Here is a 57,774-nt window from a genome sequence, read left to right as displayed (position 1 = left end):
CTGATCCTTACCATGGGATGTTTCGTTTTTGGATCGTAGGGCTCTCTTCCATTCATGTACTGTGATGTCGCTATTTAGGTGAGATTCTTTTGTTCCTCGGTCTTGAAACATTTGAGGTTGTGTTCCCTCCATTAGATTTTTGTGTTCTTGAAAGTTTCTGGTGTGATTATTGTTGCTACTCATGTTCGAAAAATCCTTCGCTAGGAGGTCTGCCTTATTTTTATTTGTTATGTCACTTTTACAGTTTATTTACAGTTAGCACATTTTTGTTTAATTGTGTGGCATTCTCCTTTGTGTTGACCTCCACAGTACTTACATCTTGGTTTGAATCTACATCTGAGGGCATAGTGTCCCCAGTGCAGGCATTTGGTGCAAAATCATGGCCTATTTATGTAGTTTTCCAGCTTATGGCACACTCCTGACTGTCCTAGTTTTATTATTGAGGGTATTGGCTCGGTAGCCTCTATAACTGCTTTGTTTGTTCCTTGTCCCTTGTGATTTTTAAGACGATATACTTTGGTGGTCTGTGTTCCATTTGCTGTGAGTTTATGAAGTAGGAGTTCATTGCTTATGTCCTTGTTGTATCCGTTTAGTGCTATTACTTTTTTAAAGATAGTGGTTTTAGTGGGTTTTCGCCAGATTAGTTATGGTTTCACTGTGTTTGGAGTTCGAAGTGACTCCTGTTTTCCTCTGAGTGCTATGGCGTCTCTCTACTTTGATCTTTATTGGGCCTATAGTTTCAATTTGGATGAATCTTTCCACCTGTTGAATTGTGCTGCATTGGACAATCAGGTAGTTTCGCCCTGGTCTTATCAGTTTGAATTGTCCAGTGTGAATTTTGGCCAGTGCTGTCATAATACTATTGGTACTTAGACTAGTAATTCTATTGCACCTGCTGCTTATGTATATGGTGTGTTCGATGGAATGATAATTGTAAATTTTGTTTTGGGGGTTATGTTTTTGTTTTATTTCCTGTTTTGAGTTAACCTTACTTGTGGGTTTTTTTGTGGTTGTTTTGGGGTTTTAGCGGGCTTTTGCCATTACCTAGGTATGTGTTTTGGGTGTTTTGGGTTGTTTGGGGTCTTTGGGTTGCCATATTAGTGATGCTGCTCAGTAGTTTTGTAGTGTCTAATTCATTGGATTTGTTCCCATAGGTTGGTGGTTCCCTTGCTGTTATTATCCCAGATGGTCCAGGAGTTTGGCTTGAGCGTATAGTTTCTTTCCTAATGTTTTGATTTATTGTTGTTTGCTTGATTTCCTGTTGTTGGTTTGTTTGCATGTTTCTAGAATTGGTTATTTCATTTTTGGTGAATTTTGGGGTGCTGGTTATGGTTATGTGGTCTAATTGTGGGGAGTTTAAGGTATGTAGGTTACTGTCAAATTCATTTGTTAGGTTTGGAATAGTGGTGTCTATATCTTCATTTGTGTTTGGCTTTTCCGCTTCCTTGAAGAGGATTGGCGATATTATTGGCATTGTATTTATATTGTTCCCTGGAGTGTAGTTTTGTATTTCTAGTAGTTTCTTTTGGTGGGGTGGGGGTGTGTTAGTTATGTCTGCTGGTTTGTGGTTTGTTTGGTCTGTGTTTGAGACCAGAATTTGGGGTCCCAGTGTGATGTTGGTTGAATTCGAGTTTGCTGTGGTTGGTACGACTTGCGTTAATTTTGCTTATTTTGCATGCTTTATTGGTGCTGTTTGGAGTTGTGATACATCCAATATTTTTACTGATTTATTGATAGGATTGTTTGGTGGTTTGTGTGTTTGCGTGTTTGGATTGAATAGAGCCATTTGTTTGGACCTAGTTTGCATTCTTCTACTTAAATTGCGTATAGCATTGAATGATGACTTGTCTTTTGTTTTTGTCCTAACCCAGTCTGCTCCTCCGCTAGAAGTCTCTCCTTTGTTTTCTATTACGTGTTCCTATCGTTCCTTTGTTTGAGAGTTCCTTTGTTCTGTGCAATTCCTTTGTTCACGGCTTGGCGGTTTGCTAATCGTTTCCTCTTCTTAGTATTATTTCTTTGCTCTTGTTTTCCTGTTCCTTTATTCTATTTTAATTGGTGATGGTGGTGGCCGCACTCAGTAGAACTTTTAAAATTATACACCAAGCCGGTTTTACACAGTAAACAAATCAAGCAAGTTGAGAGATAGTTTTCAAACTTGACGTTATGGGAATGACGTCACTAAAATAAACAACGTTAGTTTACATATGACAGTTTGTCATTCTGTGTAATTCTGAATATATTTAAAGGATGTTGAAACAATCGTCACAAAAACCTTACACAATTCTCTCTCGGCAACATGGTGTAATATTCGATAACAACACTGTATCCATTTGCGAAGGAACTTGAGTAAAATTTGCAATAATATCAGAGCTAAAAAAAATACGTTTGTTCCAATTTCAAGGCAAAATAAAAACGTAATTACTGGTGCACTGACATAAAATGTCCAATACAACTATGCATAAACAAACAATAATTGAGTCAAAACGGAGAGGTAGTGTTATAGCAACTCGCGATTTCTCAATTCTTGTCATTGTTCGATCAAATTATACACAAATATAAATTAGGCAGAAACAATAAGAAAAAAAAATTTTAATAAATTACTTTTCAAACAAGTTTATACCATTTCTTTTTAATGGTCATACATGCAAACCCCGAGATAAGTGTACGTGTCATTTTTTTAAATATAAGTTTGCATAAAGAAATGCATTTAGAACTTAACGCGTGCATCTTGTGATGTCCCGGGCTTGTGGGTCATGCACTTTTTAGTATTTATACCTGTTCAGTTTGGGAGGTCGGCTTATATACGTAAGAGCTTATGCGCGAGTATATACAGTAATTCAATGTATTTTCCTATATCTCAGTAAGGATTACACTGAAGTAGATGGTTACCCAAGCAATCATAAAAATGGCTGCCAAAACGTTCATAGTAATATTAAAAAGAAAACGTTCCAGAAGGCGGGGAAAGGAAAATTATCCCACGATCTCACCCAACAGGAAAAGAGAGTACTGGAGAAGAATTTCATCGGTTTATTTGGACCAGTCAAAATCACATAATGTTAACATGTTGTCATAACAAATATGAAACTGCACATACTGTACGCAAAGTGTAGCGACTATGCAATAAATGTACAAGTGATACTGCCCAAGTCCTTCTTGATGAAAATGCGGAATAATTGTATATGAATGTTCGTGCAATTTTCTACAAAATCTTCTATAATAATTCTGCACGTAAGGTTTACCGAAACAAGACTACTGTATGAATGATGCTTTGTAATTTATATCAGAGCTATCACATATTAAGGTTACGTTTACTTTAAGTGTGTTGTTTGTAACTCTGACAGAAGTAGTGGTATGACAAATTTTAAACTATTACACATATTTAATCAAGGGTGTCAAATTTACACTTTCATGGGTTTCATTTGAAGGTCAAAGGTCGAGATTGCTATTTTTGTTTGGAGCTGTAATTTTTAACCTTTGAATGCAGCAATATACATAAATCTTGGTGTAACAGTACATCATGACTTGATGTTGTTACTTGGAAACTTCATAAATCTGTCCACAAGGTTTGGTCTCACCTCTCTGGTCAGTATCATTTTTGGGTGCCCAAACTGTTACCCAGAAGCCTCTCTGGTCAGTATCATTTTTGGGTGCCCAAACTGTTACCCAGAAGCCTCTCTGGTCAGTGTCATTTTTGGGTGTTACCCAAACTGTTACCCAGAAGCTGTTGTTTAAGATCCTTTAATGAAATGTTTACACCTGTGAAATTATAGCTTGGGAGTGTATCAGGTATCTGTCATGTGTAAATAGCATGGTCCCATTAACAAGATCAAACTCACGCGTGAAGTTTACTAACTTTTTATTAAGGACTGTAACTCTAAAGTCCTTCAAAGTAGTCTAATTAAGCCTGTGTATAATTCATAACGTCTGAATGTGTCACTTATTGCGGGGGGGGGGTATTTTCATCAATGTGTTGATCGTTGATAAACATTATCTATTTTTGTATCAAGGTTCTATCTCTCAAATTCCCAAGGATAGTTGGACTGTAGTTAAAAAGTTGTTTAAATAATGAAAATAAGATATTTTGGATGGTGTATCTTGAGATCAAGATCCTATCTGCGAAGTCAAGGTCATCTCAAGGGCTACATACTTGAGACAACATGGCTGTTACTTTAAGCCATTAAAATTAGTAGTATCAAACATTGCATAGTTGTACATATTGATCTCACGTGAGGTTCATAGTCTTAGCCTCATAGTTACAGTCACGTGCCAGTATGCATATATTTATTGCCAGATCTTGAACTAAAACCACATATTCAGACAGCTGAAACTGAATATGCTTATATCAATGATAATCTGGCAGTGTTTCGTATATCACTTTTCTCGGTTCATTCTTAAATGCTAAGGCATTCAGTGTTTGTATTCAAGCTGATACTCTGAGGATGTTTAAAATATTAGGAAGAATCGTTGTATATTATCCAGAGAGGTTCTTAGTAAATGTGAACTACACGTTGCAAAGTAGAAACAAATCCATAAACATCTACTGCAACATAAAATTATTTAGCAATTTCTGTAAAGTTTCATTATACTTTAGTTTTAAATTTTCTTAAACTATGGTTATTTCCATATACAATGAATCTTTCTGTATTGGAATAAAGCATTTCTTATTCAAAAAAGCATTTCGTATTCAAAAAAAACAACCCATATACAATAAAGTATTCCGTATGCAATTCAGCATTCCGTATACAAAAAAGCATTCCGTATTCAAAAAACATTCCGTATGCAAACAAGCATTCCATATACAATAAAGCGATCCTTATACAATAAAGCATTCCGTATACAAGAAAGCATTCCGTGAACAATAAAGCATTACATTCCGTTATACCGTAGCTGATTCTGCACGGAAATACGACTCAGAAACTGTATAAGGTCTAAACGCTTCTCGATCGTGCTGTAAATGTAAGATTCCTACTTTGATGGAAGCTGTACATTGTCTTAATAATTCTGGTTGATGGTATAAAATGTAATATTACTATTTTGAGAGAAGGAATATTTCATATAAGAGAACAAGGTAATCTGTCTCTTAAGCTTATCCCTCTCTTTCTTCTGTTTAGACGATCTCTATCATTGCTAATTTCCTTAGGAGAGGACCTACCACTTAGTGTATCAGACCCATCAGGACTTTCACGTTGCAAGGGAACGTTTTGCGTACATTCATGTTGCTTTGGTGATTTGTCGGACAGCAGCTTCTTCATTTTATGACCCCTCTTCATAATCGCCATGGAATCTCGGAGAGTCTTACCCTCTTTGTCAGTTACATTCTTCTGCATTTGACCTTCTGACTTGGCAGCATCGTGTGCAACAGCATTCTGTCCAAGGCTTTCCGGCTCATTATTCAAGCCCGTCAAGTTCACAGGACACGTGGCTATTGTCTCGTCATAATTAAGTTTTGAAGAATCGTTATCACAGTCTGAGGAACGTTCAGTCACTTCCTGATGATTTAAAAATCTCCGGTCTCTCTGCAAAATGATCAGTACAATAGAACATGAACTCTGCCAATCAAACATTCATCTAGCAAAAGATTTATTATTCAGTCTTAACCTATGACAAAAATTACATTTTCGAAAGAAAAATTGTGGGTGTAAATGATATGTACGGAATGCTTTCCAGGTTCAAGACTTTCACACATTATTTTTTACTAAAGTGCCTCTATCTTAATCGTAGAATGTTACAGTAGGAAGGAAAGAAAGTGTTAGAGTTTGAAGGAAAGAAAGTGCTAAGGCTGACGACACAGCATGCTGTTATAGGCAAGAAACCTAAAACAGTTGCTAAGTTCAAATAAAAATGACCCCTCGTTCTCTACATTTTTTTTTCTTCAGTACTGAGTTTTCCGTTGTGACCAAAACCAAATTCATCATACCTTAATCAAAAGTAACATCCTAGACAACTTTACAGTGAAGTTCTTGTCCTAGGTTCTCTGGCATTTACAGAAAGGATAGACTGCAAACAAAGCACTGTACCGTGCGTCACAGAGTCCATTTCCGGCCTGATTACTCACTGTGCACTGTACCGAGTGTCACAGTCAATTTCCCGCCTGTTTACGAAGTGTGCACTGTAGCCAAATACAAACATAGAATCCCAAACCCTCTAATTCCAAAGAATACACAATTTCCTTTAAATCAATAGAAAGAAAGCCTAACTCTAACCCAAGGACCACAACCCTAAAAGCAAGGGAGAAAATAAATGTAAAAACGTATGTGGATCACATTCATGGTTATCGACCAATGGTACTAACTGAAAAAGTACTTCGATATTCTTTTAACTTACTGCTTATGTTGTATGTTGGTTTATCTAACAATGATAATTTTTCCGAATGCAAGCACAACATTGCTAAAACTATCAAATTATTTTGTGTTATAGTTTCTGAGTCAGGTACATTAAAAGTATTGCCAATATAACTATCACATTAAAAGTATTACTAATGCTGATTAACTTAATTAACGATCATGTGTGTGTGTGTGTGTGTGTGTGTGTGTGTGTGTATGTGTGTGTGTGAAAGAGAGAGAAAGAGAGAGAGAGAGAGAGGGGAGGAAGGGAGGGAGGGAGAGAGAGAACATAGTCATAATGGAATTTCTTTTACATTAGGTCCCGATGTGAAGTTTTGAAGAAAAAAATTAAAACAACGTAATCACAACATTCACAAAAAAGACTACTGTCATCATAACCGTCAAAATCATCACAACCACTGTGATGGTGATCATCGTCATTATCATCGTTATCTAATGCGACAAAAACTAAACAAACTACAAACAACAACAAAATATACAACCAGAACGAGAATAGAAACTCCAAAGACAGATGAGATAGTCGATTGACATCGCAAGGAAACATCTATCAGCCATGTGTATTATAGTATTTAGTTAGCCGTCATTGTAAGATAGCTTGGTAGAAGTGACCAATTGAAACTCTTTTATTCTATTATGCATCTGATATTTTGAAACTTCCCCTAAATGAAATGACAATTCGCTGAAATAAACATTATGCTGTTACATTTTTACTGCAGATTTGAATTAGCCTTCTAAATGTATCCAATTAACAATTAACCCTTGTTTATATGGACACTCTTCTTTACATACTGAATGACGGCATTATAGTACTCAAAGTTTTTACATACTGAATGAAGGCATTACAGTACTCAAAGTTTTACATACTGAATGAAGGCATTACAGTACTCAAAGTTTTTGATACTCAGTCAAAAGGTTTGAAAATAAATCACTGATATCGGACCGCTTGAATAATATATATGTATTTTTAAAAAAAAGTACACTATAAGTATCAGCTTTTTATTAGTTAAAACGTTATATACATTCTTTCTTTTTCTTTTAGTGCCCAAGCGGCGACATGTTTGTCGTTCTTTCCGTGATGGGAGGGGTTGAATCATTATCATCCTGTTTTTGGCTATCATTCACCATCCATTGTGCTCAGGTTGATTCGAAAGTTTGGGCTAGACACAGGAAACCATAGTTCTCATTACTTACAAATTTCCACGATAAATACGAATGAATCACTTTTAGTTGTCAAACAGAAGAAATCGACATGTACTGAGCTACCTGAATAGTATTGGCTCTGTGTAAGGTTTGTTTGGTGTAACAATGTTGTGATAACCGTCGTAAAGGTCTCGAACCGATTCGTTTATTTGAATGCCAGTGGCTGCCTCTGTATTGGTACCAGACCTGTAACAGGTGCGTACTTTGATGGAATCTTCATAGCTCTTCACAATCGGTTGCTTGGAAACTCGACTTGGTGGGGTCACAGGTTTTGTGGTCGGTGTCACGTGATACGGACGTATCACAGGAGATCCCAAACACTCGTAAAATACTTCCGAAGAAGATGAGCTCAAAATTTTCGTAGCAACAGAGTTTGAGTTGCCGAAATGCATTTCAGCATCACGGTCGAATGGTATTTTCGGATGCAGTCGCCCATTATTATCATCACTATCCGATTCGTTCAGATTGTCGACACTTTCTGTGGCACTATTCAATGTGTTCCTACCGTCACTGCTGGATGGATATACAGTGGAGGAAGACGTAGACTCCGTGGTGTAATCTGTCATGTCTTCGTTTGCATCATTTGAACTGTACTCATGTGTGGTACACATATCTATAGATTGAATCTCCTGACACGCTTGACCTTCTTCAGTTACATCCTTTATTTCTTTTCCCTCTTCGTTTTCTTCCTCTTCACCAACTTCCTGGGCCGTGTTTGCGACATCTTTGAAAGATCTGAGATAGTGGATCAGACCTCTAACCCTCAGTTTCTGATTCGGATGCCGCTAAAAGACAAATATTTAGGGTGCATGTTAAAGAACGGCCTATGTTTACGAAACTTTAGGCTCACAAAACATTTACCCAGGCTGGCTCTTGTAGCAAACAGATTTTACAATTGGAGAGACTATATATATATATATATATATATATATATATATATATATATATATATATATATATATATATATATATATATATATATATATATATAAAGCAAGTGTTCAATCGCTACACGATAGCAAACCCACACTTGCTTATAAAAGGCCGAACAATCTTAAAGATTTCTTAATTAATTCTAAACTAGAAAGAAAACATCATATAAGAAGGGATCATCAACTAAATGTAATAGACCAAGATGTTCGCACTGTTCTTTCATTAATGAAAATACTTCTTTCAAAATTAATAATACGAAATAAACTTTTAATATGTGTTGTGATACTAAGTGTGCAAAATCAAATGTTATTTATTTGATCACATGCAAAAATTGTGGCATCCAATATCTTGGACAAACCAGTCAACAAATATCTAAACCTAAACGTATGAACCAACACAGATCAGACATAAAAAATATATTGTAATAAGTGTTCCCATACTTTGCAAGATTTCTCTTTTCAGCCTATTGTTATAGCTGATTCTGACATGGAACGTCTGCTAAAGTAAACCTATTGGATTCACCGTCATAACATAAAAATATAAATAAAACTGTTTATCTCTAATTATATATATATATATATCTCTAATTATATATATATATATATATATATATATATATATAACTGATCAGTTTGAACATTCTTACATTATAGTTCACCAACAAGTATTATTCTCAAAGAAATCTGAAATAGCATGATCTGATAAGGCACTCTCATCTGAATACCAAGGACAACAAGACATTAGTAATTGGTTCTCACAGTATGGGGTTTTACACTGTGCGCATGCACATGGTCTGCGAAAACATGCAATGTTTCACCTGGGTGGTCGAACTTATCCACTTATCCGTGAGCCACTGCGAAATTGTGTTAGATGGTATGATGCGGAGTGGTGAATGGTACCAAATGCTACATTTAGAACTGCTTTAATGCAAATGGACGCACAACAAGATCGAGAAAATTCCTTTTCACGGGTTCTAATAGATTCCTCCATACTTTTTCTTGTTTATGAGGACAGTATGGATTCAACTCACCCTCAAAACAAATCATGGCCATCGTAATGTTAAAACTGCCGCCATGCTGTTAAATGGTTTGTTACACGCTCCACACAGCTCAACCTCTTTCAAAACTGTTATGACTCCTGTTTCGTCTAAATCTTAGTCCATCATCTCCGCACATGGGATGGAGCCTACTTCCCGCTCTGATAATATATTAAAATCCATTTAAACACCAGGGATATAAAAAAATAAAAAAGAACAGACTATGTATAGCTGTTCAAATATGTTTTTTTTTATTATTATTGAGATGTTTGCCGCGGGCTACAAGGTAACATAAAAAGGTCCATTCTGAGCGTCCTCGACTAGCAACAAATCGCAGGCGACTGATTTTTTTTCAATACCTAACATGTTACAAGACTGATCTTTGTCCGCCAGGCACTCTCCCTTTTATGAAGTATCAGTACGATTACCTCAGAGTCTCTTCCAGACTCGCAAGAGATGAGGATGATCCGAATGGTAATAGTCCTGTGCACGTTCTATCTAAGCCAATTATTCTTGGCCTTTTCCTCCTACGTTATTAATTAAAATCTCCACATTCTACTTAAAAGCCAGTGTAGAGAAAAGATCGCAGAAAATTCGAGACAAGTTGAGTGTGATACAGTTATCAAACCCAACGGTTTGCCTTCAAGTTTACTGCGTCATGATATTGAATATCTGTCTAAAGGGGAGATAACCCACCATAATGCGTATGATGTTGCATTGAGGGTTGCTCAGACTCCTACCAACCAGCGGATTTCCGGGTTAATTACCATTACAGTAATATGTCTTAAATATTTATTCGTTTGTTTAATATGTTGTTGTTTTTTTTAAATTCTTTTGCATGATAGAAAAATAGTATATGCCTGTAACTACGTTTGAGATGAGAGTAGGAAGTGATTAATCAAGAGCTGTCACTCTTGTAGGTCAACCAACATATGGCTGTTCTTCTCCTCGTGTGCCGAAAATATACAAAACGAAAGCCTTGAAGTTTGGAATTCAGTGCCTGTGATAACGGAGAAAAAGACTATATGACAGCTTAATGAAGTCCGTGTCAAAAGAGTTTTCAAGATGCTTTTAAGAAATACGTGTATATCTGTTGCGCTAGTCACAGATTTCGGTGGCAGCTGAGAACGACAATAATTATAATGAAGATCAATAACACGTCTTAAATATACGTTTCAAACATTAACGCTATTTACTTACTACAAAAAGTATAATAAAAATGTGAATCCGAAATATATACGAGATAAATAAGGTTTCTTTCATCGAAGATATATTTAACCAACACGTTTTTATATTATTATTAAAAGGAAGTAATACGAACAACGTTCTTTTGCGCATCAGGGTCCAGCTACGTGGATTGAATTACCCATGTATCTTCGACACAAGGACTGTAACTTCTTTCAAGAGTTTTCTTAAAACTCACCTATTTCGACTACAAAATAAACTTAAGGACTTAATACTGTTTACTTCCCTCGTTATTATCAGCATGTTTTTGTTTTGTATTTTCATGGTGTTTTAATTTAAAATGGCCCTAAAACTTAAGAGGCTTTAGCTGCTCTGGAATTTTGTGCCGTTTCTCATGTATATGTGTTTGTTGACTGTGTTCATCTACATTTGAGGTTACATCATGCATTTGCTGTTCGTTTGGAATGTGTTTCTTCGTTTACTTTTCTCAGGGTGGAGAACTGTTAGACTTTGTCCCAGTCGTTTTGCCCCACTTGTGCTATAACTGTTTTTTGTTTTGAACATGACGTCATCATGTTATACTCGTTAGTGAACCCGTTACGCCGAGATTGCCCCTCGTTAACTGCATTAAATAACAAATCCTTGGCGCTCCATACTACATTGTGCCCTTGACTTATAAACCTATGACTACATTCATTTTACTTAAATGTTGTCAGGCGATGAGCCAAAGTGTGTCGATCTAACACCCTCCAGTTACTCCATCAAGTTGTTCCCACGCCTCCTCTTGCAGAGGCGATTTTGCTGTCATTTTAATGAACTCCATAGTTCAACGTCTTAACTGCACTACAACTTTTAGTTTGGAACACACATCGTTTGAACTAGTCCAAACCTATTTACTGTGGAACAAATGTCAGTCCATGTTGTTCTGCCTCTACCGCCTTCCTCCTAGTCGATAAAACAAGCTGACTGGGTCTCTCCTTTAGAAGAAGTTTTCTAACCTCCTGGAGTAAGGAAATGTGATAGGTAACAATCTGGTTATTCTTGGACATTTCAATTTTCACGTTGACTGTACTGTCCTGGAAATCCATGCAGATTAAAACGCATAGATTCTATTCATATTTTCAACCTCAAACAATCAGTAAGTCTACCCACCCATAAACATGGTCACGTTTTGGATTAGCTTTGTCATAGACTTGATGATAATAGTCTCAAGTCTTCAATGGCGTCCCACGAACATGCATCAAACCACCTCTGAGTCACACGTCATCTTGCTGTATCAGCCCCTAACCCTACATCTCTGTTTGCTTCTTAGTGAAACCCACGTATGATAAATAGAACCCACCTAATATATGACATCCCAGTAAACCTAACATCTTCATTTTGTTTCGTAATTTTCATGGTATTTATTTTTCTAATCTTGTCGTTGTTTATAATTAATGTGTTATTTAATATTGTAAAGCGCTTGGAGCTTCTAAAGATTATCCTGTACTAAGTCCAGATTATTATTATTATCATTATTATTATTATTATTATTATTATTATTATTATTATTATTATTATTATTGGTGTTGTTGTTGTTGTTGTTGTTGTTATTATTATTATTATTATTATTATTATTATCATTATTGTTATCGTCGTACCTGAGAATATTATCTCACCTGAAAATGCTCAAAGATCTAATCAGAATTATAAAAAACTTCACCTAACACCTGTCACCCTCAGAAGTTCGTAATATCTGTTGAGCGTCCATAAGAGTGGTCAAAATGTCGCGTGTGTGTGTGTGTGTGTGTGTGAGAGAGAGAGAGAGAGAGAGAGAGAGATTCAAATGTTTAATTTAGCTTTAACAATTTTCCAGTCATATCGCTACGATGCCTGCAGTGTGTAAGTTTATAGACATGTCTACCACTGGGGCATCAGACATGTGGCATGATGTCCCACTCATTCATATTATCCTGACACCAGTCCGACCAGTCCTAAAACTAACCTAATAATGCTGAGCGCATAGCGAGGCAGCTACTAGTACCATATAGACTTTGATAAGACTCGACCGGGGTTCGAACCGCGACCTATCGCATCCGAGGCGGACGCTCTAACCACTTAGGTCATCGGAGTGGTCTAAAAATGTCCTCTATTACTGGCAAAAACACAGACGTGTCACCAGTGCTAGCCATCAAAAGTAACAATACAAAATGCATTCAGTAATCAGGATTTAATAGACTTTGTTCAAACTATATCAGTATTACATTTTTGAACACCTATTAATATTTCAATTTAAATGGCCTTACATGATCACTTTGACATTTGTATAGTACACTGGTAACCGTTTTAAAAGTCCATAGCGATCAATAATTTTCATCTGGAAGATTTGTGATAACATTTGCAACCTTTGGTAATACATTTTTGTATTAAATTTTTGAACAATATTTAACATTTAATTTTATTTCAATAAATGTGCATGCATGACCATGTTGACATACACTTTAGCACTGTCTTCAACTTCTTCATATAATGGATGCCAGTATATAAAAAAATTCAATCAGAGAAAAAAGGATGGAAAATGAATGGCGGAGTGGCAAGAATGAGATATTAAGCCATCCAAGACGATGAACTTTCATACTGAATTTTGAAAGACATTATCAGTGGCATATTGGAGAAATATGACTGCAATACTCTCTCGATCGATATACAAATTGCATTATTCCATAACTAGTTCCTTCACTTACCTTTTCGTGCCACTTTCTAAACAGCTTTAATGACAGCCATATTGCGACAACGGTGCAAGGAACACTGAGCAAAAGAAGAGCTCTACGATGCATTGTTCTCCTATGTGTGACTGCAACGGTACACTGAAAGTGAAGTTTTGTTTTGACGTCACAACTGACGTCATTAATCCATAAACCGCTATTCTAATAAATCGTGTATCACACCATGGTACTGGTTGTTTATATAACTATTCGTAATCATTTTCCTCATTTTTTAACGTATTTAGATAGCTACCATTCCTTGTTTGTTGTACCTCTTATATCTTCCCATCCAAGACAGTGCACTAAGAGTAAACAGAGTTTATTTACTCTCAGATACCTCGTTGTGAAACTTTACTCGACTATAAATCTTACCAGAAATACTATTGACAGGTCAGTTGACTGCATTTGTATATTTAAAGTTAGTTTTCCATTTTTACTAGAGGTTCTGAATAAAGTTAAGTTTGACAATTTCAAGTAATATTTTAAAGTTGAAGTAACATATTCTTGAGAAAAAATTTATAAAGGAGGGACCATATCTGTCCATCACGTAACTGTACTCGTCATTTCGCGTGAGTAATGTTAATCCAGACTTTTCTTGCTCGATATTTGCAAATCCACACTTTAATTGGTCAGAATATGTTTTAGTATGATTTGGGGTCCGATAAATATTTATAACAGAAGGGCTTGTTTGTCTAACAGCTATAAATGAGGAAAAGTAATATAAATGCAAACTCTAGAGTACGCATATTGTTATGTTTAAACAAATGTATAATAATATATCATAACTATAATTAAGTTTATACTTATCGAGACTGGAAGGAATTTAGTATAATAATAATCAACCAGCACAAATACTTTAATTGTTCAACATTAATTGTCTGGCCATGCTTGGAAACATTAGTTCTAATATAAAAGGTGTTGTTAATTTATTTTCAGCATAAATAGTAAATGTCAAGTGAAATGGAATACAACTTAAATATTTTCACCACTACTCATAGAAAGGTGTAAAATTAGTATTATCAGCAAACATTATTGCAAGGAAGATAAAAAAAAATCATACAAAGCCAAACTGAAGTACTTATCCTTACCGCAGAAATAGTCATGTGATCACCCCGAATATGTTAAGAATCCACAAAAGGTGTTTCGCAACATTCTTTTGAGTCTCGTGTTCCTGAAAAGGGACACACCATCCTTTGAACCTAATAATAGGTTTAGTAAAATCAGCAAATAAATTTATGTCTAAGTTACAAATGAAAATTTAAGAAGAATTTACAGTAATGTGAATTAAATCACAAACAATTCTAAAAGTTCTGTCACAGTCCAGAAGATTAGTGTTCCAAATGAAATCAATATTGAATGTACTGATATTGCAATAGCCTTGAATGTGCTGATGTTGCAATAGCCTTGAATGTACTGATGTTGCAATAGCCTTGAATGTACTGATGTTGCATTAGCCTTGAATGTACTGATGTTGCAATAGCCTTGAATGTGCTGATATTGAAATAGCTTTGAATGTACTGATGTTGCAATAGCCTTGAATGTACTGAAGTTGCAATAGCCTTGAATGAGCTGATGTGACAACGGCCTTATTGAATCACAATGAAATAATCAGTATGTTTTTGAATAAATTCACAAATTCACAAAAGACTGATTTTGTTCAAAATATCAATTTTACATAAATGATTCCTCACAAAGTAAATCGGAAAATGACAGTAAATAAATCCAGAGACTGAACTTAAAGGAGAAATTAATAATTTTAATGTAATCAACCTTCTAAAAAAACCGAAAACACAATAGAATTAACAGGATTTGGGTCAAATGTTCTCCTCTAGAACATTCTACATTTTTTAAACAAGGCTAGACCTAGAAATCAATTATCAGTAAAGTACTTTTTAAAAAAAAAAAAAAAGACATTAGTCAGGTAGTCCGAACCTCCTACCTTCAATTACAGTCAGAGGTCAGGCACACAATACAAATTCAATATACATAACCCTAATACCTTTGAAATGCTCATAGGTATATATTGTAAATGATGTCACGTGTTAGCTGGATTGATTGAAAGCACGTGTTGACTGAATTATGCTACAAGCATTCTGAAGAGTACGTGTACATGTTACGATTTTCTTTTACTGATGTCTGTTAATGCAGAGTAGGAGTTCTCATACTCTGTATGCAAATACGTACTTAGTATCACACATGAGGGTAAGTGATTTAAGTTTTATTTGTTGTGAAAGACGTAGACATACACAATCGTTATCAGAACACTCCTAGATCTCTTGGAAAAGAGATGCTCTCAGATGATTGCCAAATGAAACGAAATCCGAATCACTCCATCATCAAGTATGTATGTAATCACTCCATTATCAAGTATGTGTGTAATTACCCCATCATCAAGTATGCGTATGTATGTTTGCAAGCAGTCCTACCCGTGCTTGTGTGATAGGGCCTTGCGATTCCAATGGTGGCCACGCCTTTTTCAATCCCGAGTGGATGTCGATTCACCCGTGGTCTACATAATTAGCAGACATTGCCCCTTCCCCTGCAGTCTGTCAAGGGTGGATTTACAACCCTCATTTGATGTTCTTTTGAGTCCAAACCGGCAATTCCTGCCACTTACTTGTGAATCGCATGCCATCGAATAAGGCGCCAGTAACAAGTTCATATGACTATGTTATAAACAACTGGCTTCCCCTCCGTCTTTTGATGTCGGCGTACACTCGCAACATTTATGAAGCGAATAATTAGCCTCAGGGTCTAGCATATACATATTGCAATCTGGCTATTGTTCCGTACTTATAACGTGACACTAAGTGACTGTAACTTTTACATTAGCACCTATTTTAGTTGGGGTTTTAAAAAAACTTGTTATTACTGCTGCAGTGTTACACAATGTAGTAAAAGTAAAACGGACTTTGCTGTTATAAGAGCAGTAGATCTCTATTTGATGAGAAATAACCTAATTTTTACTGTTCAAGTAGCACACATTTTACTGATGAAACAGGCTTCTACTGTTCCAATGATATAGTAAATAAATGGGTCTTTAACATTTCCAACTAAGTGATAGTTACTAACTTGTAGATTGTCATTCCAAATGGCGTCTTGAATGTATAATGTGCTCGTTGGATAGTAGATAACTGGGCGATTGTGACTTCAAACAGCGTCTTAGTGGTCTAATGTGTGTGTTGGATAAAAGATAATTGGGTGATGGTCGCTCCAAACGGCGTGTAGAATAGTAAATAACTGGGTGTTGGATAGAAAATTAAATATCATTGACGTATTTAGTAAAAGCGCACCGAGCCTGCCGCTACAAGATAAAACTGACACGTCTGTCAGATATGTTTTTACAACATTGACACGTAAGCCTGCAAAATTCTGGATCGGTCAATGCTGCGAATTTCATAATACTACGTAATGCAGCAGCAACATAAAACATAACAGTTATTTAACGTACAACCAAGGCATTGCTATGTTTGTAGAACTATTCAACCCCACCTTTAAAATAGGACTTGGAAACACCGCCCAACAAATATCCGAAGGCCTTAAAGGTGTTCTGAACAGAGCGCGTAATCAAAGCCCTCGGAGTTAAGTCGCTGGTGCAATGGAGCATTATTCCATCTTGATCTCAGTGTGACAAAGCCGCGAAACAATTCGCGAACACGAGTTGTTTTACTTACTGATGAGCAGAGGCGATCTTTAAACAAGAATGACAAAATCAATATTTGCTATAGCAATGATCTGTTATCGCGTCGTAATGTCTCTTGCGAAAAAAAAAAATAACTTGCTAAAATTGATGCAACTAATCAATTAAAAAAGCAAATAACATATACATGGACCTCAAGTATGAATTTTATACGCGCAAACAGGCCTTTGTCGGCAACGGCAACATTTTTATTGACGACTTTAAAGACTTGTTGTCACATGGTAACCTAGATAGGTTATCAAGGACAAGCATGAACTGCGAGTACACAAAGGCGGCATGTATTCAGTGCGTTGCTTGGAAAAACTGACGGCGACGAAATAGTAGCACATTTTGTTTCCAAGCCGGTTCGCATAACAAATAATAAAGCGTATATTCCAAACGTTTTTCCGCGCTAAAAAACAATATTGATAATTTTCAGCGAAACGGCACTGGTTGGATTTTGATTGGCGTTTCCACGTGTGTTGTCAACACTACCAAGTAAAAGCCTCTGCTTGTCAGATCATACACGCCACTTCCTGAGAGGATTTAAAACAGTCAAAGTTTTGTCAGTGTGGAAAAAATATGACAGATGTTTTATGTGGATGCCACGGAATTAAATTCTTTTATTTATTGAATACATGTACTCGGGTTTAATTGTTTGTGTACAACGACACCAGAGGGTGATTTATGTATATTGTGTCGTATTTCGAAATAGTGAGTTCGGTTCATCCCATGCCGCACGTGCGGAATAGTCTTGTCAGCAGGCAGTCTGCTTCAAGGACTTGTACATCTTCAGCTGTAGAGCTGTATGCGTCTGTGTCTGGAGTGACCAGAGTGTCTAATGTCCGGAGTGTCTAATGTCCGGGGTGTCCGGAGGGTCTAATGTTCGGAGTGTATTTTTCATCATTACGTCTGTGCGTTCTTATGTTAAATAAATCCAATATTTGGATTATATATACACGCACATATTCATAATTAATTGCTTATGCAAGTCATCCATTATTAAACATTGTATTTATATCATCATCAAAAGTGGTGTTCTGTTGTGAGTCCGAAAATCTCACCCGGTTATCTTGTTACAATGGTGTCGGAAGTGGGACCTCTCATTTTTTAATTATTGTGCTGATAATGTAATCTATATAACTTACCGTGTATAACGTCATTACGTTATTATGCCCGTGTCGTGTATAGCAGACGGTATTGGATATATTTTCAGCTGTCTGTGACCGGAGTGTCTGTGTCTGTGACCGGACTTTCTGTGTCTATGTCTGTGTCTGGAGTGACCAGAGTGTCTGTGTCTGGAGTGACCAGAGTGTCTAATGTCCGGGGTGTCCGGAGTGTCTAATGCCCGGAGTGTCCGGAGGGTCTAATGCCCGGAGTGTCCGGAGGGTATAATGTTCGGAGTGTTCCGAGTGTTTCGAAGTGTTCCGAGTGTCCGGAGTCTGTAGCAGCTGTGAAGTTGAACTGTATCAGCCGTGCATCTGAAACAGTGTACTGATGACGGAGCGTATCTCCGTACATGTAATTTGTTAACCGTGGGCTAATTTTAGTGTTCGTAAAACCCAGTGTATCTTCGGGACTGTAAAGATAAGTATATATCTGTCCCTCTTTCTTATCACCATAATTTCGCTACCTGAGTGAAAGCATTTTACTATATGAGTAAAATTTCACATCGTTTACTACCTGAGTAAACTATATCCATCGTTTCATTGTCAAATCCTTGTGAACCTTTCATCCCTTGTCTTTGTATTTGCTAAATTAATTTATTTGTATTTTTCATCATTAAGTCTGTGCGTTCTTATGTTAATTAAATCCAATATTTGGATTATATATACACGCACATATTCATAATTAATTGCTCATGCAAGTCATCCATTATTAAACATTGTATTTATATCATCATCAAAAGTGTTCTGTTGTGAATCCGAAAATCCCACCCAGTTATCTTGTTACAGTTGACTGTTCTATCATGGTGTATCCATTCACAAACAATGATCCTAACAGAGTAAGTAGCTATTATGTATACAACAACCCTGATTTTACTGGAATCAATTTAACTATTCAATTACATGACATTGCAGCGTTTGAGAAGAAAAAAAAAACAACATTATTTCAGTAAATGATTTTAGTGTGGATAACAGACACGTCTATTCTATCCGCTGTATCTGTCTTCTATGAGTGGAGTAAACGTTCTGACATGTGTTTGCATCACTGTGACAAAGACGGCCACAATTGGTGAATCAAAACTTTTAGCGGGCTGATGCATGACCAGTATAACAAACACAAAAAGAAGCTATTTTTTGCCGAAAGTATCTTCACGGTTTTACCCTCGTTGATCTTGAACAACACGGCCAAGGTTGCATTACGTTTACCCTCGTTGATCTTGAACAACACGGCCAAGGTTGCATTACGTTTACCCTCGTTGATCTTGAACAACACGGCCAAGGTTGCATTACGTTTACCCTCGTTGATCTTGAACAACACGGCCAAGGTTGCATTACGTTTACCCTCGTTGATCTTGAACAACACGGCCAAGGTTGCATTACGTTCTACGGGCAGTTAATACAAAGCATGGCGAAAAGATTGTCTCTTTTAAAAACATTGCTCAAGATAGAGTGCCTTTTCACATTTACACAGAATTAGAAGTGCTGACTACTATTCTTTTCCTGTTGTGCTGCATAATTTACGTGGGATTGATTTTCATCTGATTGTAAAACACTTTAGAAAGTTTGATGAGCAGATAACCTGCATCCCAAACAACATTATTTTTTCAATAGACCAGGTGTGTTTCATTGGCACCATAAACGCGTCGAAGAATGACCTTGCCAAAAATACAAAAACGTTAAGGTACACAGTTGCAGAATGTGGCGTGAATGTTGGCTAATCCATATGATTGTATGTCATCGTGTGACAAGTTTGATAAAATATGTTTGCTAGGTAAAGAAACATTTCAGAGTCAGCCCAATGGTTCCAGTGTTGCTAGTGCTGAATGTGAACATCCTTCTAAAATTTGTTCTACGTTTGGCATAAAATATTTGGATGAGTATCATGATTTGTATCTGACAATTTCTGTCTCAGTAATTTCTGAATTAAGAATTTCATCCTTGCCAACTATTCTAATATTTACATTTTCGGAATAAATTTGTTAAACCTTGTCAGTATTCTGTTTTTCTTTTAACATTCATAAAATTCTTTGTGGTCAACATTTTGTTTTTCCGCCCCATTTCCTACGTTATTTGTATTTTCCAATAATCCTTTGGTTTTTTACTTTGATTTCCGCAATTTATTTTTTGCATTAAACTATTTATTCGGTATTTTTGCTGGGTGGAGTGGGGGTATTTTTTTGTATTTTACTCGCGTTCACAAGGTTCGTCCTCTTTGTATATGTTCGATAGTAAAGCGAAACTGGCGATTTTGCCTTCTTCGCTACCCTATGGGCCCCCGAACACCGGTTCTCGCATATAACCCCATGACAAGATATCCCCAACTTTAAATTTTGTTACGTTGGAGGTGGTGGAGGTGGAACCTCCAGGTGTAAACACACACACGACGCGAGTGAACCAATCATAGGGATTAGAGTCTAATACGGCTGTCCGTGTCCCGATAGGGTAGTGAATAAAGTCAAATAACCCCACTTTCATACTACTGTAGACTACAATGATTGTGGAAGCGAAAATCATGCAGAGAGAGTGAGTGATAAAAGATAATAATATACTCGGACTGGCAAGTCTTTATTTATTTACTCAATTTTACTTTCTGTAAATCTGCAATAGCACGGTTTCTTATTTGTGCTTGGAGTTGTCTGTGATTTTCCATTTCCGCCAGCACAATCTCAAACTCAACCACACTGATTATTTTATCCTCGATTGCAACCGAGTACAATTTACTGATCGTATTGAGAATGCTCTGTGTGGCGGCAAGCAATTTGGAATAAACGCGTACTCTGGAATGTAGTCGCATTGAAACTAATTTACTCGTGCCACCAGAGACACCGGTTACTATGGATATAGCCCCGACAACAATACCGATCGGCGCACCTACAATGGTGGATATTATCGTGATTCTAGTCACACCAAGACTAACAGTTCTTGCCGCAGCATGCCCACAAATAGCATCTTCAATCAAACTCTGGCGTTTGTACTTTACAATCAACTTAGTTCTCTTCGCAATTTCAATGTGCAGCTGTTGTTCCACTGAGGTTAATTTTTACGTGGGCAAGACTGAGGATCTTTCATAGGTCTTCTATTGATAAGACAATCGCTTATATTTTATTGTACCACAGGTAGACCTTATCCAGTCTCATGATCACGTGCAGGCGCAACATTTATGAGCACTTCTAACCAGTCATTATTTTACTGGCACAATTGTCATGCAATTATAAACAAACTCTGCCTCGGGAATACTTAAATCTCCGGCGATCGTGCATTCTGGTGGTTTGAGACCCCTAATCATACAAAAACGCCGATAACGCCAGAACCTTTGATATCTAACGATCGTCTTTGCCCAGTGTCAGTGATCCTAATAAGTGCGTCCTTGTGGAATAACAATCGAGACCTTCCCTTTCCTAGCTGAGTCAATGCCGGTTTAAAATAATCGCTGGTAAACGTGACCGGGGTGGATGTATCGGTGAATGCCACTTCATCATTGTAGAATCAATCCAGGAGCGCTGTTGCATCTGTTGGTACAGTTAGTGACTGAGCACTTTCACGTGTATGTGCGATGATTCCAATCTGACTTCTAGTTGGTATTGATACATCTGGATAGTTCCAGCTATACATTTCTTTTTTACCCGCAACACAATTATATTTCAGTGTGTAAGAGGGTGTGGTAACGCCACTTTGATGCATGACGTTCAGATAATATCTAATCTTAAACACAAACACCAAAGGCGGTTAAGTACCCGTCTATAAATGTGTAATCATTCTAACTGTATTTCATATCCGGTCACTAATGATGCTGAAACTTGCATATTCACCGTTCGCGCAAGCCCAAAATACAAATTATGTTGAGATGTTACCACGTATTCGACGCATTGAGTGCCAGGCCAGTTGATGAATCCAGATCGACGATGCCAGTTTTGCATGTGCGTGGCACCATCAATGCTAGTTCATCTCGCATAAAAGACACCACGAAAATGTTTGATCGATTTTGCCATCGTGTGTAAATAAAGATTGGTAAACCACTCGAGGCTATTTGATGACTTGTGTCTGGCAATCGAAAGCCTCTTCCTTTTTATGCGGCCTCCAACGGCCTTTTAAAAGCCATTCCTGATGCACTTTCGACAGCCCCCAATGCTGCAGCTTTTGCTACTGTTGGAGCCGCTGCATTTATAAATAGCGCCACCAGCGTTACCTACGCGTGCATACAAAAACATGTCATCGATGGACTGCCCGAGAAACTCCAGATGTTCCAGTGAAAAAAAAAATCATGTGCAACGTGCGAAAGTCTTGTAGGTGAATTTGCAAATCCATGTCAACGTTTTGTTGCAGGTACGTGTACGACCACAGATTGTGATATGCAGGGGCAGCATGAATGGCATCTGCATAGTCAAGACGAATTTCTTCTGAAGTTTCCTGATGACCATTTAACCGTAAAGAGACCGCATTCACTTCTAAGTTGTAAAATACTTTCGATCTTATTCTTTGTCTTGTATTTATCTCGCGCTCAATGTTAAAACGCAAAGAACACATGTTTTGGTGAAGCAGAACCATGCTGGGTACATATTTACCAAGTAAGCTGCCCCACAATACCAGTGGGCGGGTGTGCGTCTGTGGTATGATCGAGGAATTAAAGCGGTAATGTGTTTTTTGTAGTTCCATACTGCCAAAACGATAATAAGAATGACTCTGTGCTCAGTGAAGGGAACATAAGGGCATCCACAAAGTCAGTGCATCTAATACAACTCTACCGGCAGGAGCACCTGCGTCACGCCAAATGGCATCGTTGGAGTTGTTTTACGAAACAAAGTGACCGTGTATTTGGCTCCATATATTACCCTGAGAACATCTCTGTAAATCCAAATATATGACTAAAGGGATTGGCACACGAACATGGCAATGTGCTCGACGCTGTGCGAATCCCAAAGTTAAATTTGCGTTAGGAAACGATAAATTTTCTACATCTGCGTCAGCATTGGCTGCATTATTGCGAGACCTTCTGACTATATTTGTTCTATAATCTGCATGATCGGTTACATCTTTGACAAATACCATGGCTGGACCAGCATGTTATCGTGTAAACATCGCTGTATCGGATGAATTCGATAATAGCTGTGGTCCAATCAACATGGTTCAGAATGGATTCGATTTCCTTTCCATCGATGGAGTAATGTGCACTGTAAACCATACCATGATGCCATTGTAAACAAATCCCACCAGGACACTGTCATCGTAATTGGCATTGTTCTCGCGAACTATCTTTCCCCTCTCTACCAAAAAATGCATCACATGGATGGAAAAATCTAGAGGCGTTTGGACTTGCAAGTCTGCTTTAACTGACTGGGGTCTTTGGCTGGATATGAGTAATACTGCAAATCTATATTGCTTCAATCCACTAATATAGGCGCTCCCATTTCAAATGTTGAATCAACTACCTCTTTGAACTATGCCAGGATTTATAGATTATTGATTTTCTTTTTAATACCGTGCAAATCCATTCCCCATGGCCAGATTTGCAATCGTTGTATCTGACAATTGATCTTTGCCGGATTCGTTAATGATTTTACTCAATGCAGGCGCTATTGATTTGGCTGATGGCAATGTAACTGGAGCCGTCTTTGGTAGTAGTGTTATTAATCGCCGTAGTAGATCTCGAAGCATCTGAGCCCCCTGACAGTCCAGTTGTTTTAATCGATCAACTGGGGAAATTTTGGCATTATCCACAACCCACATGGTCACCTGCTTTCTGATGGTTGCAGCACGCGAGGTCAGAGCTGTGAGAACTTTTGGTGCGCTTGCAAATAATCTACGAACAACGTCACGGAGCCCAGTTCCGTAATAGGTCATGTACACAGGTTTTCTCGCGTTAAATACGCCAATGGGTTTCACACGTCCATGTACGGCTGTCATTGTTGATGTTATAATTATTAAATGTTAGGTCTTGTACACGGGTTTAAATGTTAGGCCGATTTCTAATGTACAAGTTGTATCGTCAAGGTACAAGTTGTATCCACCACGTGCACGTCTGGATCCACCGGGGAGAAACAATGGGTTAGCCGATTATTATGACATGACAGATACACGGGTGCTGCAGGCGTAGTCAAAATCAAGTCAGTTGGTTCAACCGTGGGTTAAAACCCAAACAGAATATAACCCTGTCCAACTACACCTGTCGTGTCGGACCTGTTTTCGTAACTGCCACTGATAAAATTACAGATTAAATTGACTTGCGTCGTTGAGGTAAATTCTTACAATGTCAGTCCCGATATTATATATATCCAGTCCCTTTAGGTCCAGCACGCAAATTGTGCATACTTCCGGGAAGATCTTGGAGCCAACCAAGCATAGTTTCCAGTGTTGACTTCCAATGTTGACCAGATATTGTGGAGATTCAATGGTAATAGCGGAAGTGAGTTTGGGCTCTCGTTCGGAAATAAAAAATTTGGAGTCTTTGCCAGTCGACACCGAAATTCTTCGTCAAGCCTCATCATTGATTGAGGTAACATCTTACACCCAGATGGATTTCAACAGTGTGCCACGTGGTAACATTTTCTGATGAAAGCACAAACGAATTTTTTCGGGCAGACCACCAAACGGTTGGGATCAGGTAGCAGGCCAACTGTAATATATTCGCAACGAGACTAGTGCAGTCTCATGTGTGCGTGAGTCCCCAACGGTCACATGTGCAAAACACGTCACACTGAATTCTGGTCTGGTGGTTGAGATGGTGATTATCGCGGTCACTCTCCGGGCTGTATTTACAATCCCTGTTGAATTTAAGCATGTATTTCACGTAAAACACGAAGTGTTTCACCGCAAGGCGTCTCCCCACGTACCGTCTCTTTCGTTTCAAAACTATCATCCGTGTTCTATATTTCAGGGATATCTTCAGCAAGTTTCTGCATCTCTATCCATGAGATGATTAGTGAGCAGCCGCTGACAAATCGATGTAACTTCATTGATGACTTCACGAGTTGTTTTTTTCCCGCACGAAGGGATCCCACAAGTGTGTCCAATCCATCCAAGAGGTTGTAATGGTCACAATGCTCATCGTCACCAAGGCGATCTCCATCCACTCTTCCATTCCATTTTCTTGCACGCGCCACGTTTTGCTTCTTTTTGTAATTTTAGCCCATTCAAATTTTTATCCTGGTGCAGTAGTGGGAGGAGATACAGGTGCCACATGTTGCTGACGCCTTTGTTCTTAGTTCGTTGTTAGATGTTGGTCGCAGATTACGCTCAGAATTTGACGATCTTAGTTCAGTATGGTTAGATGTAATCTGGAGAAAGGTCGTTTAAAGACGTGTATGTCATTAGTCCTTCACAACAAAGAATACGTTTTTGTAGTGGGGCCCCGTGTGGCCGAGTGGTCTAAAGCGCTCACCGTTCCGGATCACTGCCATCTCACCTCTGTCTGCGTGGGTTCGAATTCAAGGCTCGGCTAGCGTGGGTACGTGGGAAAGCCTGCCTGTAGCTTCTCGTGGGTAGATGGTTCTTCCCTGGGTTTTCCATGGTTCTTCCTCCACCAGTTATACTGGCCGCCATGTATAGACTATCCTGTGCTGAAAAATGGCTTTAAACCCTAGAACAAGAACAACAGCAACGTTTTTGTATAGGTATTATCGACGTGAAAAGAGAACAGTCGAGGAAGACGTACCAGGAAGTTTCAGAATTGTTCTGGAGGACATTTTCTAGAGTTTGTCAACTCTGGATGATTATAATTGAATATATACAGATAGATAGATAGATAGACAGACAAACAGACAGACAGACAGACAGATAGATAGATAGATAGATAGATAGATAGATAGATAGATAGATAGATAGATAGATAAACATACCGAAACATAAAGTTCAAGTGATTGGGGAGGTAGCGACAGTTATTTTAAGAGAATTATTATTTTGACTTCTGTTGCACATATGTGATCGAGATATATACATAGACACATCTAACCCATTCTGAGTTAGAAATAAATCCATGTTAACACACAGGTGCTGTCTCGTTCCCATTGTCATACATTTCGTTTTAGAGGCAATAATATGCATTCTGTTTCTTGACAAACTGATTTATTGTTGAGGTAGATTTTAAGTTTATTTTCAGTGGAATCAAGAGGCTTCCCAGATGTGCTTAGTCGAATGCGAAAAGATCTGTGTTGGAGTGCATTAGATACAAAGCTGTCATCGATAAACAATAGAAAACGATGAGGGGCGAGTGTAGATCCTGGAGGAACACCACTTTAAATATTGACATAATATGATTTTGACGAAATTCTGATTGTGATTTACGGGAGTTGGTATTTATTGTCATGTTTTTTCAACAGTGGTTGAAAGTACAGATAGAACAGATAATGGGTGGATAGCTCCCTTATGAATTGTGAATACTTTTATTAAGATTTTGATGAATCGGGAAATTTACAAGAAGTGATACTACATTTAATTACTTCTTCTGATAACTCAAATGTTGATTAAAGCCGACGTTTTCGGAGTTTGGGGGTGAATTCTATCTAGACCTACAATTGTGTTAGTGTCTATTTTATTGATAATATCAATAGTATCAGTTATTGTACTTAGGGAATATTGAAACTAACTTGATCAGTTACCCTTTCATTAACGAAGGAATTTAGTTTTTCTGTGTTAGGCTCTCTAATTTTACATGGACTTAGAAGTACTGGTTTCGTTTAAGTTAGTTTTCGCAACTGATTCCATATGAATCTGTTATCAGCTTGAGGCGATGGCTTCTTTGAAAACAGAAGCTTGCGTTTTACATCGAGTGGTTTGACTTTGCTCCGCCATAAACGCTAATTTGTAAACCTTTACATTTATGATAGTAGTTTCGTTTACGTTGCGCCTCGATTACGTTAGCATACCATTCTGGTCCTTTTGATGTTTGTTTTTTTAGTTGTATGAGAACATGTTTATTTAGGATTGTAAAAAAATAGTGGTTAGAGATTGACAAGTTATAACATAGGTCTATATTTGAGAAATTTATTGAGATATATTGTTATGTATATTTAATTTACATTGTTAGTTAACTTCTTATTCATTATATGCTATGGAAAATCATATTTTGAACTTGACCTTGTCCAAAATCAAGTTCTTTTTCTACCTGACCCGAATCACTGATTTTGGTTTTATAAACAAATATGTTTATCTCAGTCTGAGTCCGGAACATTGGAAATTCCCAATGAAACTACCTGTTATTCGCCACATTTTGTATTAAAGTTTTAGTAACAGACCTTCTAATTATAGCTAAGAATTTATCTTATAAAAAATGTGGAGCCTTCCAGAATAAAAGTTTCCATTAAGTAAGTTTTTTTAGGAAATGCTAATTGTGACCTGAAGTCAAGAAAGGACTATACAGTCTTGTTTATCTATAAGTCACTTGGGCTAAAATGTATTTATTCAGATTATTTATTGATTGGAAATGCAAAATGCTCATCTGAAATAATATTCATTTAAGTAAAGGCTTGGATTTATAGTGTACTTCAAACAAAGATATATTCATGGATATAATTATTTTGATTCAACAGCAAACTGTTGGGACTTCAATAATATTTAGGCCATTACAGGCACATCATCACTTTCATTATAATTTGGAATACAGTTTTTTCAAAACTTTAATCATTTAGACTTGTGTTAGACATTCTGTGATTATTTGAGATTTAATTCGCAATACCGTAAGTTATTTTTTTAAATACATTTTCACTTTATACTTTAGGAAAATAAACTGTTTGTTGAATTTGACAAAACTTGCTGGTTTTCGCTCTTTTGTGTTACATTGTTTAAGACTATATAGTCGTATGAATATTTGGTAATAGTTCTGAGAGAAATTAATTTTCAACATTTTTTTACACCATGGTTTTTGCATATAGGAGTATAAATTGTAATTCTTTGTACTCTGTTGCTTACGAGTTGCATATATGGGATATTCAATAATAATAAGGAAACAGTGTACATTTATATCGCAGAAGTTTTCATGGTGGGTATTGCAGATGTTATTGATTAAGGTAGAGGTACAGGCTGTTATTTTTGTTGGGGCATTGATTACCTGTGTACTGTCGTGCAGTTGTATCATATATAGCCATTTTTGTGTTGTTATTATTCGAGAAGAAATCAATATTAAAATCTGCCATGATAATTACTTCATTGTCAAAAGCTAAAGCAACCTCAAGCTCGAATTCAGATTGACCAATCCATAAAAGCAGGGAATTTAGAGGTCCGTAAGCAGAGATGTAAATATATTTACTACTGAGAAAGCTTAACTCGATCCATATTGATTCTACGTTGGATATTTAGAAATTTCTTCTCCTGTATCTTACGCTGTTTGAAATACACGTGACTATGGCGTTGATCTCGTCTTTCCAGTGAAAAGTTACAAATAGAAATAGCAGTCAGGTAGATTTAAACCTAGAAACGTTTCCTATAGACCTTGTATTGCAAGGATGGATTCACTTTGTTTCGTAAGCCTTAGTTCATCATTTTTTTGGTAAGATGAGTCTTCCTAAAAGGTTGAAACGTTGCAATCTTTTCCTTTTCAAGCCAAAAAAGGTACAGCGTACATTTTTCTAGTCATTATGGAATCGAGGATAGATTTATTATTTATTTCACAGCTAGAGGAAGACACGTTAAAACCTTGTCATTTACACTAAGAATTAGTACTCTGGACAGTAAGACAATCACAACAAATACCACCAAGAACACGATACCTCATTTAAGCTGAGGTACATGTATTATCATCGTTGTACCCAGATTGATGTACCAAATGTTAATAATTATTATTAGGTACATCACGTCTGTCATTTATGTACTTTTGTTTTTACTGTGTGTTGTTTTTCTTCGATGTATCCCTTTTCCATTGCTTTATATTGCAGTCGAGTCTTCCTAGATAACTAATCCATGTATTCCGTACATTTTGATTATTTTCCCACCCATTACTAGCTTCCATTGAACCTGTGGGGCTTTCGGTTGCCTATGTTATTGTTGCGTATTTGGGTCGTGCTTACTCAGTTGGTGAATTTTGATTTGAGTAGAGGAGTAATACTGTTCATATTTTCGTCAGTAGGTTGGATGTGCCCGGGTCTTTCAGGTGTATCAGGTCGGAGTGAAAGAAAATAGATTGTAGCTGACTCGACGCATGCAAAATGTGTCGAGGTTTGATACGTATGGTAAACGACCTGCCAATATTTTCCAGTATGTCATCATACTGCGTCATGCCCACGCCTGGTCTTGTGTTAAGGCCATGTACAACGACCTTATCTGCCTGAACGAACAACTGGTTGATAAGGAACTTGTATTTCATCTCAAACTGACTGGGTTCCAGACCTCTATCAGCGTTACACAGTACATGAATTGTGTCTGAGGGCAGAACTGTATCGCAGCAGTAGACCTTTTTTGATGCTAACAGAAAATCCAGTCACGCTTAAAACGCTACAGCAACCCCAGTCACGATTAAAACGCGACAGCAACCACATTCACGGTCAAAACGCTACAGCAACCCCAGTCACGATTAAAACGCTACAGCAGCCACATTCACGGTTAAAACGCTACAGCAACCACAGTCACTGTTAAAACGCATTAATGCATCGTAAGATAAATTCTCACCTTCCAATTGAATGTTTACATCGGGGGCTGGGGGTTGGCTTAGAACGGTAGTAAAGAAGGGTAAGATAGAAAGTTCGAACATTTATCTCTTTAACCACATCCATCATTTACTTGGCATTACCTTAGTGAATTAATCACAACCAAAATTTGGAAATTCTCACCAGACATCTTTTGATTATTATCGTTTGCATATTTCAAAACCAATACATGATTATTAGGATAGGAAAAATTAAAATTAAAAGAAATTCATGAGTAAAAATTCAGATACATCTTTTAAAAGAAAAAATTTATTGAATGAAAACAAATTTTAATTTTATTTACTGCACTCGCTTGGAGGAATAAATACTTCTGGATCAGGGATACCTAAGGTGATATCGAAAAAGCTGAAAAAGAAAAAGAAACTTGAAGTTAATTAAACGTGGCTCTCTAATTTCGTTTCTATAGTTCGTTCCGCAAAGCCTCGTAAAAGAAAGAAAGTTACGGTAATGATATCCGCGTATGGTTCTCATAGAATTTCACGTCAGCGTCTCGAAATGTAGCTAAAATTACTTTCTTGCGCGAATTATTTAAACATAATTCGTATTGGCATACAGCGCAACGCCATTAATTATTTACATGTGTGTGTGTGTGTGTGTGTGTGTGTGTGTGTGTGTGTGTCCTTTAGGAATATTTCCACCGTATGATTACAGGAAACTAAATAACTTCCCACTGTTACCAGTATTACTAAGTTAATATACGTTCAGTCTCATTCTTTTCACTAAGGAACCAAAATACTACTCAGAGTGACCTAATTAAAAGTAAAACATACTATTCATTAATTATTTTAGTATGACTATAAATGCTATGACCATTCACTATATGATGTGATGATCGGTTTCATCTTTACTAACCTAGCAAGCACAATGCAGTAAAAATGGACATTAAACTATAGAAAGTAAAACACATAACCATGTTAGAGAAACTTAATTAGATTAACTAATTCTCGCTAGCTGAATGTGGTTAAGATGTGTAATTGTCAGCACCTGCTCAATGAAAATGGTTGCTCATAATGATGCCATAAAATTTTCAATATTATGCAACAACAAGGTCAATATTTCTTGCTACTTGTTACAGTTCATTTGCATTATGGGTAAGACTGACATATATCATTTATATTATGAGCTTATCGTGAGCTTTATCTTGGACAATAAAGGAAGAACAGCTAACTCGACTTTTATTTTAAATCTGAACATGGAATCGAATGCCAAAACATGCCCTCCACTTTTCAAATGCTTATCACAGTTGCATGTCGTCAATTTGGCATTATCTCGTTTGCCACACTATCATCAAAATGTGAATAGAAAAATATCTCAGGAGTAAAATAAACCATACAGTATGGTTGTGTGCCTTAAAAAACGGAAATAGCAGAAGGAAATCGAGGGTCATGGGTGGAACGAAGTATTTGGAAGTTCGGTACCTTCTCTCTTATATATTATGATATAGAGGGTCCTATGTCAGAACGGATCATGGGGGTAATCTATGGTATTTTTGTCCCTCTGTATGATTTTTTTCTTTAGATTATTTTTTTCTTCTTCTCAACATCAAGCTCGCGTCGAACACCTGTGTGTTTACCCTAAAATGTCACTTTCAGAACTAAATATTACATTGTTGCGATTTTTATGTGAAATTGGATTACCGGATCCAGAAATTCCCAATTTACTGCAATCCATTTTGACCGGATATTTGCAGTATTTGACTGGTACAATAGACTGTACAGAATACGTAAACAAATTTCTTTTCTAGTCGGATTTGCATCCCATATATACAGCGTAAAGATGCTGTGTTCGGATAAAGTTCTGTCAGTTAGGAGACCCGTTTATGTCCAAATTATTTTGTGAACAGAGGCGAGTTTATTTTCTTCTGTAAGTTTACATTTAAACCACGCTTGTATATACGGTAGATTCTATATGTTACAGATATACCACTGCCTTCCCCCACCCCGCCATCAAATAAGCAATACCCTTAGTTTTACTTCATATTGTTGTTCTTGTCTTGTAGTTTTACGCCATTTTTCTCATTATGATATTGTTATACATGACATAACAAACCCTTGGCGGGGGGGGGGGGGGGGGGGGGCTTTTCCATATTCGAGTTCAAAAATGGCCGCCAAAAATGTTCATTCAAAACCAAACATTCCAGAAGGCGGGGTTTAAAACGTCTTCCCACGATCCCAGCCAATCAGTAAAGAGGATACTGCACAATAATTTCATGGGCTTATTTGGACCAATCAGAATCACATAAAGTGATATTTTAATGTGTGGTAATATCAAAAATATGAAACTTCACATACTATAGGAAAACTATATCTACTATGTGGTAAGTAAATATATCGCAAAGACATCAAAGGGAGGCAACTACATTATAGCCGACTATAGAAGAATAGAAATGCTGATCATTCCTTAAAAACAAATCGACTCTTCCACAGGTCACGGCGGCATCAGAAAATTTGATGTCAATAGATTAACATGTCTCATTGAGCATGTATCGAATCAGATGTGTTACTCTCTATGCTGATTTGAATGGTGATTAAATGGTTTGTACTTGAAACGAGTTAGGAACCTTTAGCTCCCTTTAAAGACGCTCTCCTGAAAATTCACTGAGCTACAGACGCGGATAACATTCGCGATCATGTGTGGAACGAATTTTAATTGTACGATTAGAAAGGAGAGAGAGAGAGAGAGAGAGAGAGAGAGTACTACTGAAAGCAAATAAAGAAAGAGCATTCATCGATAACCTGGATCAAAACAGAAGAAAGGAAAACGAATAAGAACTGGTCATTATCGATACAACTGAACTGCAATGTGTCGTGACAAATTAAAACAGTGGAACTCCATTTATGTCATAGCAAGTAAAAGACTGTTACAGTGGTACTCCATTTATGTCATGACAGGTAAAAATCTATGATACAGTGGAACTCCCTTTATTTCATAGCAAGTATTTATACCATGATATGGTAGAAATACATTTGTCATAGCGTGTAAAAGACCATGATATGGTAGAAATCCAATTATGTCATAGCATGTAAAAGACCATGATATTGTAGAAATCCATTTATGTCATAGCATGTAAAAGACCATGATATGGTAGAAATACATTTATGTCATAGCATGTAAAAGACCATGATATGGTAGAAGTCCATTTATGTCATAAGCAAGTAAAAGATCATGATACAATGGAACTGCATGCATGTCATAACAAGCAAGGACCATGACACAGTCGAACTACAGTGATGTCATGGCAAGTAAAAGACAATGATTTCAATGGAACTGAATGCCTGTCATGGCAAGTAAAGAAAACTGATACACTGAAACTGCTTTTATGTCAAGGCGAGTAAAAGACCATGATACAGTGGAAGTGCATGCATGTCTTGGCAAGTTAAAGACTGCTATTATCTGTTATTGTCATAGTCCTTTTAATATGCATATGATCTATTTAAAATGTATCTGAATCTGGAATTTGAATCCCTCAATACATTTATGTTATAAATATTATGTTTACCTTTGAAATACTACAGAGGTGTTGGTAAAGACTGCAAAATTGACAGGAACACAGTCAGGCTGGGTCACAGTGATTTCATAGAAATCTGAAATTAAACAGAAATATGAATAAATTTTCCCTACTCAGTTTGTACAGCAACAACAGCAATTGTAGCATTTTCTGTTAGATATCCAAACATATTTTTGGTCCTAATGATCTAGCACGTGTTCTGGGGCTTGTGACAAAATGACCTCTGGTCACATCATATGTGTAATGACAAAGTGGCTGGGCACTGAGTGTAATGGAGCAAAATATTTCCTATTGTTTTCTTGCAGCACAATTTGTCGTGCTCAGCGTGAAACGTATACAATAAGATTGGCATATGGGCTAGGCTCGCAATAAATCGCTGTTTGCGAAGAATAGGATATGCGCTGGTTTGGGGGCATGATTGATTTTTAGTTAGAGTCCATTCGGATAACGGTCAGACGATAGAAGAGGCCGATCTTAAAGTGAAGTTATGTAATGGAAATTTACAGTGAAGACAAACCAGAAACAATCTTGGGCCATTTGAAATAGGTGTTATAAAATTAAATTTTCTAGGAATAGTTATTAATAAAGGCGGACTATACAAAATTATTCTGACTTCGATGGAAGTGTTAAAATTTTGGCGGGTAGAGAAAGTTAATCATGATTGGCTAAGCGGAACGAGGTACGTGTTTCTCTGACGAAATTCAATGTTTTAAGTATTATCCCTCGCGAAATTAGACAGCCTAAGTTTCAGCGGGAAGGCAAGAAGTTCTTAGCCAAGTCTAGAATTGGGGCATCATGCTGCAGACATGTGGAATGATGTCCTACCCTGTCACATTATCCTTCAGGCCGACCATTCCTAACACTAATCTCTTAATGCTGAGCGCCAAGCGATGCATCTGTTAGTGCCACTTTTATAAGTCTTTGGTATGACTCTACCGGGGTTCGAACCCGCAACCTCCGCATCCAAGGCAAATGCTCTAACCACTTAGGCCACCGGAGCGGTCCGATGAAAAATGTAACTGGTAAGTTAGAATAGCAATATTTATTCATCATTTATCAAAACTGGTTTTAATTAGTAACGGAACCCTAACACCCCCCTCAAATTAATTGTGAATCAGATGTATGTAGATACACACACAGCTAGGTGTGCATCAGATGTATGTAGATGAACAGCGAGGTGTAAATTATATATATATATATATATATATATATATATATATATATATATATATATATATATATATATATATATATATATATATACACAGCGAAGTGTGAATCATATATAGATACACTCACAGCGAGGTGTGCATCTGGTGTAAATAGATATACATAAAGAGACGTGTGAATCAAACGTATCAATGAAAATAAACACCCAACGATGCAAATAAACACATATCAAGGTGTGAATCAGATGTATCGATGCAAATAAACACGCAAGAAAGTGTGAATCATATGAATGAAAATAAACATAAGAGATATGTGTGATTTATATTGTTAACGTGACTTTAACCATTTTAGTAGTATCGCTACGATGTCAGCTGTGTTGCAGTGCCGCATACGTGTAGCATCATGTCCCACCCAGTCACATTTTCCTGACACGAGGCTGACCAGTCCTAACACTAACTTCTTAATGCTGTGCGCGGAGCAAGGCAGCTGTATGTGCAATTTTTATACGTCTTTGGTATGACTCGGCCGGGGTTCGAACATCCTGCTTTCAAGGTGGACGCTCTAACCACTTAGGCCATCGGAATGGTCATATAGAGAAGTGTAAATCAGATAAACACATAACGAAGAGTGAATCAGGTGTATCTCTGTAAATAAATCACACAATAATGTGGGAATCACATGTATCTATGTAAATAAATCACACAACGAGTGGGAATCAGATGTATCTCTGTAAATAAATCACACAACGAGGTGGGAATCAGATGTACCTATGTAAATAAATCAAACAACGATGTGGGAATCAGATGTATATATGTAAATAATCACAACGATGTGGGAATCACATGTATCTATCTAAATAAATCACACAACGAGTGGGAACCAGATGTATCTCTGTAAATAAATCACACAACGAGGTGGGAATCAGATGTATCTATGTAAATATATCAAACAACGAGGTGTGTGAAATAGATGTGCCTATGTAAATAAATCACACACAGAGGTGTGAATCAAATGTATCTATGTAAATAAATCACATAACGAGGTTCGAATCAGATGCATGTTTATAAATATATTGTGGGGTGTAAATCAGGTTTTGAAATCAAAGTTCGTAAAAAGATATATTACTTTTATTTTGTGTTCATTTTACCAGGCTGGCATCTTTCCAAATAGGTGTATGTATGTATGTATGTATGTATGTATGCATGCATGCATGCAGGCAGGCAGGCAGGTAGGTAGGTAGGTATGCATGCATGCATCGACTTTAGATGACTGAAATTACGCGTCAATGATCTGTCAAATATGGAACGTTTGAAACAACTTACTGTTAGCATCAAACTTGCCGTCCCACAATTCTGCTATCAGGTTCTCATTTGGAAACCCCGCCAGCCCTATCAATGCCTCTCCGCCAAACGTGGCGTCCGAAGGCACTTCAAATGGCCGAAAAGGGCGAATCAGGTCGGTGACGTTACATTTCTTGGTGCGAAGGTTCAGTTTGTACTCCTTGCCCTAGAATAAAATGTTCTTAACATAGTATTCATTACAGATTCTTGATGAAGAAATTATTAGATGAAAGTGAGTTATAACTGAATTCAATACGTCACACCATGGTTATCTAGTTGTGATGATATGTTTCGTTGCCTATTTCATCTTATGTATGAAGATCTGATGATGATTACGACGACAATTAATGTTACTTTGATTTAATCTCAAAAGATGTTTTAACACAGAATCTGCATCGTATTTTTCCCAATAAATTGTATACGTGATTTTCAGATAGACCCTGCATGCATGATGTGGCCTCAGTGACCAATGTAAAACATCAAAGAATGAATGAAAAATGAAAATCTATAAAATTGTATTGAAATAATTCAACTTTAACATATTTTGCTACATTGGGGATACCTGTTGACATTCCATGCAAAAGACTGTTTAACCCTGTTACAGTGGTGTTTGATTTAGTTTATAATATAATGAGAAACAAAGTTCGAAAATGATATAATCGGTCACTCAGTAATTACGAATGTTCATTGAGTATAACGGGGACAATGATACAGGCACAGATTCCAATGACCGTCCTTAAAGTAGTAATGCATACCCTTAACATTAAACAAAAGATGAACAAGAACGATATCCCCGTTGTCAATATGTCAGAAATGGCGGGGTTTTTGTGTGTAAAGGTACAGAGTTGTACTGCACAAGCTGCGAATGTGCTACTACATGGATCCATAATCCAATAAGATACCAAATAGGTGGTAAACACAGTATGCAATAGGGGATATTGGATGTCAAATAGGTGTAAAACACAGAGTGCAGTAAGGGATATTGGGATGTCAAATAGGGGGTAAACACATAGTGTGGTAGGGGATATTAGGATCCCAAATAGGTGGTTAACACAGAGTGCATTAGGGAATATTGGGATGTCAAATAGGTGATAAACACAGAGTGCAATAGGGGATATTGTGATGTCAAAAAGGTAATGAATTCTGACTATAGCAGGGAGATACAGTTTAAGTCGTTGAGACTGCATGTAGAGGGTGGAGGGCTCTTGTTTAGAGGGCTCTCGTTTAGGATACCAAAGAAGTTTTGGAGACTGAATGTTGCAGAGGGATATCGTTTGGATAGGTCGCAGAGACTGGGTGCAGCAGGGAGACAGACACAATGTGTAGCAAGGAGATATTAAAATACCCCCAAAAATCTTGAAGACTGAGTGTAGCAGGGGGGATATTCAGATTCCAAATATGTCATGGAGATTTGTTATGAAGACTGGGTGTAGCAGGTGGATATTGGGATTCCACATATATTTTTTGGGATAGGTCAGGAAGACTGAGTGTAGCAGGGGGATAGTTGTTACTCTATGGTTGAAAATAACGTCTAATACTTTGATGCCTTGGGGGTCTAGAACAACGGGTTCAGTCCATTGTTTCCCATATCATACGTGATCTGGCGATGTTCCAAGTAGTGTACAAATGGTCTTGAGCGCATTTGCCCAACATTAGGAGATATGCATGGTGTTAAGGAATTATGCATGGTGTTGGGCTGTAATACTTACAATGTTGTGGAGATACAGGGTATCGTAGTAGTCAGTCTCTTTTCCCGATTGGACCTCCTCAATAATACGGACCCTTGAACCCGTTGCGTCATAGGAAATCTTGGCAAAGACGGAAAACATCTTGCTTCTATCCACCTGTATAACGGATAAACATGATTTCTTTTACTGACAAACTCTATAATTACATATGCCATTTCGGGAATAAAACTCGAGGATGAAAGGTAGAAATCACAGTGAAAGGTAAAAATATAATGTGCCTGCCAAAAGAGAAAACGTTACGGTAATGCGATATGCCTGCCAAGAAGAGAAGACATTACGGGGAGAAAAGTTTACAGTAATGCAATGTTCCTGCCAAAAGGGAGAACGTTACGGTAATGCATTGTGCCTGCCAAGAAAGAATACGTTACAGTAATACAAGTGCCTTCCAAGAGAGACCAGACGGGAATTGTGAATTAGAAACACAAAATAAAAACGATATTCAAAGGTTTTTTTAAATAATGATTTTGCGAAACTCATAAACGGTTCGAGGAAATTACAAAGCTATATCCGTAGCAATAATAGTTTTAACTGTGCACTCTGAAGCTATCATTCACACACACACACACACACACACACACACACACACAAACGCCAGTCAACATTAAGTCTCCTAGTGGCCAGTCTATGTTTCTTTGTATACTTTCCAAACGGTTCTATATGGCAAACGATAGGGATCAGACCTACTGGTACTGTTGCAACATAGTCAAATTATCGTTACAATAACACATTTTAAATGTATCGTTACAGTGGTACAATTTTCTGTTGTAACTGTATTTTTTGAACTGGTGTCGTTGCAACAGTATTTTTTTTTGCAGCGGTACTCATACAGTGTTGCAACGACACCCACCTACCCTTGAAATACGATTAAAGTAGCCTTGTGGAATTTTTTGTTTTGTATGGTATATTTTATCATTCTAACGGTATATTGTATCATTCTAATGGTATATTTTTTCATTCTAACAGTGTATTTTATAGTTGCAAGGGCAACATTATTGTGTAGCAGAAATTGATATGGTCACAATGATAACTTTATACACAGTTGTAACAAAATAAATACAGCTGCAGTAGTAAAATGAAGCATTGCAACAACAGAAAGCGCATTGCACAGGTATTTACACGGGCATTTAAATATGGTTGAAACGGTATATGGATAGCATTTGAACGACACGAATGTTAACATTTTCGTTGCAGCTGCAAAGAATTACCGTTATACCAAAAATATGTTTGCATACCAGTGGGACGATACTGATACTGGTAGTTATGGTCCTTTTCGTGAACCATACTTTCTGATGACTTTGCAATACGTAAACCCAGCTTAAAATTAAAACGTGCAAAATCTTTTCCTCAAGTTGATCTAGTACATTCCAAAACACTAAACCCACAGACGCACACAAAGACACACAAAGTAATATATCACTTGAAAGGATATTAATATCTCTAATGATAAGGGCATATTGGTAGCATGCTTTTGTTTATATTTCCAACTCTTTTTGTTGTACTGTTTTGTACTGTTGATATTACTGTTTTTAAGGTGTGGATGTGTTATTGTATCAACATTTTATACCCTATTTTTTCCGTACAAACCTTCTCTGTGTATATAAAGTCAAAGAAACAGACAGACAGACAGACAGAGGCATAAATACAGAATCAACATATCATACATGATCTCCGTGGATATGATTGCAATTGTGTTTAGTTTTTTCTTTCACAAGAACGTTAAGATTTTGAATGATAAACTCCACTCACGTAAATAACCGAAATTAACGGCAGTACAGCGACATTGCATTACATAAAAAGCAAAGATACTCTGTCCAAACCTTGATAAAATAGACTATATAAGAATTAACATTGTAGGTAAAAATATTTTATGCTTATAAAAAAGTCATAATATGATACTTAAATTTGGAAATGAGACATACTTGAAATTGGAAATGGGACATACTTAAATTTAGAAATGGACATATTTTAATGTTCATTCATGCTTCAACCCGAGTGTTTTCTTTTTTAACGTCAGCTATACTCTGTTCACACATCATATCCAGAAAATGAATAAATAAGGAACGAAACTCCAGAAGAATGTCATTGTTGCTTTGGGGGGATAGGGGGTCGGGGCTTTTTGTTGCTACTTACAATGAATGTCCTCCCCTCCCATTGCTTCGGTGTTTCTGTTGAAAAGAGAGACGATACATGTTGTACTACTAACATAATGAAGGTGTTACGTTAAAGTAAATGTATTAGTCGGGTGGTAATAGCTAGGTGTCATATATTGGCCATTATGGACAACTAGGGGATACGTTTTGGGGGTGGGGGTGGTGTGTTGCTTTTGTGCTTTTTGTTTTGCTATTAAAGTATTCACCGAACCCAACCGCAACCACCCGTCAATCTACCCAACCCCAAGGTTTAAAAATGCACACAACTGAGTTATTTCTTTCATTAATTTATTAATTCTAACTTAACTGTCGCCTAAGGGCCCCTAAAACTGTCATCTTGTTCGAGTTGCAAACCAGACTGGAGTTTTCAGAGCAAATAATGAACGAGCTCAACTGCCCTTTTCCGATTCCTGGGAAAGTTCATTTTAAATAAAGGGACGATGAAGGTACGCATCAATAGAAGGTAAACAGTGTGTCTTCTTCGTGCAGTACTTGCAATATCTAGTTTCAACAATTCATAAAAATTTAACAGAGATCATACGGATTAGCGTTTTAAATCTTGTGCGTGATCCACAGAGATGAAACTCCCAAAGTTACAAAAACTTACGGAATTATTCGGAGCTTATCGAACACGATGAATTTTAACATGATTCCTGTTGTCTGAAAAAATATACTCGCCTACGCACGCAAATAGGGACACCTTGTTAGCAAAGAAACTAATTTTTTGCCAGAAAGCTAAAACATGAATGGGACTTCGTGGCGACAACCAGGTTACAAATTATAAATTAATTAATGAAATAAGGAAGTTTTATGAAGATTTTCAATCATCGTTGGGGGAGGTGGTACAAACTTGCACGGGGGGGGGGGAGATATTACAGAAAAGAAAGAATACTGCTATCTATAAAATGAAGAGACCTTTCATTTTAAATATCAACCACAGTGTTACTACTTTAAAACGGTTTTCACAGTCAGAAAATAACGTTTATAATGACAGTAAAGCTACACACAAATTACTGGAATGTCAAAAAACCACTCATGAATTTGATGACTGTTTGTTCATTCTGCACCAAATTAAAACAATTTTTTTCACCAAAAATGTAAATATCTGCAAACATCCATTATAGCATGTTGTGCACCATAGATCGCTATCAGAAAAGCTGATGTTTTCGTAGGTTGAAGAACGCTTTCGATGTTTTAATAAGCAATTACGAGACCTATCTGTTTGTCTTCTTATGTATATTGTGGCGAAGGCGACAGACTAATAAGAACAAACTTTACTTCCCTACAAGACTGCACTTCATTAGAGATAATTTTTCCTTGCACAAACTTTGAAACAATATGGCAGACAGTATTATTTTATATCTCGAATTTATTTAATTTCTGTTTAATAATCGAACCCCGAATATATTTCATATTGAAATAAACGAGCCCATTTAATTTCTTCATAACTTACCACAGGGAGTTGGAGTTTGAGCAGCGCAATAGCCCACTAGGAGGAAAAACACAACTGTCTTCATGACGGATTTCACTCAGGAGCAACGCGAGATCAGTCCTTGTGGTAGAAGTGAATCAGATAAAACGAGAGGACGCTTTTATGTGACCTCATTATCGTCTTCTCCCTGATTTTGAACCATGCCTTTTCGAATGCATCCACGTAGTCAAGGTAGGGATATCGCAGAAGGTTTCTTTCTCAGCATTTTGAAGACACCAGGTGCCCAAATAATGTTTCAAATCACAATCTGTGTCGGTCTCATCACGAAAATGAAACACGAATCACAAAATCGCGTTATCAGTCTTAATTTTTAAAGATCAACTTTGATATAAATGTTATAGAATTTATAAAGAAAAAAAATTGTTTGGAAAATATCCATAGCATTCGAATACGAACAAACGCAAATTTTGAAACTAGCGGGAAAATACCAATCATGAAATGCAGCCTTCTGTGTCATGTTGACTCATTCCACCAGCTGCGTTTAACGTTATTTTGACGTATTCACACCATGTTTTTTTACATCGTTTGGATGCACTCACGCCATGAGAATTCTTTCAAACATGTATTGTATTCAATGAAATATTTACTGGCTCGCGCAAAAATTGAGAGAAAAAAAAACACAACGTATTCCTTGGAATATAATGAAATATCGTCGGAAAGTTGAAGAGGGTAGGGAAATCGGTTATCAAAGACAACTTTATTAAAATGATTGAGATCAAAATGTACTTGACGATAAACACTGGCCCCATATTTTATAAATTAACATTCTATAAAGGTAATATTTTCTATCTATGGTCGTATAAATAATACTGATGGATCAAATGTTGATTTTAATCTAACTGTATCAATAGACATTAATATCAATAAGAACATGATCATGGCTTCCATTTTTGCTTGGTACCTGGGCATTCGTTGCTTGGTCCTTGGGCATTCATTTTCAGTGCGCACGTGGGTCTATGTTCTTGATATGAAGACAAATATAATCCATTCAATCAGAACACATTTGCATTTTAACATGGGAAACAAAATAGTATTGTAAAAACTTGTTCTTATCAACTTGATTGGGTAATTAACAATAAAGTGAAAGGACATATTGTTGTACTTCATACAATCCATAGACAACAGACTAATGTATATCACGTATTGCTGTACTGCCCACAATCCAGAGACAATAGATTCGTGTGTCTCTTGCATTGCTGTACTGACACAATCAATAGACAATATGCTCGTATTTTTGTATAGCTGTACTGCTCACAGGCAATAGACAATGGACTCGTGTCTCTAGTGTATTGTTGTGTTATACACAATCAATAGACTCGTGTTTCTTGTACTGCTGTACTGCACATATAGACGCATGAGTCTCTTGTATTGCTGTAGTTAACTCAGTCATTATACAGCAGACCCGTGTGTCTCTTTCTCTACCTTTCGAGTACAGATGATTAGGGGTTTGATTTGAAAGATTACTTGCACAAGTCTGGCTCGAACTAAACAAAAAACTCTTCTGACCTTGAGCACCCTGTCTAACTTGTAAATGATCAGCAACAATCCGGATCATTTTGTGTACGATGTTATTTTATATGTTGCACCGAGAAACCATGACGGATGTCTTCATAAGCGATTTTATATATATATATATATATATATATATATATATATATATATATATATATATATATATCATGTGTTCTTACACATGTAGAAGAGGGGTGCAAGTTATTGTAAGAATGAAAGTGAATGAAAACACAGGGTTCTGTATTATTAACTAGTTTGATGAGATTGTAAAATTAGATGTGCATACACCAGCCTACTCTTACCGACATCGATAGAGTCGAGAGAAAGATAAGAGAGTGAAAAGACAGAATTCCCTAGGTCAGTCGTGCAAATATTACAAAGTCAAAGTATATGGGTATATAATTAAAACAAAGACAAACGTTGTGTTTGATGCTGGCCACTTTCGTGACTTTGTATTGAACATAAATGATATTAGTGAACCCAAAATTTGCTATGTATTTACAGCATAACCTAACTATTTGGACAAAGTCTATAGAGTAAATGTGCTAAGAAATTGAACAATGAGACGTAGCGTATAATACAGAATTTTTTGGAGGTTGCAACCGCCGTAAAAATGATTGTTACATACTGAGCAGACTCGGCCTAAACTATGTATTTACATCAATATAACTTCGAACAAAATATATCAAGTGACGATGCTAACAAATGAAACACTGAGACGAGCGGCATTATAAAGAAAACGAGACTGTAGAAGCCGTATAATCTTGTAAAAGATTATCTGCGGATGCAACCGCCTAAAAACCGAACAAATGGAGAAGAAGAAGAAAAAAAACAACAATAAACAAACATATCATTAACAATACGATAGCATATAACAATTATATACAGGGAGGTATGACGGGGTGGAGGTGGGAAAAATTTCTACCATAATAGCAAACACGCCCGCATGCCAGAAGGAAATTGGCTCAACTGACACCAAAGTCACAGCAGAGAGAATCCCTCCGCGCACAGCCGGTGCGAAAGCATTGCGACTGGCTGGGCAGAACAGATTAAAAACTTTAAATATATTGGCCCTTGACAGCGCGTTACACGACAAATCTGGCGGGAAATTTTAAACCCAATCACACCTGCCATAAAATGTCCTTTTGCGAGCATTTATATTTGTGAGAAATGAAAATCAGAGAGCATAAAATAATTCAAAAAACGTGTTTTCTCCACACTGTTCAGATTGTTGTACACTCTTGAAAATTGGTTACTATTTGATGACTGTCACTGTACCGAAAGAAATGAATGGTCTTCCATTAACTGAGACAAAGTTCGTTGTATTTTAGATACATAGATGAAATCTGCTTTTGACGCACACTTTTTCATTCTCTGAGACCATGGAATGAAATAGTTTGAAAATAGAATACTATATTAAACTTTCTCATAAAGTTAAAGTTTGAAAACGTGTGTTATAAGCGTCAATAGGATCACAGGCACCGATAAGTGATTCTGAAATCATGCTGAAAGTCAGGATTAGAAAGTGATCAACACGATGACCTTGAACATATGTACTGAATTTTCAACAAGATAAGAGGTCAAACTCATTGTGATATGCACAAGACCAAACTGTCTCTAAATTCCATAATAAATTTGCACTTCTTTCTCTACAAAGAATGATTATTCAGACGGATATATTATTCGCATAGATCGATATGATTTACATTTTGCAAGTTTTAAAAGCAAACAATTAAACATCATTCTGGTAAAACAAGACGACCTATAACATTATATCTGTTGAAAAGAACTTTAAGGAAACTTTCATGTACATATATACAGGGGTCAAAGTTTTGGACACGTCTCTCATGTACACAGGAATAGTGTACTGATTTTCGACATCCTAGCGGAACACTGTCCAAAATTAATGTTGCCACTTTTACCTAAGGAAGGATTTTCTTTTGTCTGAAGGTTGTTACGATGCTTTGAGTAAGACCAGTCACCAAATACGTTTCTTATTTTTGAAGACATGATGATACTAAAGTTATATTTTATTTTTCTATATATATTCCATGTCATTCCTATATAATAAAAAAAATTCGTTTAAAAGAACCGAATTTATAAAAAAAATATTCCTCACTTGCCTCTTAGTCAATAAAACATGAGATTGACAAAGTTTAATCATCGTACTGAATGAGCTCTGTTGAAAGCACATGGTGGTATTGTATGAAATGCCGGTGATATTTAAGACTATGCACCGGATTACCTGCCAGGTGTCCCGATGAGACTTTAAAAAAATAGAAGCATGATCATATTAAACTATTCACGGTATAATATGCAAAAAGTACTTGATTTGGCGAGCATAAAACATATTGTTTATTCCAGTCCTTTCGAGGCAAACGATTTTTCACAAAAGAAAGAAACTTTATAGCCTATTTTCATATTACTTACTTCAATTTATTCGTCAGTATCATACTATAGTTCATTCCACACAGCATCACGAATTTTATCCTACCTGTAACTCAGTAAATTTTCATCTCAGCGTCATTAATTGCAGCTAAAAGTACTTAATTCGTTTCACACAAAGTATGTAAAATGAATTAGATACTTTTAGCTACGTTTAATGACGCTGGCCTGAACATTTACTGAGCTACGGGTAGAATAAAACTCGTCATGCTGTGTGGAAGTAACTCTAAGGGGTAACGTTGTCATTGTACCATCATAAAAAAGAAACAGCATGAAAACTCAAATAAAGGAAACAAACTGGTTAATGAACGCCGTATAAAACGGCCAATGAACCTATGAAGCATTTCCTATACTGCTTCATATATGATACTTTTATTTGCATACACTTTGGAAGGATATTTATCAGACCATTTCTAGGAATGACTTGTTTCCTAAGAGGCTTACCTTACACCTTCACCTTGAGTACGACAAACATGAATACATGAACGTAATGCAAGTCTGACCAGAGAATATAACTAAGCATTTTTTTCATCCGTTGCTACAATGACTCTAAATATATCTGATGAATTGCCAGTTTGTTCCAATTTACGCAGAACACCCACATTCCCAATAGTTACAAGCACAACATAATCATGCATTGATACTGCCTCTGGACAGTTCCTTCAGGCACTTATTTTAAGATGTCTTACGGCGATATATGTTGGCTGAGTTGTCCATATTTTGACATATATGTCTTTCACTTTACTGCCTCTGGACAGTTCCATCAGGCACTTATTTTAAAATGTCTTACGGCCATATATGTTGGCTGAGTTGTCCATATTTTGACATGTATGTCTTTCACTTTACTGCCTCTGGACAGTTCCTTCAGGCACTTATTTTAAGATGTCTTACGGCGATATCTGGTGGCTGAGTTGTCCATGTTTTGACATATATGTCTTTCACTTTACTGCCTCTGGACAGTTCCATCAGGCACTTATTTTAAAATGTCTTACGGCCATATATGTTGGCTGAGTTGTCCATATTTTGACATATATGTCTTTCACTTTACTGCCTCTGGACAGTTCCTTCAGGCACTTATTTTAAGATGTCTTACGGCGATATCTGGTGGCTGAGTTGTCCATGTTTTGACATATATGTCTTTCACTTTACTGCCTCTGGACAGTTCCTTCAGGCACTTATTTTAAAATGTCTTACGGCCATATATGTTGGCTGAGTTGTCCATGTTTTGACATATATGTCTTTCACTTTACTGCCTCTGGACAGTTCCATCAGGCACTTATTTTAAGATGTCTTACGGCGATATCTGGTGGCTGAGTTGTCCATGTTTTGACATATATGTCTTTCACTTTACTGCCTCTGGACAGTTCCATCAGGCACTTATTTTAAAATGTCTTACGGCCATATATGTTGGCTGAGTTGTCCATGTTTTGACATATATGTCTTTCACTTTACTGCCTCTGGACAGTTCCATCAGGCACTTATTTTAAAATGTCTTACGGCCATATATGTTGGCTGAGTTGTCCATGTTTTGACATATATGTCTTTCACTTTACTGCCTCTGGACAGTTCCATCAGGCACTTATTTTAAAATGTCTTACGGCCATATATGTTGGCTGAGTTGTCCATGTTTTGACATATATGTCTTTCACTTTACTGCCTCTGGACAGTTCCATCAGGCACTTATTTTAAAATGTCTTACGGCCATATATGTTGGCTGAGTTGTCCATATTTTGACATGTATGTCTTTCACTTTACTGCCTCTGGACAGTTCCTTCAGGCACTTATTTTAAGATGTCTTACGGCGATATCTGGTGGCTGAGTTGTCCATGTTTTGACATATATGTCTTTCACTTTACTGCCTCTGGACAGTTCCATCAGGCACTTATTTTAAAATGTCTTACGGCCATATATGTTGGCTGAGTTGTCCATATTTTGACATATATGTCTTTCACTTTACTGCCTCTGGACAGTTCCTTCAGGCACTTATTTTAAGATGTCTTACGGCGATATCTGGTGGCTGAGTTGTCCATGTTTTGACATATATGTCTTTCACTTTACTGCCTCTGGACAGTTCCTTCAGGCACTTATTTTAAAATGTCTTACGGCCATATATGTTGGCTGAGTTGTCCATGTTTTGACATATATGTCTTTCACTTTACTGCCTCTGGACAGTTCCATCAGGCACTTATTTTAAGATGTCTTACGGCGATATCTGGTGGCTGAGTTGTCCATGTTTTGACATATATGTCTTTCACTTTACTGCCTCTGGACAGTTCCATCAGGCACTTATTTTAAAATGTCTTACGGCCATATATGTTGGCTGAGTTGTCCATGTTTTGACATATATGTCTTTCACTTTACTGCCTCTGGACAGTTCCATCAGGCACTTATTTTAAAATGTCTTACGGCCATATATGTTGGCTGAGTTGTCCATGTTTTGACATATATGTCTTTCACTTTACTGCCTCTGGACAGTTCCATCAGGCACTTATTTTAAAATGTCTTACGGCCATATATGTTGGCTGAGTTGTCCATGTTTTGACATATATGTCTTTCACTTTACTGCCTCTGGACAGTTCCATCAGGCACTTATTTTAAAATGTCTTACGGCCATATATGTTGGCTGAGTTGTCCATGTTTTGACATATATGTCTTTCACTTTACTGCCTCTGGACAGTTCCATCAGGCACTTATTTTAAAATGTCTTACGGCCATATATGTTGGCTGAGTTGTCCATGTTTTGACATATATGTCTTTCACTTTACTGCCTCTGGACAGTTCCTTCAGGCACTTATTTTAAAATGTCTTACGGCCATATATGTTGGCTGAGTTGTCCATGTTTTGACATATATGTCTTTCACTTTACTGCCTCTGGACAGTTCCATCAGGCACTTATTTTAAAATGTCTTACGGCCATATATGTTGGCTGAGTTGTCCATGTTTTGACATATATGTCTTTCACTTTACTGCCTCTGGACAGTTCCATCAGGCACTTATTTTAAAATGTCTTACGGCCATATATGTTGGCTGAGTTGTCCATATTTTGACATATATGTCTTTCACTTTGCTGCCTCTGGACAGTTCCTTCAGGCACTTATTTTAAAATGTCTTACGGCCATATATGTTGGCTGAGTTGTCCATATTTTGAAGCTTATAAAATACCTTTGAGAGCTTGCTATTTGTGTCTCATTCCAGTGTTAAAGAATGACGACGCTGACGTTAATAGGCAGCCATGTTGTGATTCATACGCAATTTCCAGCCATGCTGGTTTTTAATTTTTCTTATATTTTCAGTTGAAACACAGTTATTTAAGAAACAATGAAGACGTTCCTATTTCATGAACTATTTTAAACCATATCAAAGAAAACTGGGGCAAAACTGAGGATACAGCCAAAAGTACAGACTTTACTAGAATGTGGACTTATTGCTGAGGTCTCACTCGACTATTTATCCGATAAGTTTTCATCCGACAATGACCTGTTGCCGAAAAATGAGAATAATTTTACACTGAAAATACAAATAAAAAGAAACTAATGATTTTTGTAGAAAGTGTGCATGTGAAATTTTGACTGCGGCAATCAGGTTAATTCCTTAAACTGGTGGCTTTTATACTGAACCAACACTGCCACCAAGCCTTCATTTTACATTAATTTTTGACAGCAAAGAGCTATTTTGAATATTTTCCTGTGACAAGGCATCTAAAAGAAACAGTATGTGCCTTATGCATGAATAAAGTTCACTAAGTTATTATACTTTCATCACCCCTCAACCATCTTGATTTTTAGATATTTACCTCTGTAGCAGACATACGTAAATACGTAAGCCAAGTCGGCTGTTCATTTGCAGCCCAAGTTAGGCGTTTGATCTCCAGTGCTAGTCTAACTGTGACAGGCAGCCACCAAACAAGCCAGTCCATTTTCAAGCCTAACTCAAAGTTAATCTAAACCACATTACAGATTTAGCTTCTGTGTAAATTTATAAATGTCAAGCTTATGATAATCAGGTTCATGCCTTCTACCTTAAAAATTAGGGAGGTGTCAAAATACGAAACTATCTACTGAGACCAGAGCATTGAATATTACAAGGCGTAGTTAGGGCGATGGTGGGTTTTTTTTTTTTTTTTTTTTTTTGCCGCTTCTAAATTGCCTCGTTCTGAATTAATAATGCATTGCCATACAACACATTTTCGGTGTCAATCATTTAGTGACCGGTTTGCTATTTGCCATAAAACAGATTTTAGGTGTCAATCATTTAGTGACCGGTTCCTTTCACCAAAAGACTGCATACTTTTGTAATGGAATGACAGTTGACTTTTGAATGTTAAACTGCTATTGTCGTAAAATGGCACATACCTTGTGGCCTATTTAATTAGGACTTTTCACATACGTTGTGGCCTATATAATTAGGACTTTTCACATACGTAATGGCCTAGATAGTTAGGACTTTTCAAAAGATTTTCGAGTGATCCTTGATTATATCTAATGTTGCATGCAATGCTTCATCGTTGTGTATTGCATGCATATATTGCTAAGGAAGAAGAAGAATAAGAAAATGAAATGCGGTACATGTTTAAATTGTCATAATGGTTTTATTTCCTACCGTACGCATCCAATAACTGACAACAATTTGGTAAAAATGCCGCTTTCTATTAAGATTCTTGTGAAGCACAAACATATATATGTAGTGAAAAAGGAATCCGGATTGGTGCAATGTATTTCATTTGGGAAATGTATGTAGTCAAAAAGTATGCCCGATTGGTGTAGGCCTAATGTGTTTCATACTGGAAATGCAGGTAGTGAAAGAATATACCAGATTGGTGCAATTTAATTTCATATAGAAAATGCATGTAGTCAAAAAGTATTCTGGATTGGTGCAATTTACTTATATGGGAAGTTACCACAAAAGCTTAATTAGATATTGAACTACTTCTAATATATATATATATATATAGCTGCTTTCATCTGACTTCCAAAATTTTCATACAAGAAATAAGTAGAGAGAATTAGATGCAAGAGAGGATAGATTGAACGAGAAAATTGTGAGGAACACGTAGCATTTACATGAAGTGGAGTATATTTCACAGTAAGTTTGGTCGTTTAAAAGTTAACTGTTTGAGACAATCTCTCTCTGTATTGCTCTGTTCTTCATTGCTCTTTGGGACTTTGCAAAGGCCATGCCTGTCCAGTCTTTGATATATTGTATCAAATGATGCAGACAAGTCTATGATGGTGAGGACTGTAATCTTTCCACTGATAAAAGCTGAAATAAGGTCGTTAACTACTTCTAGAAGGTCAGCTAGGGCGATATGCAGAGTGTAACATTCAGATTCAGATGTTGACGCTTGTTGGGACTGATAACGTTTTCTAAGATTCGTGACATCGATGGGAATTTAGAAACAGGGTAGAAGTTTTTTTAATAAACTGTCATGGTCAAGTATTATTTTCTACAAATGATGCTTTACAATGACAGTTTTGAAAAAAGATGGGAATTCCACTGATGATAGAGAAGTAATAATTAATATCGGTTAGTGAAGGCAATGTTAAAACTAAGCGCTCAAGCAACATTACGCTGGAATCGGATCAAGTTCACATGACCTTCGAACGTTTTTCATCAGGATTGTACGTAAGAACTCACAGGCTTAAATGCTGTTAAAGGTTGCCTTTGAAATTATGTATCAGAATTATGTTGTCAAGTTGATTTCTAATGTTTTCCATTTTGTCACAAAAGAGAATTACAAACTGGTCCGGAAGGTCGACCGGAGAGAAAGTCGTTAGAAGTGGCTGTTGTGCAAAGTGTGCTTGTTAACACCAACTTTCAGTGATCTTAGCATGATTTACACATTCTATTAGCGGCGTCAAAGATTTGCCTGTGAATAGTAAGAACGGATGAAATCCAAAGCCTCTCAGCCTTATGGCCTTCACTTTTACGAGTGAGAAGCTGGTTTCTAACACTACTATATCATGGAGAACATTTCTAAATGGATACTTGATCGCTGGGTCATGTTTGTCAACTAATGAATACAAATACATATGAAGTTGTTCTACTGTAGGAGGTAACAAAGTTATAAAGCTTTCTTGGATGTCGTGCATTAATTGGATTCTATTTTATGATAGAGGTTTCGCTTAGTAGGAAACAAAGATGGGGTTTATAGATGGATACGGTGTGGTGCCATATGATGCACAAGTGATCTGATGCAAGTTTCGCGTGATACTAATAAAGAGTTCAGAATATTATCATCAGGTCTTTGAAGAATCCAGTCTAAAATATGGCCATGTTTATGGGTCGCTTGACTGACTGTTTGAGGTTGAAAGTGAAAATGGAATCTAGGAGCTTTTATATGTATGGGTTTCCAGAACTATCCAAGTGACACTTGAAATGTTTCCACGAATAATCAAGCTGAATACATAAATTCCTTCACTAAATCGTTGGTAGCATTATAGACTATTTAAATGATCCTTGATGGAATGGTTCCCGATTCATCTGTTTTCGTGCCTTTTCAGTTCCTGTTTGATTCCGTTGTCTTTCTCCTATTAGATTGCACACTTTATGAAACGCATAAAGTCGGTTATGTATTGTATTTCATTACAAATTCTGCTGATGTAAGAATGTATTTCTTATATTGTTTCGATTGTGCAGGATATCGCTATAATAATTACTGAAACAATTTTCATTTTGTCCAAATTTAAAGTTAACATATTTGTATGTGAAACCTATCGTTCGTATCATTGATGATATTGATCTAAACACAAATATGCATATTTTCCACATTTATCTTTTACTACTGAAGTACGCTATTTTATGGGAACTTTTCGATTTATATATATGCATATTAATATATTGATTTCATGAGTTGCTTTTTCAGGAAACTGTGCGTAGGATAAAAAATGACAGTCTCTTTCACACCGGGTGCACTGGTTTCGTTCATTTTGGTAGTAGTAATGAAACGAATTAGGAGCTATTCTGTGTAAATGGTAAGTTGAAAATAAATTCAAATAAGAAAATCCAAATAGGTGTGTTAGAATTCTCACCGTATGTACTACTAATATGGTAAAAGTCATATTCTGTACTCAGATAACTCGTTTTAATGTAGGGTTGGTGTCAAATGCAACAAATATTCAATTAAGTTTATGATTTTTCAATCTGGTGTGCATTTCTCATTTGGATATATTTTTCTCAACATTATTTTGATTGTATAACTGTCAAGTAATTTCATCTTTGTTGATGGATTCCACTCTCCTATCTACTTTTTCAGAAATCACTTGTCATCAAACATTTAGATGGGTAACAGGAAATAGTTCCTACAATGAGAGAGTCATGAAAGATAATTTTGCATAAATGTGCTTGAGAAGTGGCTCAGAGTTTTTCAAAGGTTAAGAATGTCTTTGAGAAAGAACAAACTGCATCATCTTATGTAAAACTTGTTTATTGATATATATATCTAGTACAACGTACAGATTAATACTTGAAACATTCCGTGGGAGGCATGAATACACTGGGATCACTGATGCCGATACTCATACCAATGTATCTGAAAGAAAACAAGAGTACAGTTTTGAGCAACGGTCACGTGATAACTCGAAGCTAGGAACGGTTGGATGTACTGCTACATAAAAGGCAGGACAGAATTATTGTTGTGAATTCATGAAAAATAGCTAAACCATCCTCTCTGTTATTGTAAGTATTTCATTAAGTTTATGAAGGTAAAATCTTAGAACTTATTTAAAAGACCAGACACTTCACTGAAAAATGAGACAAAACATCAATTTTCTCATCTACTTTCACTCCTAACCCGTTTTGATATCTAAATTTATACTGAGGTGGGATGAGATAAAATGCACATGTAAAGAACGGTACTGGATACTAAAATGAAAACTCATGGGAGTTAGGTCTAAATGAAAAAGTCTGATTTTCCCAGTGCAGTCTCATCAAAACTACAGCCAGGCATCAGTTCGTCAGACGTACGCAATTTTCGCAATAATATTGACCATCGTAAATATTCTATAACTATTTACAAGTATTATTATTATTATTATTATTATTATCCCACTACACTATTCTCTTAACATATTATCTTTAGTATCGCCATGTATAACTATACTGGGATATAATTTCTATTGTAAATTTTGTACATGGCGTTGGTTTATTGCCACTATTTGTCCCCCAGCCTGGAATTAGGTTAAAACGTGTTGGTTCTTTGTGAGATAGGAACAATAATCATTTTCTTTGGCTTTGTTATACAACTTCTTTGGTCTGACATCAGAAAAATATATATATGTGTAGTTCACCCATTTTAAAACCTTTCGTTAATTTTCTTTCTTGTTCTATTTTTGTTATTAACCCCCTCATTCAAATATGTATCAATAATTTATTTTGGCTTTGTGTTAAGTGTTTGTTTTTGTGGATGTAAGTTGTTTCTTACCCAGCTCGTTAAGATTGCAACGTTGAGAAAGGTTTGTTTTTGCGCCGGTCAATTTCTGTGTGTGTGTGTGTGTGTGTGTGTGTGTGTGTGTGTAGACTGACACAAATATAATTAAAATATAATCCAACATATTAGAGACTTGTAAAGTAACTACGAAACATTAAATATATATAAGAATGTACCTAATTTCGTATGTTGTTTTTACATATAGCTATACAACTTGTGCTAATTTCTTGTATTCTGGTGATTAGATAATCGAAGATCGTACTGAATGTGACATTCTGTTACCAATTCCTATGTATAATTTACTTACTGGAAGTGTAAGATCCCACTTGAGTTAGAGAAGATAGTTCCTTCTACCGGCACACAGTCAGGATAAGTCACTGTGACTCCAAAACGGGCTAAAGAAATATTCAAACGTGAACAAAATAAGACACGGTACTGGCCGTAATATATATTGCATGCAATGTTTGTGTTTGACATGTGATATTAGAAAAAGATTGAAAGGCATCTGACTGATATATGGGCTTCCAGATACCATGCAAAGTCACTAACTTTTTTATAGTTATTTCACGTATGTATGCTTTTGTGTATAAATGTGTAAATGTATGACATAGGTAGGTCGGGGAAAAGATTTCACCATAAATGTTTGTTGATGGACATTTGATAATTTTGAATATAAATGCACTTGTAAATAGAAGTGTGTTTATCCAAATTTACTTCTAGCTATGATTTCTTGCTCAATATTATACAAACCTTTCAAAAACATGTTCATACGGACAAACTGCAGAACCCAAAACTACCAATAATTTTGAAGTTCCAATTAAATTCACTTTACATGTTCCGAGTTTCTCTTCGATTTGCAGAAATACAAGTGCGTACATATTTTTATAGTTAACCATCCAATGTAATTTCTCCGCATTAAAACTGTCATGAATATTTAAACGAGAATAATGAAGTTGGTTTACTTCCGTCCTGGAATTGTCCCTCATAGGCCTGGATTACAAAATGCTCATTCGGGATACCTGCAGCTCCAATCGTACCCGTGAATACGAAGCGTGCAAATGGTGGCACGCCTCGGGTCCTGAAAGGCTCGGTCAATGTGCTTATGTTGCACTTTTTAGTTACTAAATTCAGCTGGTACTTCAGACCCTGGAAACATAGATTGGTTACATGCAAAACAACATTTTCATTATCACACAAAGGCAGAGAACTCGGTCACAAAAACATTTACTCGTATACCCTTCCATGATCGTACATTTATCACCAGGAAATGTCCATAACCTGCATTACGAGCACCCTCATTACCCAAGCCCCGTCCTCCCGAGCTTCCAAAAAGAGCGTATATTTGTTTTAGCGAAAGATGTCTATTAAAAGTGTGTTCCAAGTACGAAGAAGGTGGGAGTACTGAAATTAAAGAAGAGTACATATTTGTAACATTGAGTTTAATCTTGGGTGTAGACTAACGGATACGCACACTGATCGCTGTATTGAACTTCCAACAAGCTGGACTTGACAATAAAACCTTGATCAAATATTGTAATTAGCCTATATACAAAAAAATACGTGTGTTTGTTGTTTTTTGTATTTCTTTTCTTTTTTTAGCATGGGGGGAGGGGATCAAGATTCTCAACTTCTTCCACCATACGTTTTCAGTATATTATTTAATGCAATCTTCCTATTTTGGAGCTTATACAATAAATAACATCTTTTGCCATTATACTGTCACAAAAACTAAAATACTTAAATTTCTTTAACTTTAAATATAAAAAATCTAGTTTATTTCTGCCATTTAAATGAGTAATTACTCACAATATTATGTAAGTAAAGCGTGTCATAGAAATCCTTTTCGCTTCCCTGATCCCTTTCTTCGATAACTCGAACCCGTTGGTCTGTTTCATCATAGCTGATTTTGGCATACTCTGCAAATTTCATCTGCCTGTCTCCCTGCACAAACAACATAGACACATAGACAGTAAAGTTAACAAGGTCAAAATTTTTGTCATTGAAACCATATATATATATATATATATATATATATATATATATATATATATATATATATATATATATATATATATATATATATAGAGAGAGAGAGAGAGAGAGAGAGAGAGAGAGAGAGAGGGACGGTATTTGTGTTTCGCGTCGTTTACACCATAGTCTTACGCATGTTCTACGATAAAAATCGTGTAGCCTTGATTGTTCCTTCAGTTCCGCACAAATTCGTTTACTTATACTTTCTTCTTCCTTACAAACCTATCAATGGTTCGTATCTCAATAATCTGTTACATACTTAGGCTTTGTAAGATTCTTACTCGATATAGTCGGTTGATATTACACTGCTGTTGGAAGGGAAATGATTTGCTCCTCGATAAAGAAATAAAACAAAATAGGCCCAATGACTTACCGCGGCAACTCGCCCTTCCCATTGTGGCGGGGAATCTGCAATTGATAGATGAAGTTCACTAACATAAGAAGAGCGAAAGTAAAGATTACACATACTATTGAGAGAGAGAGAGAGAGAGAGAGAGAGAGATGAATACGTATATATAAACAAATATGCCGCCAACATATCATTTTGAACTTTGCAAGAGAGCCAGTAAATAGTATCTATAATTAAATATTAAAACGAAACATCAATTACAGAAAGATATTCTCAAATCAAGGAAACAATGTAGGTATAGGAATCTAGAATTTCCGGAAAATTTTATCAGCCACAAATACACGGGAGGCAACTAAACATTACATACGACTGGTCTGTGAACTGAACCAATACGTTGGTACGAAAGAATGTCGTTTGTCATTAAGTCAGAACGAGACTGCTAAAGCTGACAATCGGGGCAAGCGAAAGTCTCATGGATTCAATGACAACTAAGACATGATGGTTGTAAGAGCACCAGATGGTTTTACTTGAAGAAATTTTGCATCAGACGTGTATTCCTTCGTACAGTTTTGTCGGAAACATACACAAATAAAAACACCAATCACTTTTATATTTACTCCAAAAGAAATTAGAAGGAAATACATGTATGGACACAAGCTTTTCCTACGGAAAGGAAGGATATCGTATGAGACGAACCTGATTATTTTTAATGTTTTATATCTTAAATACCGACTTTCGTTTGTGCTGTGACCATCAGTTATGACGTAATTTTTCGGCTATAAGTAATAATAAATAGTGAGTGAAATTCTGCCCCCCCCCCCCAGCTAATAGTATTTGTGGAGTTCTCAGGAAAAAGAGGTTGAACTGAGTTGAGAATGTAAATATGATTATCTAATTACATCTATGTAGATAGGGTTAACATATCGGAACATTGGCAAGCGAAGATGATCTAATAATCAAATGTATGACAGAAGATAAAAAGTTTGTTATTAAACAATATACTATACGTTCATGTAGAGACCCTGAAATGTTTTTAGAAAGGTGTAAGTAATAGGTAAAAATGAAGTACTTGCTCCAAAACAAATCCAATAAATGAGCAAGGAGACCGTTTTCTATGGAAAATATATGAAGAAAAAATCAATTAAGCTGCATTTCTGCAGTATTACTATTGTAATTTGAAATTCGCCTGTACTTACTGCACGGCTGTACAACCTGGGCCGCAGTATAAACGATTACGCTCAGAAGCACGATGAAAACCTTCATGTTGTCAGAGCAAAACCAGAACCGACTATGCACCAGGACCACGGTAACATCAGGTTATCACAGTCCCCCTCCCAAGCTTATCTGCTGGCCTAGAATTAATCAAAATTTTACGCGCAAGAAGCCTCACAAGGCATAGGACAAGTACGTGTGTCATATCTGTTGGACGTGGCATCTAACCAAATCGTAGTCGGAAACTTTCAATGCCTTCATCACGAAGTGATATTTGCGAGTAAATCTTCTTCGTGATCTTTAACCTTGAAACACAAGCTTGCATACCGTCAATCAGCTGTGTGCTTGTTTTAATATTATCCAAATTTGTATTTTGTCAAACGAACAAGCTTTTTGCCACATGTTAGAAATACCTAAAACTAAATAACTTGTATAATTCTAATCACTGTAGTAAGACATTACTTGAGTTTAAGTA

At 36.6% G+C, this 57,774-nt stretch overlaps 2 protein-coding genes across 2 annotated transcripts; both read right to left on the bottom strand.

Annotated features, from left to right (window-relative positions):
* Window positions 1-7,372: 7,372 nt before the first annotated feature.
* On the bottom strand, window positions 7,373-13,514 carry LOC149804489 (uncharacterized). The gene is made up of 2 exons (XM_089933035.1): window positions 13,422-13,514; window positions 7,373-8,329 (listed from the first exon to the last, which is right to left on the bottom strand). The coding sequence occupies exons 1-2, from the start codon at window positions 13,512-13,514 to the stop codon at window positions 7,604-7,606; spliced, it is 819 nt and encodes a 272-aa protein (XP_089789161.1). The 3' UTR covers window positions 7,373-7,603.
* A 16,636-nt stretch (window positions 13,515-30,150) lies between these two features.
* On the bottom strand, window positions 30,151-57,406 carry LOC149804488 (ependymin-like). The gene is made up of 12 exons (XM_089933010.1): window positions 57,284-57,406; window positions 56,112-56,146; window positions 55,514-55,648; window positions 54,670-54,853; window positions 54,015-54,102; window positions 52,752-52,810; window positions 41,287-41,361; window positions 39,814-39,848; window positions 37,645-37,779; window positions 35,918-36,101; window positions 33,417-33,501; window positions 30,151-30,262 (listed from the first exon to the last, which is right to left on the bottom strand). The coding sequence occupies exons 1-12, from the start codon at window positions 57,348-57,350 to the stop codon at window positions 30,193-30,195; spliced, it is 1,152 nt and encodes a 383-aa protein (XP_089789136.1). The 5' UTR covers window positions 57,351-57,406; the 3' UTR covers window positions 30,151-30,192.
* Between the last annotated feature and the right edge of the window lie 368 nt (window positions 57,407-57,774).

Source organism: Sinohyriopsis cumingii, chromosome 2 (genome assembly GCF_028554795.1).
Source record: "Sinohyriopsis cumingii isolate HCF-2022 chromosome 2, ASM2855479v2, whole genome shotgun sequence".
In the NCBI taxonomy this organism is placed as follows: Eukaryota; Metazoa; Mollusca; class Bivalvia; order Unionida; family Unionidae; genus Sinohyriopsis; species Sinohyriopsis cumingii.
The sequence above is the reverse complement of the archived record's forward strand: the minus strand, read 5'-3'. Positions and strand labels throughout refer to the sequence as shown.

Excerpts from the sequence above, each read along its gene's own strand:
- LOC149804489 (XM_089933035.1), bottom strand. The coding sequence starts at position 13,514 with ATGCATCGTAGAGCTCTTCTTTTGCTCAGTGTTCCTTGCACCGTTGTC. Across the intron at positions 8,330-13,421 it reads TTAGAAAGTGGCACGAAAAG|CGGCATCCGAATCAGAAACT; the intron begins GTAAGTGAAGGA and ends TTTGTCTTTTAG.
- LOC149804488 (XM_089933010.1), bottom strand. The coding sequence starts at position 57,350 with ATGAAGGTTTTCATCGTGCTTCTGAGCGTAATCGTTTATACTGCGGCC. Across the intron at positions 56,147-57,283 it reads CCAGGTTGTACAGCCGTGCA|ATTCCCCGCCACAATGGGAA; the intron begins GTAAGTACAGGC and ends TATCAATTGCAG. Across the intron at positions 30,263-33,416 it reads ACCTCTGTAGTATTTCAAAG|CTTTTTCGATATCACCTTAG; the intron begins GTAAACATAATA and ends TTTCTTTTTCAG.